The 72,089-nt window shown below is 25.5% G+C and overlaps 4 protein-coding genes across 5 annotated transcripts in view; 3 read left to right on the top strand and 1 right to left on the bottom strand.

Moving 5' to 3' along the window:
- The first annotated feature begins 6,881 nt into the window (after positions 1-6,881).
- LOC145838383 (uncharacterized) lies at positions 6,882-19,952 on the top strand. Of its 2 annotated transcripts, XM_082945963.1 has the most exons (10): positions 6,882-7,035; positions 8,346-8,462; positions 13,678-13,797; positions 14,174-14,301; positions 15,917-16,038; positions 16,356-16,429; positions 16,647-16,772; positions 18,520-18,974; positions 19,319-19,413; positions 19,650-19,952. In XM_082945963.1, the coding sequence occupies exons 1-10, from the start codon at positions 6,889-6,891 to the stop codon at positions 19,730-19,732; spliced, it is 1,467 nt and encodes a 488-aa protein (XP_082802089.1). In that variant the 5' UTR covers positions 6,882-6,888; the 3' UTR covers positions 19,733-19,952. The 2 variants fall into 2 exon arrangements, with proteins under 2 accessions (XP_082802089.1, XP_082802090.1); XM_082945964.1 differs by lacking the exon at positions 6,882-7,035 and having other exon boundaries at positions 8,349-8,466.
- Positions 19,953-37,617: 17,665 nt separating this feature from the next.
- Positions 37,618-46,225, top strand: LOC145838669 (uncharacterized). The gene is made up of 5 exons (XM_082946294.1): positions 37,618-37,682; positions 39,624-39,723; positions 43,796-43,979; positions 45,098-45,219; positions 45,889-46,225. The coding sequence occupies exons 1-5, from the start codon at positions 37,657-37,659 to the stop codon at positions 45,946-45,948; spliced, it is 492 nt and encodes a 163-aa protein (XP_082802420.1). The 5' UTR covers positions 37,618-37,656; the 3' UTR covers positions 45,949-46,225.
- Positions 46,226-54,961: 8,736 nt separating this feature from the next.
- LOC145838938 (hippocalcin-like protein 1) lies at positions 54,962-55,774 on the bottom strand. Its single transcript, XM_082946556.1, has one exon. The coding sequence runs from the start codon at positions 55,772-55,774 to the stop codon at positions 54,962-54,964; it is 813 nt and encodes a 270-aa protein (XP_082802682.1).
- A 15,988-nt stretch (positions 55,775-71,762) lies between these two features.
- The window catches only part of LOC145837842 (coatomer subunit gamma-2-like), a 15,135-nt gene continuing 14,808 nt past the window's right edge, over positions 71,763-72,089 (top strand). The window contains exon 1 of the mRNA XM_082945299.1: positions 71,763-71,838. Coding sequence (XP_082801425.1) covers positions 71,796-71,838 — 43 coding nt within the window. The 5' untranslated portion in view covers positions 71,763-71,795. The remainder of the gene's footprint in view (positions 71,839-72,089) is intronic.

Below are 72,089 nucleotides of genomic sequence, written 5' to 3' on the forward strand. Positions count from 1 at the left end.
TAAGAACATATTGAAACATTAAAAACATAACTATTAAAGACAATAGGTATTTTATACAAAATACTGTACTATATAACTCAAAACTCTTTGTATTACATTTTTAATTCACTTCTGATGAGTCATGTTAGATATAGATTACTTTGTTGGGGTAGAGCAAGTAGAACTAAAATTACTGAAATCAATAAACTTATAAATAGAGCAAGTTGCGATCTGTTTGTGCTAAGATAGAGCAATAAGGTGCATGCATTTTTGAGTTGGAATGAAAGTTTTAGCAGTATGAAAATGTCAAAAAAAAAAAAGATTTTGAAAACATGTTTTGATATGAGTTTGGAGTCTTATGTACAAACTCATAAAAGGTATATTGGGAATTAATTTTTTCAATCCTAATATACAAATATAAACAAAATTCACAATTATTCAACAAGATTTTCAGAGACAAATTACTTTTTTCCTAGAGTAAAAAATCTTTACGGTTCTAAATCCTTATCCTATCTTGGATGTAAGGTATGGGAGGAAATTCCAAATAACTTAAAAGAACAAAACTATCTTATAGCATTTCAATCTGGACTAAAAATGTATTACTCAAAAATTAATCAGACAAAAGTCAATCTTAATTTTCTGTTTTATATAGTATCAAATAAAATGACTTCTTGATTATTAGGTTTTTACTCTCTGTTTCTCTTTTTAAGACTAATCAATGGCAGTTGTATAGGCTTGGTGTGAGCGAAGTTGATTTGGTCTTTGTTTTAGTTTTTGAACATGCAGTTTTGATTTACCAACTTAATTTATTATTTTCTTTTCTTTTTTTATTTGAGTTTTTTAATTGAGTATGATTATTATTTTTATTTATAATTTTTTTTAAATTAATTGTTAAGTTTATTTAAAAGTAACAAAGTTTTTGAACATGTATGATTGAAACTTATTTAGTTTAATTTTAAGTGAGATTTATTAACTTTTTGTTGATTTACTTAATTATTTGTTAAGTTTTTTTCTTAGCTTTTATTTTATTTTTTTATACTTTTAGTTGTACATTTATAAGTGTGATTTATTTGTTTTTATTTTTTTACATGTATCTAGTATTTATTAGCGTGAGGAATAGTTATTGTAGCTGAGTAATTTACATATTAAAAAAGTATAAGAAAATACTGAATGTTTTTGCTTTTTTGTACTTAGCACATAGATCTGTAAATCTTATTAGAATAGGTTATGCTCTACAGTTAATGCTTATACTCATATTTGTTTTTATATATATAAAAGGAAACTATATTAGTTATAGCAATTTCACCAATTTTCCCTTTTTGTTTTGTTGTCTACCTTTTTATTGCATTTTTCAGGGTTGCTCTTGTAGAGAGGGCAACAAGAAAAATGTGAAGGTACATGATCTGAAAAATCAAAATCTTTGGGAGGAAACAGTGTGGTGCCCATGGTAGACTATGGTTTTCATAGTTAATATAGGCAGTAAAGGCTTTAAAAAAGAGTGCATACTATTTTTTTAGAACTAGTTTCTTCATTAAGTATAAGTAAAAAAAAAGTTATTTTTATTAATCTTAAAGTTTAACTTTGATAAAGTTCTAAATAAAATTTATCATAGTTATTTACAAATATACGGTGTGAGGCTTGATGACCAAAAGTTCTTTCTCCACACCAATCCATTGACCATAGTTTTGAGCGTTCACATTTTTCTTTCTTACAATAGTTTGTATGATTACAATATTGTGAAATTAAATCTTTTAGTTAATAATTAATAAATTTAATTCTTACTGTGTATTTCTATGTCTTGTTTAAAACAAAGTATCTTTTTAGATTAAACTTATTAGGCTAAAAACATTGATTTTTAGCTTAGAATTATGGTTAAAAGAGACATCAAATACAACATAATTCCAGCTTGATATTGGTACGACATCATCCTAGGTAATTTCTACCCTTTTTCACTTAAACGATAAAATAAACTATAATTTATTTAAAAAACTGTCTTGACCCCTCATATCCCTTTACTAACTTTTAAAGTTTACTATAATAAAGTTTAAAAAAAACACACTTTTTCTTTTAGATTAAAAAAATAAAAATAAAAGCAAAAAATCAAATCCAAAAGAAAGTATCTGCCAACTCTGTAACAAAAAATAAACCAACAATCAATTTGTGATCACTACTAATTTTGTATTAAAAATTATTCTAACTTGTTCCTGCTGCCAATTTGAACTCGTTTTGAAAGAATAATAAAGTTATTGTATATTTTAAGTTGAAAAGTATTAAAACTTGTATGCATAGGTGCTGCTATTTTAACCAGTTTTGAACAAATGGTAAGTTAATCTTGAGTATCAAATTGAAAAGTTTTAAAACTATGCATTATATATGTTGTTGAAATTACATTATTAGTTTCAGTAAATAAGTATACATCATTAATGACAAACAAAAATATTTTTTTAGTCCCAATATAGAAAAAAAAGCATCGTACAAAATAAGAAAGTTTCCTTTTAAGTTCAAATTTTTTTCGAAGAAATGCTGCCCTTTAAAGTTACAGTAACCAAAAATTTTAATGTATCTGATTTAAATTTAGATCAAAAATCTCTACTGAAGTATTTTTTTTGAAATAATCACTTGGTTTTGATCTAGCATTTTTCAACTCATTTTAAAGCTTTCATTCCGATGTCTACTCCATCAGACCACACATTATAGTTAAAATAGTGTGAATTTGTTTTTAAATTTATATTCCATATCTGGTTTGGTACCATACCTGTCAAAATACTGCCAAACAAAATATGACAATCTTGGGCTCTTTTTTTAAATTTACATGATTAAAAGTATACTTATGCCCGGTGTACCTATCTTTAACTTAACCTCCTTATCAGATTTCGTTTGGCAGTATTTTGACAGGTATGGTACCAAACCAGAAATGAAAAGGAGTATCCTTCACCACGCCAACAATAACATTAGTAGCAGGAGCAAGATCTGCCAAATGTGCAGCCTTGAACAAATGGTAATTGTAGTAGGAGATAGTAAACAGTTATTAAATAAAAGACGTAATATTTCAAACAACTCTTTACACAACTTACTGTTTTTCTTCAATAACACCTTGGCACTTTCTCACTTTTTATTTTTCATTTACCTTTTACATAAACGCATACACTTTTTTAATATATGTTAAAACAATTATATATTCTAAGTAAAAATATAGTTTCAATCATTTTTTTATATCTTTATTTCACACATGTCATTTTCTATTCTCCGACTTTTTATAAACATTTTATTCTTTGACTATAATTCTTCATATTTTAATGTATTAAGTTCCAAGTTTAATTGGAAACCTGTATTCAAATCACGGATGCTTTTATGCCTGCTACGCCCAATAAAGCGGCTAGAGGTCTTTTTACTGAAGTTTTATACTTAGCATATAACCAACCACCTTGTTATTTTATGTTTTACATTTTAACTTTCATATTAAACACAAACTCGTAATTTATAACATAAATTAATTATTAAATATTTAAAACATCTGTATAAGATCTTTAATTTAGATACCAGACTGCTCCTTTCTAAAACAATAATTAGTTATTTTACTTATTATATAACATATATGTAGTTTGAGTCATGGTGGTTTTATGTATGGCGCTGTAACTTAATTATTGGTCAGGTATTTGAAAGCTTAATAACAAGTTTGATTTTTGTTCTTTGTTTTTTTAAACTAGAAAAAATTAAATTAAATTCAATCTGCTTTCTCAATGTATCTAACTTTGATTTTGTTATAATTTAGACAAAAGCATTATAAACATTCAATAAATAAAAATATACATTATACCAAGTTTCTGTGGCTTTTATTGCCTTTACTATTGTTTAATTTATTAATTTAATAATTAATGTTTCTTGCTTTACTTTTTATTCACAATAGACTTTTTTACTTTTTGTTTGTTACTTTTTTATATTAAAGTGATCTAATACTTTTTTCAAACATAAAAAATAAATTATCTAAGTTTGTAGTATAAATTAACTAGCTAGTCCCTATGTTCATATATGGGTGCACGACTATTCAAATTCGGACAATTCAAATTCCGACAATTCAAATTCTCAATAAAAATTTGAAACGGCTAAAAATAAAATAATAATGTATATTTATTTAAAATAAAGAATGCATATGTAAATCATATTAATATAAACAGGCCATTTTTTTCTTTTTGTAAAAAATTAAATATTTTTTGAGATATGGCTTTATTAAAGTAAAAAATATAGTTATTTTTAGTAATTTTAAAATGTCTTGAAATTTTTTTTGGATATTTTAAAAAAGACAAAAGTGGCTTGTAGATATTACTAAGATCTACATATACATTTTTTATTTTTTAAAAATTTATATTACTTTTAGAGATATAGTCTTTTAAATATTTTCTTAAGAATTCGAATTGTCGGAATTTGAGTTGTCCAAATTTGAATTGTCATGTAACCAGTCCCTATGTTCATATATATGGTGACATAGTATTAGATATATTTTCTCAATGATTAGTAACCAGTAAATATTTAGAATTAGTACTTCCTTCATTTTCATGTAAGTAGTTTATATTATGATTTGTTATTTTATTTTGTATTTTTACTTTAATTTATTTAATTTAGACTTAATAATTACAACTATTATATATTTTTATAACAGTCGGATTTAACATTAAGTACTTTATCTATTATTAACCATTAACCTACAAAAATCTATAGCAATTATTTTTATATTTAATGGACACATACATACACCTACCTTAGCTTCTATTCTTTTTCTTTACAGTATTTATTTTTTTACAGAACCCAGTTGAAGTGTGTTAATCCGTTAACACACAGAAACATATGTCGGTACAATAAAAAGAAGGATACTGCGTAATTTGTTATTGATATTTTATGTTTATGGTTTTTACTGTAAATTTTTATTTTGCACCTTTTATATAAATATACTTTTTATTTACAGACTCAATTTAAGTTTTAAAAAAATAAGCAAATCATAAGCACTCAGTAAATAGTAAATCATTAAGTTAAGTTATAAGTAAGTTAAGATAAATATAAAAGTAAATAATTAAAAATGTTGGTAGTAATGTAGGCAGGCACTTGATGTGTGTTAGTTACACTTTTTTTTATAACTTAAGATGGCTTAGGAAAATTTAAATTTTTCATAAAAATCTCAGGAAAGTTTTAACATTTTTTATAAATATCATGACATATTTTTTCTAGATCTATAATGAGATTTACTTGACCAAGTTTCAATATTTTGTTATTTTATGTAAAAAATCTGTTGAAGAACATGATTTTTATTGATTTTGAAATGATTAAAAAATTTTTTTTAGCTTTTTAGATAGCTCTTCACTATTCTTAAACATAACATTGTAGTTTTTATTTTAAATCTAAAATGAATGTTTATCATCATTTGTTTAGTCATGCAAGTGATTACTTTATGTGGTAAGATTAAAGTTAGTCAATTAAAATTTAAGTAAAACATTTTTTTTTTAATATAAAGTTGACTAACATAGGTTCATAAGATAATTCACAAATTTTGTTTTTAATTTTAATTGAATTAAACTTTGAACGTTGAGTCTTCGAAAACAGTATTACTTTTTAATTTAGTGATCATCTAATGCAGAAGCATACACATACAACCTTCCTTTTAATTATTTAAAATAATATTGATATCAACATATAAATTGATACTCAAAATAAGTAAAAAAAAATATTTTTAAAAATAGCTTAATATAGTTGATCTCTAATACCATCTACCAGAAAAAGTTTTTGATAATTTTAAGTACATAATATTTAAGTAGTTTGATACAGAAGCAAAAAAAAATCAAGAGTTTGAAAAAAACTCAAAAGGATTCAGGGCAGTTTTTTTTTTACTCATAGAGTGGCATCTCTGTGTACTAAAATTTATGAACAAGTTTGTCTTCTGTTCAAAATATTGTTACTTACAAATATTTTTTGTAATGATTATTATTTAAGGCCATAGGGGGTAGGCCATGTTTTTTACAAGTTGATCTTATTTTATAGAATTTTTACTAAGCTTCTAGTTGCTTTTTACCATTTTTAAAAATTCGAATTAGTTTTTGAGATATGACCGGCCAAAGTCAGGCCGCATAACAGGTTCCTTATGGGGAAGGAAAAACTAAAACGGCGAAAAAAGACTAATGCATTCAAAATCTATCTCCTCTTTCATTTTTTAAGCAATCTTCTTTAAACTTTCACAGTCTATTCTTTATACAATAACAAAAAAACGTTATTTGTGACTTTAAAAAATTTCAAGTAGAAATACTTTTTTTTTGAAAAAAAAAATTTTTTTTGATAAAAAATCACTTTTTTTTTTGTCATAAAATTTTTATTTTTTTAAATTATTAAAATTCACAAATAACGTTTTTTTCTCATAATGTAAGAAACATTTCCTAAAAATTTGAAGAAGATTGCTTGAAAAATGAAGGAGAAGATAGATTTTAAAGCCCATTTTTAAAAACTCGAGAAAAACGGCTTTAAAGTTACCCTTTATAAAGACAACCCTTTATATAACCGGTCATAAAAAAAAAGTTACTTCATATTTTTAAAATCTAAAAAAAGCATCTGAAAGATTATGAAATTTACTATAATATAAGTTTATATGTTATTTTTGGTCAAAAAATGGCTTCTACCCCCCTATGGCCTTAACCCTATGTGAATGCAGGTATAGCTCAATTTCTTAAAGTAATTTTATTATTTTTTTAATTTCACCAAAATAAATACAGTAGTTTTTTAATTGAAAATTTCAACATTAGATGCTAAAATTTTAAATAACTGGTTTTCATTAACAAGTGTTATAAGCAATACTATCAAATAATATAATAATTTGTGTATATACTATAGAGTCCCTACTTTTTAACTTGCCTTTTTGTAGATTTTAACATAATGAATCAAAACAAACTTCTCGATATTCAGCGCCAAGCAGTTCAGAACACCACAGAATTAAATGATTACATTAAAGGCCTTGACAGCTGGTGTGCTGACATTAAGAAAAAAGATCAATCATTCATGGATATGAAACCTAAAAATAAAGTTAAACATTGTTGTTATAGTAAATATATAACTTTTCTCTTTTAATAAATTTGTTTAACTAGAAGTTTAATTACTTTACAAGTTTAACCATTATAAATTTTACTAAAATAGATTTTAAAATTTAAACATTCCAACATATATTATACTTCTGTTGATATTCTATAAAAATTGATTGATTTAAAAATTAATAAACCAAACATTGTTTATTTTATTTGTTTTAATTAAAAGCTTAATTAAAATGTTGAGTAAAGTAACAAATTAGAAAAATGTTATCAAAGGTAATTTAGCAATAATGTATATTTCATGTTTATTTCATCAGTTGTACGCTAAGCAATAAAAGTAAAGTTTCAAATCTAGCTTATATAGTGAAATGTAATCAATGTAAAAGTAATAATAATAAAACAATACATAAGTACTTCCAATTACAATGCAACTAAAACATAAATAAAACATACGTAACAACTTATAAAACAATTTATGAAAACAACAAAACAGTATAATCAAAGTCTTTATGTTTACACAATTAAGGTTTTCTTAACAAAATACAAAAATCCTCAAGTTTAATTAAATCAAAAATGTGAAAACAATTTTTAATAATTTTAAATCTTTTCAAGTGATAATTACTTGCACAATCAAGATTATTTACTAGGTGTTCTGCAATAGAAGATCTTTTTGTAGCATTTACTACTCTGATAGATTTACTTTCATTATTACTCGTTTTACAAAATTCATCAATACTTTTTGGAATATGCTCCTTTATCCTTTTGCTAAATTGCCTTGAAGTCATTCCAACATAACTATCTTCACAGAAGCAGTTAAACTGGTAAACTACTATACTTTATTTTAAATTCTGATATCAGATCTTTGCTCCAGGTCTAATCATTGCTTTGGATAAGAAAATAACTTATATATTGTTAATTACCCTTTGCTTTATTATTATTACTTTTACGTTGATTACATTTTCACTATATAAGCTAGATTTAAAACTTTAACTTTGTTGTTAGTATACGACTGATGAACTAAACATGTAATATATATTGTTCTGAAGTTTGAGTCTTATTTATATTTTTTGAAATAATTTATTAAAGTGTCAAAAAGTGTTTAATTTTAACAATAATGGTTTAGAGCAATTTAAATTTTTTTGATTGGAATCTTAATTTTGTTGAAAGGTTGGAAAAAGACTTTGGTCCTTTTTACGATTGTAATCCAAGTATAAAATTGTGTTTTCTAATAAATTTTATTTTGTTTTAGAATAATTAAAAAAAAATTTTATGTAACAAACTATTAACATTACTCTTTTAATTTTACAGGGAGCAATGGTACCGCCTGTGAGAAACTCTAAGCCAACAAAACAATCAAAACCCAAAAAAGAACCCGCTAAAAGAATTAGTAGATTTGATTTTAAGGCTTGGGACAAGCTAGATGTTGTAAGTGAGTTTTTGATATTTTTTTTTAATTTTCTTACTGAGTTATAGCGTGCTTTTAATATGAAGTTTTGTTTAAGGGCATAGGGTTTAATATGCTGTTTTAGTTTTTTCCTCCCATAAGGATCCTATTGTTGCCTCCGACTTTGACTGGCTATATCTCAAAAATTATTTTGAATTTTTTAAATCTGTAAAAAGCATTTTGTAACTTAGTAAAAACTATATAAAATAAAGATCAAATTTCAAAAAAAAAAGGTGGAAAAAAAATAATTATAATTGTTTAGATTTTATAACTTTACTACAATGTTTGCCAAAAAACCTGCAATCCTTGTAAAACCTGGAGTTTGACATTTTAGGAAAAAAAACTGGAAAAACTTGGGATTTTAAACAGTATTTACATATAAAATGATAAAGCTTTGATTAGGTACAAAAAATATACTATTTAAAATGTTTTTTTTTGTACCATTTAGAATTTTACTTGTTATAAAACATATTTTGAATAGCATTGCAGTATCTTTTCAACATTTTTATACGATTTAATACAGTTTTATGCCTTTAACTTAATTTTATACTTAAAATCGAATAATAAAATTTTGGAAAAAAATTCAAAAAGTCATTGGCAACAAGTTGATATAAACTATAAAAAAAACTTGAAAGTTAGTTTAATGAAATTGTGGCAGAAGCATTGCGTGGGTATTGGATCAGTGTTCCACCAGTGCTTAAATAATAAAAACACTCGTTATAATATTATAAAAGTGTTAAAGCGTTTATTTTGGAAATATGTTTTTATTTTTTAATGATTTGTTGGGACTTTATAATCTTAATAATTTGGTTTTAAAATCATCAAATTAAGGGTTTTTAAGCACTTATAAATTTTCTTCACTCTCTGAGAAAAATACCATGCATATTGACTGGATTATGGTAAAAAATTAATTTAAAATTTTTCGTTAAAAGAGACAGGGTTGCCACACACTCAGGGAACTCAGGGAATCTCAGGGAATTTTCAAACTGTAGAAAATCTCAGGGAAACTCAGGGAATTTTGGCATTTTTCTTTTAACTCAGGGAAACTCAGGGAAGTTTTGATTTTTTCTCTAAATTTCAGGGAAGATTTTGAAAATCTCAGGGAATTTTTTTTCTAGATCTAGAATGAGGTTTAGTTAATCCAGTTTCAATATTTTGTTCAAAAGTAGTAATTTTTATTATTTAAGTGGTTATTTAGAATTTTACAAGAAATTAGTATACAAGTTAATGAATATTGTTTTTACTACTTCTTTCATGGAAGCCCATTCAAGTGGAAAAAAGCTACTTGAACTAAATAATGAGCATTTTCAAAATAAAAGTTTTCACAAAAAAGATGTAGAGTTAGGATGTGCTGCTTCTACTTTAATTCAAGATTTGCTAAATCAAGGTAAAGTTTCTAACATTTTGTTCAAGTCATTTCACAATGAATGTAAACTTTTTGTATTTGCTATAATAAAAAAAAAAAAAACAAGAATGACTGTTGGTTTGAACTTTTTTAGAAGGGCTGCTGTTTTAAATCCGGCATGTCTAATTGGAATGGGTAAAGACCGTTGTGTCAGAAACTTTACAAGGTTGGTCCAACAACTTGTCAGCATGAAGATACTAAAAGCAAAAGAGGGTGATGACATCATTAATCAATACATTGATTTGTTAAGTTCTTCTAACACTCAAATACTTTTTGAAAATTTTCTTGAAAAAAGTCACAGTTTAGACACCTTTTATTTTGACACACTTTTATTTTTGCTAAAAATGTTCCAAATAAAGCTTTTAAGTTTTTTTTACTGCATTCAGAACAGTTGCTCGGAAAGACATACAAGTCATAATGAAGTTATTATGTATGCATTTAAGTAAGTTCTTCATGTGAAATTATTATTATAGTATAATTAAATTTTGTCAATTAAAATGTCAAACAAATTAAACTTTATTCTTATATGTAGAAAGTTAACTAACAAGTTTACACAAAATTGTGCAAAAATTTAGTTTTTAATTTTTAATTGGTTTAAACCTTTTAAGATTGAGTTTTTGAAAACTGTTTTTTTTTTTCATAAATTTAATGCAGAAGCATACACATACAGATACAACCTTCCTTTTATTATTAAATACGAAAAATGAGAATGAGGTATTAATAATTTGTGTTAGAAGAGAAATTTTTTTTTTTAAGATTTGAAAAATACTCAGGGAAACTCAGGGAAATTTAAGGTTACTCAGGGAAATTTTTGGTCACTCAGGGAAGATTTTTTGGCTCAAAGAGTGGCAACCCTGAAGAGACAACTAACAATAGCTTAGAACTTGATTTGTTGTACACCATTGTTTGTTAGCTCAGGTAAGGCCATAGGGAGATCAAACATTTTTTTTTAAAATAATATTGAACCTTATTTTAAAGATTAAATTGTATACTATCAAATACCTTTTACCAAACAAAAAGTTTTTAAATAACTTTTTAGACACAGTCAGTTTACTAAAAAGTATAAGCTACAAAGGTATGGAGAACTTTTCAAAAAACTTCCTTAGAATTTTGAAAACTTAACTATTTTTCTTTTATTTTTAAGCAACAAAACAAAAGTTTCAGAAAATATTCCTTACATTATTATTGCAATAATTAAAAAAGTGTTTTATGACCAAAAGTAAAAATAACTTACTTCTAGTTTTTGAAATGAATAAAAATAATTAAAGTATGAGTTTTAATTGATTATTTTTTACATTTTTAATTTGACACAAACAAGTAACCTATTGAAATATTCAACTCGAGTATACCTCAAAAACTAATTTGAATTTTAGAAAACGGTCAAAAGCAACTTCTAACTGAGTTAAATATATTTAATATGAGACCAACTCATAACAAAAGTGCCTTACCTTCTTGTGGGATTAATAATCAGTAAGTATAATCACATTTTTTTACATAGCCTACTTGGTACATGTTTTAAATAAAGCTTAGTTAAAGAAATTAGTGTTTGTTTTTTCAATAGGTCGTTTTGCAAACATACTAAAAGATATATGTTTAAATGTAATGGAAAGTGACTTGTTAAAATCTAATTAAAGTTAGCAATTAGTTAAAGCTTGAGCAACAACAAAACTCTACAACGCAAATAACTATAAATTAACAAATTAAAACAAAATCTAAGTTAATAATAGTTTCTAAAATTAGAACTATAAAGCAGGAGACATAATATGTTTTTATTTTTGCTTACTTAATTAACAAGTCACTTTTAATGACTTTTTAATTTTATTTTTTGGTACTTTTCCGTTTATTTTAAGCACTAAAGAGCTACTTGAGCGAAACTTAGTTTGCTCAATGAACTATTAAAACAATCGAATCCGAAACGCATATTTATTTCCCTTTTTAAAAGGAAAGAATTAACTGTTTTTTTACAACCAAATATGTTGTAAAGGATTTACTGGGCATTATTTTGTGAAAAAAAAAATTAGATCAAACTTTTCAATACGTAAAATACATCTCATATGTGTTTCAGTTTATCGTAACCTAACATAAGTTAAGTCAAAGAAGTGCTAGACGAAGTAATTAACTCTAAACTTTGCTTCTATTATACACATTTTATGACTCATAATTTATTAAATCTTTATTTACAGCCTTTTTTTTTCTGAATATTTGGCTACATCACTATTTCTCATTGTGCAAAACTTTGTTATTCACATATAAGTTAAAAAGACGGGTCAGGTGGGTATTAACTTTCTTGGTTACTAGGAAATCAAACCAAGTGTTGTGCATAGTAGGATAAAACTAAATTTCTTGTTACCATAACTGGCAGTATATATATTTTTCCACTTCAACAATCAAAAAAGTTTTGTGAACTTTAATGCAGCCTGTCTTTACTTTTTTAAAGACCAAAATTACTTTAAACTCTTCATAGTTTTTATCAGCAATAGTTTTAAAAAAGCTACGAAAGTTATCTGAAGTACTTATTTATAAATATCAATTTCTCCTTTCTCTTAGTTTTTGTACAGAGTTTATCAAGTGATAAGATAAGTTGTTTGGTAACTAAAAACTTTAGAGCTTTCATTTTATTTAAAAAAAATGTTATTGTATGTAAAAAAAAAAAAGTTATTAGCCTTCAATAAGTTGCTTGCAACTAAAAAAAAGGTTATGTCCCAATCCACTTATGTTTCTGCAAGTTTCAGCTTTCCTACTATACGTGTGCTAAAGTTTAGGAAAATAATTAAGAGGCTTTCAATAAGTTCTATTAGTTATTTGACTCTCAATATACCCTTATGTTGCCGTAAAACTACTGTTGAGTTTTAAGTAAAAAATTTAGATATGTTAACAATAAAAACAGTATCAAACATTTTAAGTAAAAAAAACTTTATTTTTAAGAATATACTAAGTTATACCCAAAAAAAATCAAAAGAAATCCATATATGTTAGTAACTTTGTGTACTTTGTTCGGATTTTAAGTTTGGTGTAAAAATAGGCAATGCTTTTATGTAATTTTTAACTTAAAGAAGCAAAAGTTAGCCGCTCTTAACTAACCTAGCTTTTAAAATACTTTAAAATAGCAGATAAAAAACGCAATTTTGAAAACAAGAAATGTAGTTAAAAATCATGTGTAACAAATGGTTTGATTTTCTATTCACTAAAAAAGTCATGTCCACTTGCCAGCCCACTGGATTGTAAAAGTACTTTTAAAATACCAAGTATTTTTTATTTTTCATAAGCTTTATTTTTCTACTTGTTAACAAGTTTTATATATTTTTAATAAAATTATTTTTTACTTAAAAAAAATTTTTGTTGGTTACCTGGTTAGCACATAATTGTAATATTAGTCATTTACTATGCACAATCATAAATGTGTAGGGAAACTGAACTGGGTGACTTTTTATTTCTATTTAATCTTTTTTTAAGTTTCAGATTAAAAAAAGTTTTACAATTTTTCTTAACATGCACAAGACACAGTGATACTTAGTTCTCTAACGGATATAACAACTAAATAATTTAAATTATTGTGATCTTGTAGTAATCATGAAGAAATTTCAGCAATATCTTTAACTACCATTACTCGTATTAATTTAACTTGAAAGTTTATGTTGGAATTAAACTAAGAATTCAACTTTAAGATTATAGAAACCATGAAAGTACTTAAACATTTATTTTGTCAAATTTATGTAGTATTTTTATTGTCAACATCTTTTTTACCTTTGTACTTTTTTTCTGTGACTATTTTTTAAAGTCAATAAATAAAGGACAAAATGATGCAAGAAATAGACGAAGAGGAAGAAGAGTGCGAAATTGTTGACAAAAATAAAAAAGCCGTCAAACTTGAAAAAGATTTAATTGAACTCAGTGTTGAAGAGAAGGAAAAAGTCTGTTACTTTTTATTAAAGTTTCTGATTATTTTTTACACGTGTTTAACAAAGTATACGGTGTTTTTATCTGAAAAGCAGGTGAACAAGTTGCTTGTTGTGCATTGAACTAGTCTTGCACTGTAAACAGTTTTGTATTTTTTCAAAGTTTTCTTTTTTGAAGTTGTTATTTTTTTGCTGTCTCCAAAATATGTTTATTTTTGAAGCAATTTTCTCTAACAGCATATTGATATTTTTTTAGTTTAGAAACGGAACATAAATATTTAATTTGTTTTTTTTGGTAAATAAAACTTACTTCATAAAAAGAAACTTTTTCTTTCAGTTAGATCGTTAAAAATATTTTTAAATAATTTTCTCTTCAACGTTTTATTTGTAGGGAAACAAGCACTTCAAAGCAGGAAAATACGCAGCAGCGTTAGAAAGTTACACATTGGCAATGCAGTATGATCCTTCCAATGCTGTATTTCCCTCCAACAGGGCCATGACTTATTCTAAAATGAAAAAGTTTGTTTCTTTTAAATATATATGTATATATGTTTTTAAATTTAATGCAATGAGTTTGTTATCTTTTGAGAGATACTTCCTTAATTTATTTAGTTTTTTTATTTGATGGATTTGTAAAGTTATTGTTTTTTTACTTTTTACTATGCTTTGAAAAGTAAGATTTTTGTAAAGTTTATTAAAACAGTAGATCATAATTCTAAAAGATTTAAAAAATTATCTAGTAAATGCTTTAAACTGTTATTGCATTTTGTTCGTAGCTGCTTATTCTAACACTTCTCATTTTCAAAATGCATCTATTAAGACTCAGTACTGTTATTAATTTAAATTCTACTACATTTTGAGTTAGAATTTTATTTATAATATTAGAGTAAGTATTATGTTTTAATTCCATATATGCATAAGTTTTCAATCTGATTAAGGTAAAACTGGAGTATTAATTTGACAAAATTAAATTTTATGGTAATCTGGTTTTATTAAAAATATTAGATCGGCGATCGTTTTGCTTTGTAGTTTAGTAACATCTAAGTTTATATATTTTTATTACAGAGTTAGCAAAAACCTGATATTTGACAATTTAGGCATAGAAACCTAGAAAAACTTTGAATTTGTGAAATTTTGAAATAAACCTAGAATTTTGAATAAAAATCACTAAAAAACCTGGAATTAACTGGAACTTCAACAAATTTTACATAAAAATTATAAAACGTAGATTGGTATAAAAAACCAATCACATACAGTTTTTTTGTGTTGTTAGAATTTTATTTATAAAATCACAGTTAAAGTAATATTAGAGTATCTTTTTAATATATCTATTCTATTTACGACAGTTTTACACTCTATATTTAGTTCTAAAGAAAAAACTTAGAAAAACTTAGAAGAAGTTCAGAAAACCTGGAATTAAATTAAAATTTTTTGGCAGCGCTGTTATTAACAATACATCGTTATACTGACACAAGGTTGCCAAAAAACTTGGAAACCTGGAAAACCCTGGAATTTTAAACAATTTTTAAATGTTAAGTAGAAAATTTTTGATTTGACACTAAAAATCTACCATATAGATAAAAAAATGTCATTATGAAATTTTTATTTGTTAAAAAACACATTTATAGTAGCTTTACAATATATTTTCAATGTTTTTAACTTTAAACTAAAAATAGACCCAAAATGTGTACTTTTTAAAACCTGAAGGAAATTTTGAAAACCTGGAGAAAGTTTGTGAAAAACAAATGGCATCCCTGCTGACATTAAATAAATAAAAACTAGTTTCTTAAGCTGATAGAATGTGACTATATTCTTATTTTTTGTGATCGCCAACAAAAAATTACTTTAATTTTTTTTCTAATAACTTTTTCTCGAGTCATTTGAAGTATAAAATTTAGTTTAAGGAATTTAAGCATATCTAAAAATACCAACCTTCACTACGAATTTCAAGGCCTAATAAAAAATAACAACGTTTGAAATTAATAAGTATTCGCAACATTTCTTGCAATTTGAACTTATAACCTCTCTTATCTTTTACCTATTTTGATATACTCAGCTATCAGTTTCAAGATTCAAGGTAGGTTGAATGCTGTAAAAAATTTTTTTATATCAGTTGTATTAATTATTATTCAAGGTGGGTTGAATGCGAGGCAGACTGCACTCTCTCCTTGTCTTTAGATTCAGGTTACGTCAAATCTTACTTCAGACGAGCAATGGCGCGCGTTCAAATGGGAAAAATTTCAAGCGCCCAAAAAGGTACTGTATTTTATACATTTAACAAACATTTCACTGTTTTCAAACAGTTAACATTAATTTCACTTTTTATTTAATTTTTATTACATTAGCTTTTTAATGAAAAATTTGCATTTTAAAAGTTCAATGCTTATACCTAATAAAAATTATTTCTTTTGTTTTGTTCCAAATGTGCTGTAAAATTGTAACAAGTTAAATTTATAAACTTTTCATACAAAAATCATATAAGTAATACTTGAAAAAGGTTTTATTTAAAGAATATTTTAGATAACCTGTTAGTTATATTTAATCTCTTAATGTTTCTAAACGGTTTGTCTCAGACTTTTTGGATGTTTTGAAACTGGAACCGGAAAACAAGCAAGCCGCGTCAGAATTGAAGAAACTGAATGATTCGGTAAATATTGTTTTAAAGAAAACAACAAGTTCGTATCTATAAATACTGATAGTAAATGGTACATGCTTTTCATAAACCATTTGAATAGTATATTGTTTCCTCGAAGTTTTAGATATTATGAAATTATAATTTAAAAAGTGTTTCATAATATAAAGTCATAGATCTTTCGATTGAAGCTTGTTTTTAAAATGCTAATAGACACTCATTACAATTTTAGAACGCACAGAGTGGGAAGAGTTGTGAAAAAGTCGAACCATCCGCCAAGCTTCCACCCTTCGGTTCGGCTTGGTCGAAAGGACAAAGGATAAACGCGGTCGAACGCTCCTACCAGAGAAGATCGAAAGTTTGTTCTGATAACTTTTATGAAATACTTCAGTTTTTTTTTGTACCCGTTTTTGGTAGAGGGTTTCTTGCGAGTTGTCATTTGATACCTTAAAAATTATTCAAGGATATAGCTTTATTATTAGTGTACTAGTAGGAGTAATTATAGAATAGCTTTGAAATTTAAGTCAATTTTTGTATTATTTTTTTAGTGTAGTAGTAGGAGGCAGATTTTAAAGTAATTTTTTTGTTCAATAATATTTATTAATCTATTTGTATTTCCTAATTAAATTTTAAATAAGAAACTAAAAAACAAAGTTTTTAGATTTATAACAAATAATTACTTATGCTTTTAGTGTTGTATATATTTTTTGACATAAATAGCCTTTAATGAAACATGTTCCTATTTTTATGAATCTACACATTTTTTACAATTCAGTCTTTAAGATTTTAAAAGTATTTTTGAAAGCTGTATAAGATAATTATATACTTTAAAAAATGTTCTTTTTACATGTTTTTAAAAATTTTATAAGATAAATAAAATGTGGTTACAAAACCAGCAAATAAAATTTTCTTTAATTTTAAAACAAAACACTTAGAAAAAGGTCTTTCGTTTGTTAAGGGCGTAGGGGGTAAAAAGACTATTTCACTAAAAGTCTATCTTCTTCTCTGTTTTTCGAGATAACTAATTGAAACTTAAAGGAAATTTTCCTTGGAATATTTAGAAAATTCAGTCGGAAAGAGTTTAAAAAAAACCAAAAAATAAAATTTACATAAAAATATTTTACAAAAAAAAAACATTTTTTTTGTTTTTTTTTTTTTTGTCATAAAGTTTTAGTTTTTTTAATTTTTCGGACATAATTTTCTCAATATTCCAAGTATAGTTTTCTAAAAGTTTGAATAAGTTATCTTTAAAACCGTAGGAGAAGAAAGACTTTTTAGTGATTTCTAACTATTCGCCGTTTTGGTTTGCCTCTCCCATAAAATCCTTTTGTAGTCTCCGACTTCGAACGGCTATGTCTCAAAAGTTATTTTGAGTTTTAAAAATCTGTAAAAAGCAACTTGTAGCTTTGTTTAAATTCATTAAGATTAGTCTAAATTGTGAAAAAGTTGAAAACCCTCCCGTGCCCTTAAAACATTTTCAATTCTGCTAAAAAATATGTACTATAAGACAATTATAACAAGTTTTTGACTCATGTATGTTTAACAGGAAATAAAATTTAAATAAAATATAGTAAAATAACTTTAAATGCAAATAAGTTTAATAACATACTGTAACCTAAGACTTAATAATAATATGAATATATAAAAACATCTAAGCAAGCAAACTATCACCTATTTTTTTTTGTAGTTTACTGTAGCTAAGAGTCTGTCAAATCTTTCCTCATATTTAAATTCACCGATCTTCCTCTAAAATAAGGCAGACTACCTGCACATCTATAAGATAAACATTGAACTATAAAACTTTGCATACTTTGAACACTTTGATAAAGTATGTTTTAAATACAGTACTAATCATTTTTGTTTTTATTATTACATAACTTGGCCTTTTATTTGTAATTAAATAGAAATTATATGATTAAATTTATTTTTTCCTTTACTTTTATTTTAAGACTGAAGGTTGGCAACGCTCGTTTCTTACAAAACTAAACCTGTCTTGTATACTTTCCCTTTAACCACTATAAATATTAAACAAAGATAAATCATGAAATGTACACTTAATAATAGTTAAAGTTTAATATTAAAACCAATGCGGTATTTTTTTCTAGCGACCGCTAAGAAGAATAAAAGTACAGGAGATCGGAGTCAGCTTGGACGAAACCCGAAACATCGATACCGGTTTCTCCAGTTCCGGGGATGCCAAGGTCCGTTCCAAAGCTCCATTGATCAAGGAACTCGACGGAAGCGAAGAACCTGAACGAGCAAAAACAACTGAAAGCAGCGCTAAAACTGAACCAACGAAAACGCAAAGCTCGTTGAAAGAAGAAGCCCGTCAGAAAGTTGTCGATAAACCGAGGCAAACTGAAGTTGCGGTTCCGGAGCTGGCTAGAACTTCAGCCCAGTTCATTGCGGACTTCAACAAGCTTTCAAGGCATTCCGCTGAAAAAGCTTTCGGGTATTTGAGCAAGATAGTACCGAGTAACTTGAAAAAGCACGTGAAGAACAACTTTGACGCCACTTTTTTCGAAAACATATTGGCTGCGGTGTTACCATTCGCTAAAGAGTTAGTGTCGTTTATTTAAATTTTTAAAGATTTTTAACAAAAATATTATTTCAGATAAATATACTTTTTAAACTATTTTTTAACTGAATGTGTTTTAAACTTAAAAAAAAAATTTTTAAGTAGAAAAATGTTTTCGTAGGCTTCTCTGATTATAGATTTAAATGTTTTAACTCGGCGTTTTTTTATACAGATTAGTAAGTAATTTTTTTATGTAAACTATAACTTATTAATTCGATACTAGATCTACCGAACTCTAATCTCTTAAGGTTAAACTAACAACGGTTTAAAAAAAACCCTTTGATTAAAGAAAAAGTACTTATTTTTTATTTTATGCTTATTGACAGGAATAGCAAGTTCGTTTGTGAGTTAATGTTCGAAGCCTCGAAACTCGATCGCTTCAAACTGGTGATTCTTATGCTCGATTCGGCTAGTCAAAAAAGTAATTTTATTATATTTAGTTATTTTTTACTATAATAGCTTTTAATTAGGTGAAAAATTGATAAAGTGTTTTATTTTAAAAGATGTTTATAGAAAAAACCTAAATTTTTTTACTAGTAGATGATTTTTACAACTTATTAGTTCTATGCAATATTATTTGAAAATCAAAATTAACAGTTGCATTAGATAGTATTTTATTTAAAAACGTTTAGTTTATAAGACTACTGTGTTTAACAGACATTAAACAAATATTGGATACTATGAAAGAAAGTATAAGCGAGGAAAGATTAACGGAACTACATAAAATATATGGATTGTAAAAAGATTATGTACTTTCTTTTTCTTTATAAATTTTAAATAACTTTTTGAATATTTTTGATACAGTTCAATGTAATTTAATGAAAATTTTTAGGACAAATATTGAAAATTTTTATCAAAATTGGTTAACTTATAGTTTAATCAACTAACTATTTTTAGTTACTTCATCCTTTTGAATTTTATTTTACTTTTTTAAAGTTTTCAGTAAATACACGTTAAGCTTTTAAATTAAAAAATACTATTTTGTGAACTTTTATAAATATAGCTTATTAATTTATAACTATATTTTAAAGTTTCTGGCCTGTATTGTGAACTTTTTTGATATATTTGACTAGTTTATAAATGTATTTTTTAAGTTATAAAAGTTCTGACTTATTTTGTGTATGCCTTTTCACCGTTTGAACAAGTGTTTTCTTAAATTTTAAAACGATTATTATTTATTCTTTAAAAAATATAGAATAATAGTTATTAAATAAAAACAGTTAAAGTAGGGGTGGGCAACGTACATCTCCGGCCGGATCCAAAACTTTTGTTTAAACTAGAATCCGACCTGATCTCGATCTAAAATTAGTATCTAGTCAAATTCGTATCTATAAAGTCATTATTCGGCTAGATCCGGATCTGGTAAATAACTAGTTCGAGGTGCTCCGGCCCGCAAATGACTAATTATTTCCGGATCTGGCCCGTTGATTGAAAAACGTTGCCTACCCTAATTTAAAGTGTCGTAAATAAAAAAAAAACATTCACATATAGTTTGCGCATTTTCTGAAGCCTTGAGAAGTATTATGTTAACTATATATAGGATATGATTTAATTGGTAAATTTACTAGATTAGTTTCTGTTAGGAGCAATTTAAAAAGAGTCATAGTAGGCTTAAATCGTGCTCAAATGGAAATAGAGAAATTCATTTTTTAAAACTCGCCGATAATTATAAAACTAGAAAAATTACATGTTGTTGTAGTCCAATATTATATCAATTGATTTCCAAATTGAACAAAAATATTCTTTTAGAACAAATTTTATCACGCTTCAAGTAGTATTCGTCGAAAAAAATTATTTGTTTTTCTATTAAAATTTGTTTTATATAAATGGAGACTTACATTAGTAAATTATTATCATTTTTATTAAAAAGGCTCTAGATGTGAAGCATAAAGTTTTTATGTTTTAAAAGAATACGCTGTACTGAAATATAATAAAAAAACTGTATTGTATTTTTAAAGATTACTTGAAAGTTAAAGTTTAAGCTTTAATTATGCTTGTGTTATAATATTAGCAGAACTAAACGTGCTATAATTTAAAAAGGAAAATGTTTATTGAAAAAATATTATTAGTATTGTTTTGTCGGTGTAAAGAAATTCTTAGTTATTAAATGAGTTATATAAAATTAGTCGTACAATATTTAACAGTTACATGTTTTAATTTCAAACTTATAAACCATTCAAACATGAGTAAAGTACAATTGTACAAAGCTTAAATTTTATTTTTCAAAATAGTATGTACAACTTTAATAATTACATCAAAAAATTTACTCAAAATTAGGATGAAACAAAAGTTCTTCTCTAATCTATCATAATCTATAAATTAAAAAATGTGCAGTTCATTAAAGAATTATAAAAAACAACTTTTACAGTACTTGTCTTTATGTTAGAGTTACTTTTTCGATCTTAAAAACTCCGTGTAGTTGTGTTAACTTGTTTAAAGGATAGAAAATTATGTAAGTTCAATAACAGAAATTACTGAACAAGTTGTTCCAGCGAACTTGATTTGCTAGGATCTCTGTTAACAAAACATTAGTTTGTAATTTTAAACACTAAAAATAATATAAAACTTTATGTTACAAATTAAAATGTTGAAAACCATTTCAGTTAACTTGTTTAAAAAACTTGAAAAGTAATTTTAAAGATTTTTACAAATCTTAATATTACTTTAAAAACTTGAAATCACTTGAGAATAACATACTGAAAAACTAATAACAAAGACTTAGTCATACGTACAACTTAAAGCAAGTATAGTCAATCTACGGTCTAAAAAAATATTTTTAGGCCCGCGACGTGCTTTTAAGTTATAAAAACAACTAACGTATTAGAAAAAAATTCAAGCGTTTTTATAAGAAAAAGTTTACTAGCATGCTACTTCTTGGTTTGTAAATAAACACTGCATATCCTTTTTTTTTATTTTCTGTAGAACATAAACGCTTTTACATTTATACTTTTGGTATTTGAATGAAATTTTTTAAATTAAAATAGCTTATGAAGTGCGTTTTCCTTTTAATGTGGCCCGTGAAGGATATTTTTAGCAAATCTTTTCAGTTACTCATTAAAGGTTTTATTTTGTAAGCAGAGTACTTACACTTGTAATAAGAATTTTAAATGTTTTAATTACAAGAAATATATAAAAAACTACTCCTTTTTAACAACTGACTTTGTTACTTTTAAAGTAACTTCTTAACGAAAACTTAAAATAATGTTTATTTTGCGAGTAAAATTGACTTTTATTTCGTTTTTTTTATTTAAAAATTAAATACAATACAGTACTCTTTTTAACAGTATTAGTTTATTGAACGACAAAACAGACGCTCAAAATGTTTGTTCCTAGGAGCTGGTGCGCGAAGAACCTTTCGGTTATCGAGTCGCACACCTCTTAGATACCTTTTTACGTCTTGTACAGGATAAGACTTCTAGTTAACAGCATTAAGCTTTTCTATTAAGGTATTTAACTTAAAATGAGTTTTGTTTCCTGATATTTTGTTCAATCGACTAATACAACAAATTGCCAACATTATAAAATAAAACAGCTTAATTTTTCTTTTACATCAAAATATTTACAATAACCGCTTAAAGGTCGAATAGCATCCTATATTTATAGTTTGTAGTAGTGAAGTCATAGTTATACGTAGAGGTCCAACTTCACTTAAAGTATGAGAAGCTATAAGCAGCAAACACTTTAAACTGGTTGCTATTTTTTACTTTTTTACTATTCTAGTTTTTGAAAATTATTTTAAAACTGTTTAGCCAGTAATAATAGATACTTAAATATTTTTATAAAAACAGTTATATTATAAAAGCTTTTGTTAAATAATATTTAGGTACCATTTAATTGATTAGTGTTTTACTATAATAATCTTCTAACGATTTGTTTGTTATAAACATTTTTTACTTTGTGACTAAATTTATTGCAATTAATACTTGCTTAAGGAGTATTTACTGTACTTTTTAGTATAAAAAACTTGAGCTCCATTTATTATGGTTGATTGCATTTATTTATAAAATGTAAAGAAAAAAACAAATCTCTAAAATTTAGTTTGTTGTTAATATTTTATTTGTAAACGCTTTGTAAATATATATAACTTTATATTTATTCTTTCAAAAATTTATTTTGCAAACTAAGTTTCGGTCAAAGACCTCGTCAGTGCTTAAATAAATCTAAAAAAAGATATGTGACAGTCATGGAAAATAGCATTTAAACATTTAAACAGTTATAATTTGTTTTTATTTGAATTTAATTGTTTAAATGCTATTTTCCATGACTGTCACATATCTTTTTTTAGATTTATTTAAGCACTGACGAGGTCTTTGACCGAAACTTAGTTTGCAAAATAAATTTTTGAAAGAATAAATATATTACTTCTCCTCCAGCAGTTGAGATCTCTCTATTTGTTTTCTTAAAACCAAAACATATAATATATAACTTTATTTAAAATCATGAAAGCTACAAAGCAAATTATATCAATATTAAAGTTAATTATTTGTATTTCTTTTTAAAAAAACAACTACAAAACAAAAATTTCAGAAATTTTTTTCAAAATAGACTATTGATAATATGTTTATCTCCCATTTTAACAGTTGATGAAATCAAATCTCAATGAAGGATACCCACTCCACGATACAACTTGAATGCGGAACACTCTTGCGTGGATTGTTCTATTGAAGTTGTTAATGACAAGAGTGGTCCTGTCCCTATTACCTTGAAAGAGCTATGAAAAAATTTTACACAATAATTTCAAACAAATGTACTGTAAATAGATATAAACAATTCTTCGAATATATATTTATAGTTTACTGCGCTTTGTATTACTTTACGGTTCAGTTTTACTATAATTGTGAACTTTTAGCTCTTTTTGAGCGTTTATTAAAGTTTTTTTCAAAGTAAACACATTTTAATTAAAGTTTTTACAATTAACACTTAGTAAAACTTTGGTGTACTATAAAAGTTGTTTTATAAACTTTATCAAGACTGAGTCAGAATCAAACTTTGAAAACTTACTAGACGCTAAAGCATCTGATACATGAAAACTTCTAGACTCACTTTAGGCTGATTGTTATCATCTTGAACAGTTTTGAAATTGTCTTGACCGTTCTTTTTAAACTTCACCTGGTAGGATGTGACCCACTGATTTTTATTTTCTCTGCCCTGGGTCACCACACCTTCCACGTGGGTGTTGGAGAGAAAGTCCACTTCTATCCCAAGGTCATCGTAAACCTCTCCTGTAATTATTATTTTGAGTTAATAAAAAAAAACAATAAAACATATTTGTAATATTTGTTTTTACTCCGATTCGTATGTTTAGTAAAAAATATATTTAAAACAGTTTAAGTCTTATAATTACTAATAATATTTTTTAGTTTTCTTAGACTATAAAAAGTACAGAAGTTTACGATATATCAAAGCAAAATTTAACTTTTTTCCCCAAAAAAATAAAGTTTTAAGCGATTGAAATTATAAATTAAATAGTTTACCTGATGTCCGTGGGTCTGAATCGTAGCCGCCACACCAAGCATTAGCGCCGCTAGTCGAGAATAATCTCGCGTGAACTGGAGAACAGCCTTCATGATTTTGCCAATGTGAACCGTCGTTGAGTTGGCTGTCAGGTATGATCGCTTTGTTTTGCACTCCTAACCCGCATTCTGAAAGTTGTTTGACATTTTGTTGTAAAAATTTTAAAATGGAAAAGCTGTTTAATCAGTATGTTAAGGATTGCTTTTAAGTTAATCTATTTCTGTTCTGTAGAGCTATACTGAACATTCTTAATGATACTTTAATAGTATAAAATTTCATATCACAACTTTCTTATAAACTAATAAAAAATTTAAATGCAGTTCATTGATTTAATTAATTTTACTTCAAAAAATTTACCTTTAGCAACTTCATTGCTTAATCCTTTATAAAGTATACGCTGCAACTTCTTTATTTTTTTTTGATTGGCCGACACCAGTTCCATGTTGCCAACACCGTCCTTCCCTGGCAAACCAATATCGCCCTTCTCCCCCTTCGGCCCCTGCTTGCCTCGCAACGAGGCGTGAGGAGGGCCGTAGGGTGAGGGGGAGACTTGGGGGTCGCAAACAACCCTGCACTCGTTCAAACAATTCTGCCCACTTGTCAGATACAACAAGGACAAGCAACACAAAACAATTAACAATTTCATTTTGAATAAAATGTTTTTCTTTGAACAACTCGACAGTGAATGTGGTGAATGAGCTGACGCGTGTTTATATATAGTTTTGCAAAAAAAAAGTTCTTTGAATATTTTTTTTAATGAGATGGTTTAGCGTTTTTGTTTTGTTTGATTAAGGAGAAAGCTGGAAAAGTTTTATACAAAAAACAAATAACAACTTTATTGTTAAGTTCGACCTTGTGCTTTACGAGTTTTATTTATTTATACTTATTTTAATGATCTAGAGACTTTTAAGAACAAAGTAAATACAAATTGTAAATAGCGTACAATGAATGAACTTTTGATGAACTGGCAAAACCTACATTTTAGCGTAATAAATTTTATTGCTGTTGCAAAAACGCCATTTAATTATACTTATAAACAGACGTTTAAGTTTTATGAGAGACACTATAAAATAAACAAACGTATTTCATTGAAATTGGTTAAATAACAAAAATAATCATTATAAGTTCAAAAAGCTTAAAGTTAATTTTTTCTATTTGAATAAGCCTTTGATGTATATTTATATGAGCTTTGAAATTTATCTCCTCGATAACAAAAATAAATTATTCATGAAAGAAACTTTTTTTTGGTTTACTTATTTTTTTTAGTTTTCAGCGTGTTCATAAAGCTGCTTTCTTGTTAAATATATATTAACTTTAGTATCAAAAACTTCGTAATATCTATAAAAAAAAACTTTTTTAAAATTTAAAAGAGATTAAATTATAAATTATCTTTCTTACAAGTGTTTGTTTGTTTAAAACAGGGTTCGACAAACTGCGATCTGCGAGGTACTTGTAAGACAAAAGTATACGTTTTTATAGGAATGAAAAATAGTTTTTGAAGTAAAAACTTGAAACTTAGCTATCAATCTTGTAGCTTTTATTCATTAATGTTCTGCTACTTCTTAGTTTATCATAATTTTGTTTAAAAATACTAACATTATACTGAATACAATAACTGCTTTAAAACAACTGATGTCGCCCATGAAGCACGTTTTTTTGTACATTGCGTCTGGTAACAGTTTTTTCTATAAGATGTTTTAGCCCGCTTTTTATAAAAGCCCGCTATTTAAGACTCTGGGCTTAAATTCTTTTGTATCAAGCTTTTTACATAATAAATGTTTTAAGAATGATATATTTTTAATGCCTATAAAAGTGTTATAAAAGTCTAAAGAAATGTATAGTTTCTAATAAAATTATTTCTAATAAATTTAAGTTAAGTTTCTAACTTAATAAAAAAGATTTGGTTCGATAAAAAATATGTGCTTTAAGACTAGCCAAAATGAATTGTTTTTTTTTTTATTTTCTTACTTAGCTCAAGATAAAACTGAGCTTTAAGTTTTTGCGCCAAGTAAAAACTATATTAAAAAAATAGTAATTTATTGGGCAACGAAATGCAGTATAACTTATAAAATAAATTATAAATTATAAAATAAGTCTAAATATTAGAAATTAAACTACTAATTAGTAGATTTAATACAAGCAGTATACCTAATTTTACATAACTTAAGAGTTTTAGCACATTTAAAGACATATTTTTAATCAACTGAAAAATTAATTTTATTTTTTGAATATATTAAAGGAATTATTTTATTAAGAAAAAGTGTAAGTATCTTCAAGATGGTTTATGTTAATTAATTTTTTTTAATTAAACCTACAATTAGCAGAATGAATTTTAAAAAACTTTTGAAACTTGCAACTTCTGGTGACAAGTTTAGTTTTAGTTCCTTAATTTATTTACAACAAGACGGGATAGCCATGGGATCCCCGTTGGGACCAACATTAGCAAATATATTTATGGGTTATATTGAATTAAAAGTTATTCCTGCGTTTAAAAATAATTTATTATATTTAAGGTATGTGGATGATTGTTTTGTTTTAGTTAGAAGCGAGAAAATTATGGATAAATTTGAATGATGCTCATGATTTTATAAAATTCACAATAGAAAAAGAAAACAATGATGAACTTGCATTTTTAGACGTACAAACTAAACGAAAAGAAAATAGATTTTTTAACTTCGGTGTACAGAAAGAAAACTTTTACAGGATGTTATTTAAATTTTCAATCAAACTGCAGTTTAAAGAGAAAAGTAAATTTTATAAGAACTTTGTGTCATCGGGCACACAAAATTTGTTCCCCAGAGTTGCTTTTAAGTGAAATCAAAAAAATCAAAACACTATTAAACAAAAACAGTTACCTACAAGAGTTAGTTAACAAAACAATTCATTTACATGTGAAAAATTTGGATAGAATAAAGACAATAGAACCGGAAAAATGTGTAGTTACTTTAAATATTCCATTTATTAATAAAAGCTCATAGATGTTAGAAAAGAAAATTAGACAATTAGTAAGAAATACTTATCATGCAGCGAACCCTAGAATTGTTTTTACCTCTAAGCCACTAATAACAACAGGTGGTAAGGATCCAGTATCAAAATTAAAAAAAGAATGGTAATCTACCAGTACAGTTGCTGTTGTACAGCAAGTTATATTGGATTATAGTTGTACAGCAAGTTATATTGTAATCTAAAAGTACAGTTGCTGTTGTACAGCAAGTTATATTGGATTAACAACCAGACATCTAAGGAAGAGAATAAAAGAACACATACCAAAATGTGTAGAGAATTTTTGCCTGTCAGATAAGAAAGATGATATACCGGTAAAGGTTTTAAACGCATCTAAACGTTCATCTATTTTAGATAGTTTAGTTAATTTTCCAACTTGTGCAAACAATTATAGTATAGATAGATTTAAAATTATTAAAAATTGTAGTAATGTTTTTGATTTTATTAAATTAGAAGCCATTTGTATTTTGTTAAGGAATTTTTTTTTATGTAAGCAAAAAGATTTTGACTATACTGTTTCCTTATTTTCGTAACATTTTATAAGGATTGTTTTTATTTACGTTTAGTTTTACTGTAGATCGATTATAACGTAAATGGACTTTTTTAATTTTGATTGTTACTTATTGCTTTTGTATTTTATTAATCTGTTGATTATTTTATGATTACTTGATTACTTGGTTACTATATAAGTGTGCAAAGTCTTGTTATTTGTTAGCATTGTACTCTACTGAAGAGAATTGCTCGAAATATATTTAGCATCTTTAAAATTGTGCGTCTTGTGTAACTTGTTGTATAATTTTTATTTATTAAAATTAAAGTTCTATACTAAAAAAAATAGAAAAAGCTAATAAATGACTAGTTAAATATTTTAAATGCAAGTACGGTAAAAGTTTATTAGAATCTATAGCCAACATAAAAATTTTAAAAATTAAAAAAAAAATACTCTATCAAGATTAAGTTAAATTATTGTATCACAACGTTCGATTTAGCCACAGATTTTAAATATGGTAAACAACCTGAACTTAGCTTAAGAAGGTGGTAATTTTTTTTTAGTTAAAGATTTTTACTAGAAGTTTAATTCAAAGATTTTTTTTAAATAATTTAATCATATAAATTAGTTACTCAAAAAAGCATAGCTGAGTACTAGGTATACACTTATGTTAGTATTTGATATAAAATTAAAGAGTTTATGTATATAAAATACAGATTGAAAACTTATATATAATAATTTATATAAACAAGCATGATTTTAATAATATACTGTGATATACAGTAAAATGAAACAATGGATGTTGTACGAGTAGTTACTCAATTTCTGCTGACAAATTTAAACAAAATTATTTAGTTTTAAAATTTTGCTATTTATTTTAAAACGAAGTTAGTTTTAATAAACACTTTATAAAAAAATATTATTAGGTAGAAGGTAAACGTTTTATGAACATTTATATTCTAAGTGATTAAATAATAAGCGTACACAATAATTATTTTTTTTATAAATATAAGTACAATGAACTGTTAGTCTGGATTACAATTAATTAACAAACTTTTCGAATAGTAAGTTTTTGTTTTTGTTGTACTGTGTATCACAGTTTACTATTTTACTCATGCTTATTTGTAAAATTATCAAAAGTAAGTTTGCAATGTATATTTTTTAATATTAAGACTCTTTTATTTATTATAAACTTTAATATCTTTTTACGATAAAAACAATCAAACATTAACATAAGTTGTGTCTATGTCCAATTTTCATTTCAGCATATATTTTTTTCCATTAATCGATTTTTCAGAAAAAATTATTGAATAACAATTAATAATTGTAATAAACTTGTATTACAAACAAACTTCCATATATTTATTAAAAAAATCAAAATTCTAATCCCAACAACCTTCTAAAGTTTCACTTAGGATGTTGTAATTTGTTTTCAATCTGTGACTAAATTGAGATTTTTATCAAAATATTTCAAGTCAATCTTTTAAAAGAGGTTTTTTTACTTTTTTTTATTTTATGTTTGCGATAGCTTTTATAAATATTTACTATTGTATTTAGATTAAAAGTATTTTACTGATTGTTTTTAAACTTTTTCACGTATAGAACTGTATTTAAAATAAATGATGTAAGAATTAATAGTACTTTTTTTCCTTAAAAATCTTAAAACAACAACATCATTGTATATATTGTTTATTGAACGATAAATAAAGCGCTCAAAAAGTTCGGTCTAACGACCTGGTGTACTAAGGAATCTTTCTGTTATCGAGTCGTACACCACATGCTTATAAAGTTTCTTACTAGTTATTACATATAAATACTTTATCATATAAATATTTAAACTTTAGTAATAAAGTTATCAATAAAACTAAATGAAAGAAAAGAAAACTGAACAAAAATTCACTGAATTTTGTGTTTAAAAATGTACTTAAAAACTTGTCTAATAACATAATAACTACAAAAAACTTATAACTTTAAATAAACTTATAAACGGAAATAAGCAATACTAATAGCCAATATGTCAATACTTGAATTATAGATTACAACTTCTTTAAAGAAGGAAAAAATGTTGTATGTTGAAATATTTTTACATTAAATTTTTATCAGTATTTTGTGCTAAAAGTGTATTTTTTTTTGATATAGTATTTTTACTTAAAGTACTTTTTTATTTTAATTTATAAATAAACTATTGTACAATTTTTGAATAATTTTAAAGTGGTGAATTCTATCAGAACTAAACTTAACTTTTCTTCAATTGAAAGTATAAAAATAATTACTGTAACATTTATGTACTTGTTATAAAAAAAACAGTACAAAAAAATAATAACAACAACAACAAATTTCCTTTTATTTTAAAATATACTTTTTTATATTTTGAATAGTTTTTTAAGTCCAAAATTGTAATAATAGAAAGCAAAAAATTTTTGCAAACTTTTAATATATTTAACAAGTAATATAGATTTTATGTTTAAATTTATATATATATAAATATTTAAATGCAATAAAATTCTAAAATTGTATATAACACTTTGTACTGTTTATAAAAAAACTTTATTGATAATTTTGACCATTACTATTTACATATACTTTATTATAGCTCCCGGTAAGTTTATTGTACACGAAAAGTAAATCGAAGCTGAAAAAATATTGTCAAGTGACAGCTAGTTTACTTAAAGGTCAGTCTAAGTTGAAAAAAAGCTGAGTCAAAAAAATCTATTTTCATGTCACTTTTTATTTAAATTATCGAAACTATGTTTTTTGTTTTTTGTGTAACTTTTAATATGTTTAGGTAAGGTAGGTTATTGATGAAGGTATAAATAAATAAAAAACAAATACGCTTAAAAAACATACTGACTCAGCTTTTTTTCTGCTCAGACTGACATTTCGTACGTTTTTGCTATTAGAATATACTTTTGCGTATCGCTACTTGATAATATTGTTCGTTAAAAAATTTAGCTGTTGATAAAAAAGTTTTGTTATATGTTATATTTTAAAAAGATATATTAAATTTTTTAGCATATGCTTAATAGTTCTTTATTTTAACTAACAAAAATTAAATAGCTTATAAATAAAGCGATCTATAAGCGTTAAAGTTGTAATCACATTATTGTCGTAAATTTAAAAGTTTAAACACTTTTGTTCGATTTGTTTAAAATTACATAAATCTAGCTAGATATAAAACATTTCAAAGAAAATGCATTAAATCTATTTAACTAATTAAATACTATAACACAATTAAACAATGTACCTTAAACTATTCAATTAGACAACAGTTTCTAAATAACTAATAAAAGAAGAAGTATAGTATTAATATTCTTTAAATTAAGTATTTAAAACTTAACAATAACTAATTAGTTAAAATTTAAAATAAATATTATAACTGTGGTTTGTAATACAAAGCTCATTAAACTTTTAAGTCATTCCTTATTTATAAGTACATATGGTTTTAAGCTTAGTTTAATTTTGTTTCTACTAGCAATAAGAAATTAAATTTTTAAATTGAATTTTAAAGCTTATTATATTTATTAGTTAAATTTGAGTTTTTTAAATAGAATAATTTCTTAAAGTTTTTTTTAATAGTAAGATTATTCTGTCAAATTAAAAGGAGTAAGAAAGAAAGAAGTTTTAAAGGACCAAAAAAAAATTTAATCTGTAAGATAAGTTTTAGAGAAAATAAAAAAATTCAAAAGTGTTATTTACGTTAAAAAATTGAGAATATAAAAATGTTCAGGTAAATCTTGAGGTACATACATCAATTTTATCAATAACTTTGTTTTATTCAAATATTAAAACTAGAGACTAAAGATACAATACAAAAATAAATAGGTTTTTTTTTTCTTAAGCAACCAATTAGTGTTTACTTGATTTTTTATGATACCATTTTATAAAATTTTTACAGTACCTACCTAACTACCTAGTTCTACATAAATGTTTAATTGTAATGTTTTCATGGATGGTTTTTACCCTTTTAAATAAATATATTGAGCAGTATCTTGCTAATTATTTTATTTCATGAAGTTAACATTTCTACTCCAGTATTTTTTTAATTAAAAACTGTGTTGTGTACTAGACATGTTTAATAAAATTTTAGTTAAACCTGAAACTAATAGTGAAATAAGATAGCTTCTTTTTCAATCAAAAATTACTGGAAACAACAGTTATTACTATTATAAACATATTTTACAGAGTTTATTAACAATGTGTGGCCTGGTGGTGTAGGGAAGGGTCCGAATAACAGCTTAGAAAACTCTCCTTGAATTTTGCAAGATTAAAACCCATTGCCAACACATATACAAAAAATAGTTTTTTTTTTGGTTTGAAAACATCAGTACGTAATCTCCCTCTTCAATGGTAAAGGTTAAGTAAAATTCAAGCAATCAAGTTTTATTATGTGTAATTTCACTTGCCGCTCTAATGATTAACACTAAATTAATCAAAAAAATGAAAGCTAAATGTTTTAACAACATCAAAACCTAGAAGTATGAGAAAATTCCAAAGTTCAAAATTCTAAGAATGTGTTTACAGCAGCTGTAATAAATAGCACACCAACAATCTAGCACCCTAGTTGTTTTTTCACTGGACAAAATCAGTATGGAAAAACATAAGTGTTGTTCAGATAGTCTTGCAATTTCAAAAACATTGATTCAGTTAGATTGGTAAAAAACAATCAGGATCATAATTTTACATTTAACAACATGTGTAAAAATCTTGAACTCTATTTATAAAGAACTGTATGTGTTAGAGTCCTTTGTCTAGTCAGATTTTGTTCAGTTAAAAAACCTTTGTGCAATCCAACTGTGTTATCACTGCCACTTAAGTGAATACACTATAAGCTGTTACAAATTTAAGGTAAAGTAGTAAAGGAATTTTTAATTTACATCACTTTGTAATGAAAGAAAGGCTAAAAGAAAGAAAAATGTAAATGCTCACAACTGTGGTCAATAAATTGGTGTGGAGAAAGACCTTTTGGTCATTGAGCCTCCCACCATAAATTTTATAAAAAATGTTGAGCAGTTTTAATTATAATAATTAAAATAGAAACTTAAGATCAGCAAAAAATCAATATTATTATTAATTAATGTTTTTTTTTAAGTATTTTTATTAAAGTTTACTCAAAACTAAATTATTTTGAAAAATAAAAAGTTGATATGCACTCTTTTTTATACCCATTTCTGCTAATATTGATTATGGAAATCATAGTCTACCATGGGTACCACACCATCTCCCTTAGATTTAAATTTTTACCATCATGTGCATTCACATTTTTCTTGTTGGTCTTTTTACAAGAACAACCACAAAAAATGCAATATAAAGTTTCATAATAACATAAAAAGAGAGAAATGGTAAATTTGCTGTGAAAAATAAAAACATATATCTTGTATTTAAAAATATAAATAATAATAAACAAGAGTATAAAATATAAACTGTAAATCATACTACACTTAAATAAAATTTGTAAATTTTCTTTGTATCTCCTTATATGTATTTAAAAAAAAAAGTTATATAATATAAGTTAGTAATATATGTTATAACATAATTGTGATCGCTAATTCTCATAATGTAAAAACTCAAGGCAATGTAAATATCTAGGTAAAAAGAAATCATACTTTTTCATGTACACATAGATTTTGTAGAAAACTTGATAGATAGATATCTAATAAACTTTACATAAAAACAAGTTAAAAAGTAAAATTTAACTTTTAGAGTAAATATAATAATAGATCAAGGGGACAAAAAAATAATTAGTCAAAAAAAAATACAATAAAAAAAAGCTCACAAACAGTACTGTACATACTTTAAAACTTTTATTACTTGTATAGTGGACTCGTCAGCTGTTTTTTTTTAGTAGTAATATTTATAATCTATTAAGTGAATAAATTTTAAATTATGAAAGATAGTTAAATATAATATTGTACCTTTGTAAAAAAAAAAACTCTATTTATCTAACTCATGAATTGATATAAGAATTAACTTAAGTAAAATAAAAACTAAACGAACCTATCTTTAGCCATATTGTCAATGGAGACAAAACAATAACACTAAATCCCAAATAAAAAGAATTAATAAAATCAAGCCATCTCTGCCCACACCCAGTCAAACAACCATCAATCAGACTAAAATAGATTACAAATATTCCAATATCAAAAATTTATCTTAGTTTTTAAAAAGTATAGAAAAAAATTAAGTTAGACTTCTATCTGATTGATTTTCAAGTAAAACAATTTTTAGTCCAGATTGAAAAGCTCCAAGGTAGCTCTGATTTTTTAGGTTTCTTGAAATTTCCTCCCATACTTTACATCCAAGATATAAAACCATAAAGACTGTTTACTTTATGGATATTATGATTTGTCTCTGAAAATCTTGTTGAATGATTGTGAATTTTATTTACTCTTGTAAAGTAAGTCTTGAAGTTAACTGGCAAAGTATCTCTTTTAAATTTGCTCATAAAAACTGCCTAACTCATACTTAAAAAAATTTTCAACATCTAATATTTTCTTTTCTATTTTAACACTTTCATTCCAACCTTTAAAATGAATGCACCTTAATGCTCTATTTATAAGTTTATCAGTCTCAGTAATTTTAGTTTTACTTGCCCTACCCCAACACAACAAACCATATCTTACATGACTTATTAGAATTGAATTAAACATTTAATACAAGGAGTTATAATTTTAAAAGTACCTTGTTTTGTATATAGTACCTATTTTCTTCAATAACTTAGTTTTTACTGCTTCAATATTGTCAGACCAATTGAGGAAACTATTAATTTTAATACCAAGACACTTATAATTTTCTACTTTTAATATAGATTAAATACCTATTTTTATATCTAAATTTGTGTTTTTTTTTTAATACTTCTTTTTTACCAGAGTGAAAGAGCATGTATCTTGTTTTATTTACATTAAGTTTAAGCATGTTGTCAATTAAGCATTTTAATACATTTTCCAAATGTTAGTTAAAGTATATTTTATCTATTTGATAGGTGTTTTCTTTAGGGTAGTATATAACAGAATGTCAACTGTAAAGTTCTAGACTTTTAGGGCTTTATTGTTTTGTGAATTATTGATTTAAACTAAAAACATTAAGGGACCCAAAACTGAGCCTTGTATCACTCCTATGTCTATACTTTTACAAGTTGATACATACCCAGCAAAATCTACAAACCGTTTTCTTTCAGATAGGTATGATTCCAATAGTTTAAGCATTTGCCCTCCTTTTTAAAATACTCTAACATATTTTTTCTATCTACACAGTCAAATCCTTTACTCAGATGTAACAAAACTGCACAAACAGCAAAAGAGGACAGTGTACTTTCTACAAATTCTGATTAAGCTAGGGTAGTAGAATGGCCATCTCTGAATCCAAACTGGGAAGTGTTAAGGACATTAAACTTAGTAAAAACATTGTATAGATGGCTATGTATAGCTTTTTCAATGATCTTATTTATGTTTGACAAAAGTGAAATTGGTCTGTAATTTCCAGGAACTGTTTTCAAACCTGATTTAAATATTGGTAATACTTTGGCTAATTTTATACAACTAGGGTATCTACCTTCTTTAAATGCCAAATTTAGTAGCTTACTAATTATTGGGGCTATATAGGAGTTAATCAATTTTAAAACTTTAAGAGAGATATTGTTTGCTTTGTTCAAGTCTAAACGTTTAATTGTATCACTTATTTTTTCCTGTACCTTAAGCCAGGCAAAACTATTATATTAGTTTCTGGGACTAACAATACAAGAGTTTTGAGAGGTGTTAGAAATCAAACTATTTTGTTTTCCAATAGTTGAAAAATGTAGGTTGAAATTGTTTATTAAGTATAAACTATATTTCCTGTTTTATATGGAATACAAATATTTTAAATAACTTTTTAGATTTAGTCATTTTTGATTCAAACATAAGGATGAAAATTTGATTTTTTCACTGTCTCTTTACTTTGATATATATAAATGCACTAAAAACCTATATTCTCCTTCATTTGCAAGCTATTAACTACAAATTTTCAGGACACATTTATAAAATTAGAAATAATATTGTAAATATTTGAAAAAAAAAACATTTACTCAAAAATTTTAAAACTCCTGCTTGTTATTAAGTTAAGATTAATGCTCATAAAGTTTGAGACTAGTTGCTTGAAAACTATGGGAAAAGATAGATATTAAATGAAATATTTTTTTGCTTTTTTAACTTACCCCTTTAATAAAAATCCAATTGAACTCTCAAACTTTTTCACCTAATATCTCAAAAAATTATTTTCATTATAAGAAACATTAAAAAGCAATTGGTAGCTAACTAAAAATTCAACATGTAAAAAAATGGCTTCCCCTTAAATTTAAACTAGTAAAACACTTAATTTAGAAAGTTAATCTTTATTTTTTTGAAAACATACAGTTAACTATTTCATTTTACTTATGATAGTAGGTCACTTTTTTTAAAGTTAATCTTATTTTTTACATATACAACCAAGCCTCTTAATTTTTCACCTTTTTCAAAAACTCTAAGTAACTTATGAAATATAAACAATCATAATTAGAGAGTGTACTAAAAAGACAAAAAAAGACCATTTCACTAAAATCTATCTCCTCCTGTATTTTAGAAATTGTTTTTAAACTTAAGCAGTGAGTAATAAGTTTAATAGCTTTTAGTAAACATATAATTTAATAGCTTTTAGTATATATATTTTTAATTAATGTTTTTTAAATTTTGGAAATAAAAATGGATTTTTAAAAATTCTGCTTCCTACAAGTTGATATTGATATTAAAATAAACATTTCCTGAAATTTCTGATAAAATGAAGCATGAGATAAGGTTTTTAGTGAATTTTTCAAAAATTTGAGAAAATTAGCAATAAAAATTTTAGTATTTACTCCAAGCCAAGGGTAGGCAAACTGTGGCCTGTGGGAAATTTTGTTTCAACTGTATTAATATAATTTTGTTTTCAAAGCAAGATTTAAATATGTTAATGTTTTCTCTAAAAGATAATCTATTGCCTATTCTTATATTTGAAAAAGTTGGTAAAAAATGTTTCTTAAAGCTTAATAAAAATTATTTTTCAACCTCCAACCACTGCTTTAAGCTTTTAAATAGTAGCAAATGTTAGTATTTGTAAAAAAAAATGAATGACCCTTTTCCCTAAAGTATTTAAATTTATTATGCTTTAAGGTCTAAGTTGTGCAAACATCAGTACATTTATAAATCTGTAAGTTGTTTTAAATGTTTGTCAAGTTTGTCTCTTATTATTTTTTTTACTTTTTTTTTTGTTTTATTTCTACTTTTGAACGTATGCTTATCTTAGTTCAAAATCCTACTAACTTTTTTTTGTATTATGATGTAATTATAAGTTGTTAATCTATCTCTCATTTATTTTGCTTAATATTGCTTATTTTATTAAATGTGTATTTCTAATGTAAATTATAATTGTTTGTTTGCTCAAATTTTTTTTTTAATTATTTACTAAGAGTAGTAATTGAAGAAGGTTAGCCAAAATATATATTACATGTATTTGCTCAATTAAACTTTTTTGAATAAGATGTGTATCAAGATTTTTTATAAAATTTATAATAGTAATAAGTTATATTTTTACTTGATAACTTTTTTAATTATCTCAAATTTTCACAGCTATTTACTTAAAAAAAAGAAATACAACTTGCAAATACTAAAAATGGACAAGTCTCATTCAAGTAACAAGTAAAGATTGTTTATATTTGCTGTTGTAGTCTAGTTTAATATTAGTAATAAGTTTTATTAGTATTTAATTAAACAATTAAAACCGTCCAAATTTATTTTTTTAAACAGCTTAGCATTATTAAACAAAATACTTTATACAGATCTATTTTAATTTGTAAAGGTTTTGTTTAAAAATAAAATTTGAGTTATTAAAAAAAAAAAAAACCTTTCGATTTTTACAATAGATTGAACATAAGAAGTATAAGTTAATAGAATTTTTTCATTGTTTTAAATTTGTAGTTACATACGCTTTGTTTCCGAGAACAGTTAAAATACACAAATGAATAAGAATTCGTTTTTTACAAAAAAAGTTATGAAAATTCATATACATAATACAAGAGACTTTGCTAAAACTACTATAATTTTTATATTGATCTATTTAGTATCTATACTCGTAACAAAATTTGTTTTTTATTTATTTTTGGTTTGATACACGGTTGCACACTTGAGGGACCTACAGAAACTCAGATTTTTTGAAATTCTTGAAAATCTCAGGATAGCTCAGGGCAGTTTTAATTTTTTATAAAAATCTCTGGATAGTTTTAAGATTTTTAAGGATATCAGGTCAGGTTTTTTCTAGATCTAGATCTATACTTCTAGAGATTTTGCTATCCTTGATAACAACCTTGTTGATAAACAAACTATTGTTGTGTTATCTTACTGAATCAATCAGTTATAAATTATAAAAGTCCTTAATGGTATGTATACGAAATTTTAAAAATATATTTGGTGTGGTAACTTAGCATTAAATAAGGTCCTTAACTTAATATCAAATCTTATTTTTTTAGAAGTGCACTCTAAACATCCAAAAAAATAAACCGTGTATAATTTATTTAGTCAACAATCATACATAAATTTTAAATAGTTAATTTTAGTATAAGTTTAAGTTAAGGTATTTATTAGAACAGATGGTCTTGTTTATTATTTAACTAGATGTTAACATTTAAATGTTGCTTATCTTGCCAGCATTTAATTTTTGCATAACTTATTTATAAAATTTGGTTAATAAGCTTAATGTATGTTAAATTAATATTTGTTATTTAAAAATTAAATATTATGTAAATAAACGTATTTAATAAACAGGTAGGAGTTTAAAGTGCATGAAGGTACACTTTTTCATGAAGGGTCAAATATGCACAAAGTCACTTTTAAAAAAAGGGTCACTTTGGCATGAAGGGACATTTTTTACAAAGACACTTTTGAATGGCGTCAATTTTGCATGAGGGGTAACTTTTGCACAAAGAGTCAATTTTTCACAAAGACACTTTTGCATGGGTTGAAATTTTTTTTAATTTTTTATTAATTTTTTTTACTATCACTATTACCTACCCTTACACTTAGTAGGTAACTTTTTCTGTTTTTAATCAATATTTAATTTATTTCCATGTTTTTTTTTGTTTTTTTTAGTTTTGTGCAAAATTGACCCTCCGTGCAAAAGTGACCCTTTGTGCAAAAATGTCTTTGTGCATATTTGACCCGTTCCTTAGTAAACAGCTTAAGTTTTTTGTGTACTAGAACAATTTTTTTCTTTTTGTCAAAAAAAAATGATTGCTTATACACTCCACCCCACTCATCACTCCTGATGCATACTAAATAACTGTTCATGTTATATACTCGAACTTAGTTGTTTAAATTGATAGTTAAAGTATAAATATTTTACACCTTTAGTAAAACTATTGTTAAGAGTTATTTCTGAGAAAATTGTTAAGCTGTACTTGAAATTTTCAGCAATTGTGTCTTAATAAAACACTATAATAATTTAAGATTAGTTTAGATTTTAGATATTACAAATAATTTATTAAGTTTCTTTTTACTACTTATTTATAAATATGACAATTTTAAATTTAGAGTTTATTATTTAGCACTGTGTTTTATGTGTTATTACTTATTTATCAATTACAGTTCATCAGGGGATCAGAAAAGTGATGACAGCATTTTAACCAGAGAATCTTTGTTAGAGGAATATGGATGGATGGTAGATATGGAAGAAAATGATAAGAAAGTTTGTGATTTATCCTAATTAAGCTATGTAATCATGTCTGAAAATATACAAGCAAATAAATTAAGGGGATCCACCTTAATTTTTACAAATTTATCTTATTTTGTAGAGTTTTATCTTAGCTATCAGATAGTTTAAACCGCTTTAAAAAAAATCAAAGTAACTTTTGAGATATATGTGATCAAAGCCGGTGTGCTCAATAGGTTCCTAAAAGAAGGCTCAAACCAAAAACATGAAAAAAGAGTTTCATTAAAAATCTATTTTCTCCTTCATTTTTTAATCAGTCTTCTTTAAATTTTCACAGAAAGTCCACTACAATGCAAGATTTTTATTCTAATTTTAGTAATAAAAATTTTATTGAAAAAAACCACCTATTTTTCTATCTGAAATTTTTATTTTTTATATGTTTGAAATCACAACATTACAAGTCTTCTAAATTATATATAGAACATTTTCTGAAAGTTTGTCTCTTTTTGAGTCACTAGCTTAAAAAATGAAGGAAACGATAGATTTTTAATGATGTTTTAAATATCGTAAAAAATTGACTCTGAAAATCTGCGATCCATAGTTTGTATCAGAAACTTTCTACAAAAATTACAATATCTCAAAAGTTAAACAAATGTTTAAAATTTTATAAAAGCTGGCTTGTTATTTGTACAAAAAGCTTTTATATAAGAGCCAATGTAAAATTTTGTAAAAAAAATTTGGACTTTTCACTATGCCCTTAAATATAAGCTTATTTTTCTGTAAACTTTTTATTAGTTGAAGTATGTAAAATATGTTTAGAAACAGAATTTAGAAGTACTTAAAAGGAATAGTTTCAAGTATTTTATATATCTTACGTTATTGTAATAAATTTACTAGTTTTATTTTTAAATATAGGTTAATAATTTAATCTAAAGCAGTTACTTACAAAATTAACTATTATTAAATGTTTATAAATAAATTACTTTAGAACTAAGAAAAAATCATTACAGTAACACATATACCAAACTAATTATGAAATACAAGGGTTTTGTAAATAGTATTAGATTTTACCCTGTTCAGTATAGATTAATGTCTACTAATAGATTTAGGTGTTTTGAAATGTTTAAAAAAATGTTAAACTTTTATAATTAATAAAAAAATCTAGATAACGTTATTCGTATGATCTAGCAATGTTATATTATTTAATGATAAAGTAAGTTATTTTTTACTGTGCTGTTAGCTATTGGTTTATAAGTTTTAGTTATGTGAACCAAGGATGGGTAGTTTTTTTTTGGTGGGTGATTTGCCAGGAAAGTCTTTTACTGTTCATGTAATTTTGAAAATTGCGCTTTAGTAGTTTAAAAAACCCTTTAAACGTAAAACTGCAGTGAAATTATCGTTTTAGTATACACGACTGTGGTACTAAAAACCAAATGAAGAGCATACTTAAAATATTGTCATTGAAAGCTAAATTTAATTTTTATTTGTACAACATGTTTTCAAGTTTAAAAACACATTGCAGACCAGAAATTTCTTATGGTAAGCCCGGTCCTGTTCATTTGTACTGACATTGTAAATAGTAATTTTTTCTTTTATCTTTAATTTACTTTTATTCTAGTTATGTAAAGATTAGGCTGCCTTATATCAGTAGTCTAATAAGTTAAAAAATAAAGCATAATTATTTCTCTAGTACTTTCATTGTAAAAAGCAGTTTGACGTTACAGTTAAAATTAACTGGGTTTCAAGGATTCCAAAGTCACCAATCTCCAATTATACATTCCAAAACAACAAATCTTTAAAACATTAATTTCTTGTCAAAATTCTTCAAAACCTAGTTCGAAATTATAGGAACCATCTTGAAGACCACTCTTCATCAAACAAGAACTTTAAAAACGGCATTTATTTTCAACTTTAGACAGAAATCTTCATCTTGTAGAATATTGATCTCAACAACTATTCGCCATTCATCATTTTTTCAAAGTTTCACCACGGCAGATTCAGTAAAAAATTTATTGAAATATGTGGCAGCAACAATTCACAAATCTATCTTACGAATCAACTGAGCATCCAACAATTTTAGAATCTTAAGCCCCTAGCACATTAACAATAGACCGGCCAAAAAATCAAAAATAAAAAGTACTTAAAATCTATAAGGGGAAGGTGTTGCTTACAAATCAAACTACTAATAAACTACATACCACACACCAAATCAATGGTTAATGAGATGAACAAAACTAATTACTTATAAATTTTACTGGTAAATATTTTATTTAAGTCAAATTTTTTTAAGTTTAATCGAAAATGTTCAAGATTTTTGCACGATACTAGTTCATTTGGAAGTTCGTTCCAAATTTTTACCGAACAATAGAAAAAAGATTTTTGCCAACCAACATTGTTGAAATGATATTTGCATGTATATTATCTATTATTACCTCTGAGTGAGTAATTATTTTTATAAGGTTTAAATAAAGTTTGGGAATCAATAGTAGTTTCATTGTTAATCAGTTTAAAAAAAGTAATAAGATCAAGTTCAAGTCTTCTGTATTCTAAAGTTTTTATATTAAGCTTTGTTAGTCTGTCTATGTAAGACGTATATGAAATGTTGCACCGGTTAAAGATTGATCTTGTAAATTTTCTTAAAATATATTCTAGTTGGTTGATGTCTTTTATAGAACATGGAGACCATAAAGGTGTGTTGTATTCCATCTTAGGACGGATGTAAACTAGGTACAAGTTCTTAAGAATTTCCAAATCCGTAGATATAAAGCTTTTTAGAATTTGAAAAGATAAAATTGATGCAGTACGGTAAATACAGTTAATGTGATGGTTCCATTTTAGATTATCTGAAATAAAAATTCCAAGGTTATTAAAATAAATCTTGGTCAATTTTAATTATTTTCAAAGAATATTAGTCAACTTTGTTTGTCAGAGTAAAAATTGTACAATTTAAAATTAATTACACTTAGTTTATAACAAAAATCCTCTAAAAAGACACAAGGCTTTAAGCAAACCATCAAGCACGAAAATCCACAGTATTAAACATTTTGAAGGCTAATAATTAACATATATTGTAAAGGTTTTCAATCATGTATAAATATGTTATTTTTGTTCTAGAAGTTATAAAAGTATTTAATGAACATTCTACATGTAACTTTTTAGTTTGTACTTTATTGGTGTATGTTTTCCTTTACTGAATCAATATAACATATTTAGTGATTAATAAAAAATAATTCTAATTCTATACTTTTATGACACACTAAAATTTAAGTGTTTTTTTTTCTGCATTGTTTTAAAATTCTATTGGTTATTTTGTTTTAGTCAAACCCTGTGTTTTTTATAAAATTTTCTATAACAAAATTGTTTAAATTGAAAATCATGAAATCCCAAATTTGTTATTCAATGGAAACTAATTAATAACATGAACAGAATAATAAGTAATATATAATGGTCGACAATATTTTGTAATTTTCATAAAAATTCAGATCCTAGTTTGTGTTGGAACTACTTTAATCTTTACTTGTGTTGTACTTACGTAAAGAGTCTTAAAACTCGTGATAATTTTCCTTTATACCAATCTTTTTCGTATCTTGGTGTTTTATTACTTTATTTTTACGAAAATATAAATTTCTTAAAAAGAGCATTACTTAAATTGAAATATTTAGCAACAAAGTATATTGTTCTACTTTTGTTCTGTTTAACATATAATTCAAAACATATAAATTATTCAAAGAAATTCTGCACTTATATACTTAACTTCGATAAACCTTAAGCTGCATATATGATGCTACAAATTTACTTAACATTAAGGTTTAAATAAGTTTAGCAGAAAAAATTTTATGAAACGCAGTACCGAAATTACTTTTACATATCTGTTGTTTTCGGAGCTCTACCAGGTTAAGCCAATGTTACGCATTAGTTTTATCGACAAGAATCCTAAAATTAATTTGACCAATAGTAAAAACCAAAATCTCAAACTTTGAAATCAGAAGTTGCTTGTAACACTGCAGTCAACAAGTGTATTATTTCTGTATTTTAATATACACTTTTTTGTTTCAAAGCTAAATAGGTTTTATTAACACTCAACTCTTAAAACTTTTCCATCAATCAGATTATGGAGCAAATCGAAGAGGAAGAGGAATTTTACAGGATGGTTGAAGAGGATCGGAAAAAAGAAAAAATGCGGAAGATGAACCAGCAGCAGTTTTCCCGCCAAAACAATGCAGCATCGCCAGCAAGCAACAACAATGCGGTCGATTGCAGCATGCAGAGTCAGTGTAGCAGCTACGGTGATGGTCAGTTTTGTTTGATTATAATGTTTGTATGTTTGGAATTTTTTAACTTTTTGCTTTGACTAACTACTTAACTAACTAAATATTAAAAGTAAAAAAAAGTTAAATTTATGTCTTGTCTGATGACTTAAAAAAGTACAATAATTATATTTAAGTTTTACAATTGTGTTTTTTTTATTGATTTATTTTAAAAACGTATACTTTATTATTTTGATACAGTTTGTGTTTTGTTAAAATCTTATGTCAAAATTGTTTACTTTATCAGTAAGAAATATTCATAGATAAGCTAAATTTTACAGTCAAATTTTGATAAACAATTAAATTGCTTACGAATGATTTTTACATAAAATCAATACAAACAAATCTTAGCTAAGTATAAGTTTTAAATATAAATTTTCGCAGTTAATCAAATTTAGTAAATGTTATATTTAAAACAAATTCTAATTTTTATAAAAATGAGTTTTTTTGTTTAAATTTTTTATAAAGAAATTTTTGAAATGTTGTTTTGCATCTTTATAAAGTCATAATAGATCAACTTAAACTGTTCTAATAAGCATACTCCAGATTGAATTTAAGTTACTTTAGAAAGGAATTTATATTTAGCATACTTACTCAACTATCTCTTTTTGATATTTTGTGTTTCCTTATGTCCAATAACAGATAAATTATTTTTACAACTTTTATAAACTTAAAATATTTTTTTTTTAAGATTACTCTTAAGAAAATCTAATAGTAGATATTCTGTGGTTTTATAACGTTGTGACTAAATCAAAACTAGTTTTGATATAACATTATTAACTCTAATTTTTATAACAAATGTGTTATACTGCATGCTTAAAACAGCATCTAACACTATAAGTTCATCAAATATTTTTGTAAAATTTATGTTAAACACAATATAAAAGTTTTACATTTTTTTAATTTTATATATATTTTTTTAATATTTTATTTGGATATATAGTGGTTAAATAACAACTAATTTTTCTATCTAATGCAGTCGTCATTAACCTAGAGTGCAAAGTCCACGATATGTTAAACAACATGTTTATTAAAGCCTTATTAGTTTAAAAGCATATTTTGTTTTTAAAAAAACATCAAAACACCATTTGTTTTTATTTCAGGCAGCAAACAAAGCTGCACTATGGCCGGTTTGAACAGAGGTGTCGGCAAGCTGAACTTGAACTGCTCACCTCAACAAAAAGCTACCGACAGCCAACCGTCTACTGTTAGAATGCACGGAATGGTTGGTTTGTTTTAACTCTATTTTTGTAAATCACTTTTACTTTGTGTTCAGCGACATTAGTAATATTACAAGTACTTTTTGAGTGTTTTAGTTTTACTTACTGCTAATTTCATTCAATGTAAGGTTAAAGTTAATAAAAGAAAATTTCAGTGTATGGTATGTTTTTTGTTTCATATAAATGGGTGCACGACTATTTAAATTATACGATTTAAGTTATAATACTTCTGAGTTTTTTATTAATCTTTCTTTATAAACATGTTTTTCATCAAAACCTTTTAATGAACATTTCTTTCATCAAAACTTTTAATAAACATATTTTTTTATCATTGTAATCTTATTAGTTAGACCATTTTGAAATTTAAAATATTTCTTGAGATATAGCTAAAAAAGTTTTAAAGATTACTACAATATAGCTATTTTTTCTAGTAATCATAAATTTAATTTTTTAATGTTTCTTTTTACTATCATAAACTTAATTTTTAGACCTACATAAGCTATTATTTTCTAAAAAAAAATAAGTCGTTTTTAAGATATTGCCTACTAAATTTCTTTATAAGAATTTGGATTGTCAGAATTAAAATAATCATATGACCTAAAATTTAAACAAATAAAATAATTGGCCATTCCACATTTTAATAAATCTCATTAATTTATAACCTTTTTTTTCAGAGCGGCAGTTTGAATATAAACGCAAAAGAGTTTGTACCTAGGTGGAAAAGTAACAAGTAGGTGAAGAAAAAATAATTCTAAAATGAACTACAAATTCTGAAATTTTAGAACATTATAGTTGAAATATTCCTATTTTGCTTAGAATGTTTTTTTTGAATGAGAGAAGTTAGTTCTTTAAAAGTTTTGGTTATAAGTTGAATTCTTTGAAGTTAATACATAAACAATAAACATATAGTGTAAAAAAAAGTTATTTATGGTTGAACATTTATGTATATTTATTTTTTGATATTTTTCAATTTATTTTCATGAGTTCTATATTTAAATGGTTTAAATCTTATGTTTAGTACTCTTTCACTTTTTGATGAAATATTATTTAAAAAGTTTTTATATAGAAAAAGTTATATTAGAAACTCAAAGTTTCAAAATTTTATTTTTAAATGAATGTTAAACACTAGCTATGAATTTGTGTTAAATTGAAAATTTTGTAAAGTATTAGGACTACCTACTAAGTTCCTTTTTTATTCTTCCTTGTATAATAGTTGCTAATTTTATGAAAATAAATGTTCTGCTTTACTAAATGCTCTTTTATATCTTTATATTAGATTAAGCTAAAAAGATATTTTTTTAATTTTCCGTCATAAAAAACAAAGTGATTTAAACTTCAACAATAATTTAACTAAAACTTAGTTGTATTTTATAAGACCATTTAAGTACTAAACTGAAAGACCCGTAAACAAATAAAATTTAAATATTTTTTGCAGGTTAAAAAAATATGTTAATTTTTTCCATAAACATTAACTAGCTATGTAAATTATAAAGCTACGATATGAATAAATCAGTTGTGATATTAATTATAGATTAGAATTAAAAAACTGATAATAAAGCATTTCCAAAATTGTTTATTCACTTTAATTTTTTTTCAAATACCAGAATAGTAAAAGTTTTCTAAAAATGAAAAATCTACGCTTAGATGAGCAAAAATATGATAAGTTCTGTATTAGTTAAAGTTAAATAGAACATATTAGTTTACATCTTTTTCAAATTATCTGATATGTATTTTGTAAAAACCCTTTAAACAGTTACAAATTTTCTCACGTCAGTTCTAATAAAGAAAAAAATATTATTTACATAAAATTTTAAGAATTTAGCGTCTAAATTGCTCATTGAACGACGAAAAAAGCGCTCAAAACATTAGGTCCAAAGACCTGGTGTACGAAGAAACCTTTCAATTATCTAGTCGCACATCTTTTGGATACAGTTTAACGTCATTGTCCAGGACTAAATCGCCCACCTTATAGGCTAAAAAGATAAAAATTTTACTTAACCAAATTTACTTTTAAGAAACTAATTTTAATGTTGTACAATTTGAAGAGTTTTTCTGTTATAGATTGTAGCAATGATGTTTTACCGAAAAATATAATCTTAATAAAAAATGAAAATTAAAACAGCAAAGCTACTTAAAAAACGACTTGATTGAATTTAACCAGGACTAAAGCATATAACAACTGTTTAAACTAACAAATTAATTTAATCAAAATCACTAAACTTTAATTTATTTAAATCAGTGATTCACGGTAAATGATATATGTGAACACTGGAATGGTAAAAAAAAAACTGTGCACCTCAAGCCCTAAACTCCCCAAAAATATAACAAAGAACTTTTTTTGCTCTGCATCACAAACTCCGGAATATCTAGTACAAGTTTTTTTTTTAATTTCAAATTATTTAGTGAATTTCTTAAACATTCTGTCAATATGTTAAAGGACTTTTTTTTCATTTTGCTCTTCGTTTTAAACTGCAGAATGTCTATTTAATGTAAGCTTCAAAGTGAATTTCGTACAACCCTACATAAGTTTCGTGAACTTCGTAAAGCGCGCTGTTTCAGTGGTAAACTAATTACATTTACTTTAAATAAATCTGCTGAAGACATTTTGAATATCTGTTTATAGCATTTAAAACTTTAACTTAGTTAACAACTTTACTACTATTTCAGAAATCACGATATCTAGTTATACTAGTACATTAATAGTTTTTAACAAAATGTGTAAGAACTTTCTATTTACTACCTTGGTGCTAATTATTTGCTAAAGTTAAAAGTTTTAGGCAATCAAACTTTAACTTAGGGATGTATTTGAATTTTTGATATAATTTTCTAACGAAACTATAAATCTTTTTTAAATGATGTTTAATAAAACATTTTTTAACAAAACAAACAAGCTATTATAAAAATAATTAAATATACCAACCTAAAACTAATAAAATTTATTTTTCTATAAAATAAACTTAAAATACATATGTTTAACTTAACCTGTATATTAGTAGGTATTTTAAGTTTATTTTATTTAATGTCTTTTATGTATATATATATCTGATTTAGATCATAGATTCAGTTTGAAAATAAATGTTTTTTTACTTTGTAGACAAAACTAATATTAAATAATAGTTTTTTTTTCACAAATAAAAAATAAAGTTTTAAATAATTCTCAGTTTAGTTTTAGAGAGGGCTATTTCACCATACTAGCTTTGTCAGAATTTGTTGAAGGGTTCTGTCCAACTTTAATAAAAGAAAGGCAGTTTTTCGGCAAGAATTTTGGACTTGAGTAAAGCATTTTATAGTGTAGATAAAAGTATCTTACAACTAAGTTAGGGTACCACAGGACTCAGTGTTAGGGCCGTTATTATTCCTAATACACATAATTGATTTACAGAATAACATTTTGCAGATGATACAATGCTATACAAAACAATCACAAAAAAGCATACTTAAATGATAGTAAAAGTTTAAATACAGAACTAAAAAGGTATCAGATTGGCTTTTTGTAAAGAAACTAAACCTTAATAAAACCAGAAGCATGATTCTACATCAATCAAAAAATAGTTTTTGGAAAAAAACAGATCTTAGTGTAAAAATAGGTAAATTAGTTATTACAAAGACAAATAGATATAAACATTTGAGAATAGTTATATACAGAAATTTAAAATGGTCAGAACACATAGAAACTATAAAAACAAAATTAAAAAAAGTGTTGGGTGTATTATATAAAACGAGACACTTCTTAAACGAAAATTCATAATATATGATATTTAATTCTTTGCTTATGAGTAGTATTAGATATGGCTTGTTGTGCTGGGGAAGAGCAAATTAAAAGTATATAAATGATATCAATATTCTCATAAACAGAGCACTTAGAGGCATACATTATAAGAAATAAAATGATAGTGTAATAGAATTAAAAACTCAATAAAAGTGTTTTATTTTGAAAGTCTGTATCTAAATGAATTAGGTCTGTTTGTGTTTGAGTTTAACAATAATTTGTTACCAGCTAATTTTAATAATTACTATAGAAGTGTAAAAAAACGTCTACAATTATCATATGAGGTCTTCAGAAACAATTTTTTTCCCACCTAGATTCAACAGCAAAACAGATCATAAGTTGCTATCCTACCAAAGAAGTAAGTTATGGACTAAGCTACCGTTATGTTTAAAAAATATTAGTCATTCTGGAAAGTTCCAGGATGAACTTAAAAGTTATCTTTTAAATAGTGATTATCAAGGTCATTAGTTATCATTGCTACTCGTCTATTTACTTTTGTGCAAGGAGTTCATAGTATTTGTCATTTAATTCCCAAAAGCTTTTTTTTTTGTTCAAAATTTGATTTGCTTGGTTACAATAACATTGGTTTAGTCTAGATTGCAGAATTTTCTAACTGGTTTTTATTTAGGTTATTTTTTAAGATTACTGTTTTGAATTAAGTTCAGAGTAATTACAAACTTTTTCATTTTTTTTTAGCATGTCAATGTAAAAAGTTAGTAATAGATATGTACTCTTTAATAGAAAATCAAGTAAAATAGTAAGCTAAGATAACTGTTTCGAGCAAACTTATGTTACAAAATCTCTTTTTCTAAGGAAATCAATAAAAAAACTTAATTTAAAGTTATAAATATTTCTTTTAGTAATATGTTATTAAACAAGTTTTTAAGTACATTTTTAAACACAAAATTCAGTGAATTTTCGTTTAGTTTTCATTTATTTTAATTAATTGTTTTATTATTAAAAATTTAAATAGTTATATGACAAAATAATTATATATGATAGCTCGTAAGAAACTGTAAAAGCATGTGGTGTACGACTCAATAGCCGAAAGGTTTCCTTTGTACACCAAGTCCTTAGACCAAACTTTTTGAGCGCTTTTTTTTATCGTTCAATAAACAATAAAAAATCAAAATTAATCAACTAACTTTAATCAAGCATACTATTACAACCAATACAAACAATTTGTAAAAGCTTATTAAAGTTAACAATTAGTTTTCAGAGAATTAAAAGTCTTATAAAAATTTACTTAAACTTATTTTTTCAAAACTAAATATAGAAATATATCCAAACGTTTTAGCACTTCTTCTTAAAAAACTACTTCTTTAGATTTGATTATTTTAAATTTTGCTTTATCTAATTTTAAACTTACATTGAAGATTTTCTAACTTTCAAAAAAACATTTGATACGGCTATGGTTTATTTGTAAGTTTAGATAAAAATCTAAATAATGCAAGTATCACTAAAAGAGATACATATTTGTTTTATCCAAACTTGGTAAGTAAGGATTATTTAGATAGGTGATTTATGTCTTATTTATGACTTTTTTTTTTTTAATCTCTCCTACTCAATGAGATCGAGTAAATGCAACTTTTGTTTAGTTAAATTAGTGTTTTAAAAAGTTTATAATCTCATTGTCTTTAAAAGTATAGCAACTAATTTTAAAAAATTTTATCCATATGTCAAGGCTTTACAACCAAACTTACTGAATTATCACTTGGCAGGTTATATAAAATATGTAGATTTACATACTTCAATATCTATATACTGTAGCACACAAACAAAACTAAGTTTTTATAGGACTATAGAATATGCAATAAAAATAATTTTTTGAACACTATTTAAGATACTTTTTAAACTTTTCTGCAACTTATTCATTAAGTGTTTCAAAATTATTATTGCTTTAAAACATATAAGTAAATTGTACTGTCACTTATATATGAGCGAATTACGTTTTTTTAATGAAATTGTTTCAAACGTATTTTGTATGTTTTATAACCAGAAGTACAAGTCGAAATAGATAGAATAGTATAACTAGCTTGTTTGGTTTAAAGCTAGAATTGTAATACTTAAATGAGTAGTAATATGGACTTAACTTTTTACTATCGATTTTAAGCTTTAAAATACATTAAACATTTTGTTCGTGTAATTACTCACTATTTAAAGCTACTATGTAATTTTGACTAACAGCAATATGAAGCCAGTTAGATTTTATACTAAAATCATTGAGTTAAATTCATATTTTCTATTAAAAAAAATATGGCGTATCACTGATTGAAACATTCTGTACAAAATACATTATTAGTAAACAATTTTAATTATTTTTTGTTTTACAGAAATCTAAAACAATATTCATTCAAAAACATCTTTATTAAAGCAAACAACAAATAAAATTGATTTCGGCTAACGCTTTTCAACTACTTTTGTTAGCAACTAATTTTAAGATTTAAATTTTGAGTAAATAAATAGTTAGAGGTTACATCAGAAAAAATTAATTAACACTAATTAGCATAATTGAGCAAAAATTAATAAATTAGACATTCACAATTCATAAATACATATATAAAACAGTTGATCAGTAATTTAACTAAGATAAGCAACAATAAAAAAAAATGATAAGCGACAAAATTCAAATAAAATTAAACAACGAAAAAAAATAATTTACTTTAACTTTTTATTTTTTCTTTTAATTTAATCTATAACAATTTATGAAGATTAGATTTATAAACGTATAGTTGCTTACACAAATTAGGTTTGCATGTTTTTATAGATAAAAATTCTAAAACACTTAGGTGATAATTGTTACGAGCTTTACTTATAATTGAAAAGTTATTATCACTATAGTTCTTTGCACTATCTGAATTGTTTAATAAGTGTTCGGCAATCGCTGATGATCTATTAGATGGTTTTTTTAAACCAGTGTCCATCCATCTTCCGAGGGAGTTAAAAACGTGTTGGTCCCTTTCTCTGTGACGTTCTGCCAGGGTTCACACTGTCACAGTGGCATTTGTACATATAAATATTTATAAGTAAAACCGTACTGCCGATCATGAAAAAAGCAAAATAGTTTAAATGTACAAATGTCATTGTGACAGTGTGTACATTGGCCGAACGTTACAGAGAAAGGGACCAACACGTTTTTAACTCCCTCAGAAGATGGATGGACACTGGTTTAAAAAAACCATCTAATAGATCATCAGCGATTGCCGAACACTTATTAAACAATTCAGATAGTGCAAAGAACTATAGTGATAGTAACTTTTCAATTATAAGTAAAGCTCGTAACAATTATCACCTAAGTGTTTTAGAATCTTTATTTACAAAAACATGCAAACCTAATTTGTGTAAGCAACTATGCGTTTATAAATCTAATCTTTATAAATTGTTATAGATTAAATTAAAAGAAAAATTAAAAAATTAAAGTAAATTATTTTTTTTTTGTTGTTTAATTTTATTTGAATTTTGTCGCTTATTATTTTTTTTTATTGTTGCTTATCTTAGTTAAATTACTGATCAACTGTTTTATATATGTATTTATGAATTGTGAATGTCTAATTTATTAATTTTTGCTCAATTATGCTAATTAGTGTTAATTAATTTTTTCTGATGTAACCTCTAACTATTTATTTACTCAAAATTTAATCTTAAAATTAGTTGCTAACAAAAGTAGTTGAAAATCGTTAGCCGAAATCGATTTTATTTGTTGTTTGCTTTAATAAAGATGTTTTTGAATGAATATTGTCTTAGATTTCTGTACAATATATGTAGTACTAAAAAGTTAAATACTAAATTTTTTTTTATTTACTACCTTACTATTGATATAAAAAATGCATATTTTAAATAAGCTAAAATTATGATAGTTTTTTATTATAAGCGAAAATTTATAATACAATTACTTTTGTTTTCGCAGTTTAAAGTTTTTAAGCTTTAAAAATCCTAGAAACTTCGTTATCATCGAAAAAAAAAAAAAACTTTGATGTGTTGAAAATAGTTGTATGGTTGGCTGGAAAAAAAACTATTAGATTTAATAACAATCAACTCATAGAAACTTTTAAATGTTTTTAAAAGTACTATTTTTATTGAATTTAAAGTAAATGTTAATAAAGGTAAGCTGATATTAATTTGTTAATAAACGTAATTTATTTTTGATGAAACTTTCGTTTACATCAAAAAACTCAAAATAAACAGATTAAAGGATTTAGATGTTATACAAATAACAGTTTACATATGTCTTTATAATTCTTTATTAAAAAAATCAGATGTTAAGGTTCAATGTTATCATTGACCTCAAAATGAAAAGGACTGCTCTAGACAGATCAACAAAGATATTTTAAGGTTGACTCTGTTGATTTTTACTAAATAGAAGTTTTACTGCTTAACGTTTATAAGAATGTGTTTGCGATAATTAACATTTACGCAGTAAAACAGTTTCTATGTGGAATACTTTGCACAGGTGCGTATTTTTGGAAATACTGCACCATTTAAGACCCAATTCTTGAACATGCAGTTTTTAAGAGTATTGTTTAGAAAATGATAAAACTAAAAAAACATCGCAAGATTATCTAGTAAGAACTTAAAAATAGCATTTCAGTATTTTGAGTACAGTTAAAATAAACATAATAAAAAAACAAAAAATAATACCTAATAAAAAGATTAAATAGTTGAAGCAACTACTCGTTGTTACGCAAAATAACGACCTTTTAGGCTCATAGTACATTGAGTAATACTTTTCAGTAGTTGTAGTTTTAAAATTTACAGTGACAAAAATTTTACAATTATTGTTTGAAAAATAGTTATTCTGTTTGTTTTAACGACAATAGTATTTGTACATTATTTTAAGACGGCACTTTTACTTGAGGTTTAGATGAAAGCGATTAAAAGCTTGCAATTTTTATAGGCAACATTAAAATGATGTATTTCAAATAAAACTTTTTGAATTTTAGGATTAAAGCTAATTTTTTGCTTTAATAATGTATTTAATATTCTTCCTTTTGTAAGTTTGTTAAAAATATATTAGAAATAATTTTTGAGCAGAAATTAGCAGCAAAAGTTTGATAATGTAAATTTCTTTGTTTTAGAGCAGTGGCCAGCAAGCTACAGTCACTGATGTACATTTTAGCTTTAAAACAACTTTTGAATATTAACTGTAACCTAGATTTGATGAAAAAAAATATTAATGTGGTGTTAAGTAAGCAGCAGAGCTTGTTAAGTAATAGTTTTCTTAGTATTTTGCATCTAATTGCCGTTTTAAAAATTTTTAGAACTTTTTGTAAGATTATATTTAAATGTAATTATATTTGTGTTTATTATACAAATACTTGATTATTAAAAAAGTTTGTTAAGTTTTTTTTATAAAAATATAGCATATATTAATTTACTGATACTTACTAACAAATATTTTACAAATACTTTATAAATGTATGGTATGACAATTTCCTATAAAGTATTACTAAACGTTTTTATAAAAAATTATAGTTTTTAAGGAAAACTCATATGAATTTAGCCAAATGTAACAAAAACAGTTTTTTTATAGGAATATAATTTTTGCTAGTTTTGTTAAGTTGTAACTAAATTTTCTACTTTTATAATCATTATTTAAAACAACTTTCTCTACAATATATTTGTAATACTGGATGAAACTAAATTAGTAGATTTAGTCCTAGTTAACACTTTACCCATTTGACAGTTAAAAAGTATATTAGTTTATGCAAAATTTTCTTATTAGGAGTTAATATTAAAGCTAATATTTTGATGCCAGCTTGAGAGTTTTTCAACAAAAAGTAGAGCAAAATTTAACGTTGTTATAAATTTGCTGGGCTTCTGTAAGTTTTTATTTTATTTAACTAAAAACTCATGACTTGTTTTATTTCTACAAAAAATATTTCTAATTGAACTTTAATCGGTATGGTAAATTATTTGCGTATTTTTGTAAAAATACTTTAAAAAGTTCGTTGCACAAATGTTCATTGTTTTACAGAAACCTAAATCAGCTTATCTGGGTTCATCAGAGCTTCCATGAGCCTGGGATACTTTCCAAGAATCTTTTTGAACTCCTCGAGAGTTATCTGCCCATCCGAGTTGTAGTCCACGTATTTGAAAAAAACTTCTGTCCATTTGTCCAATTTACCTTTCTTGCTAGGGCACGCGAAGCTCATCGCCCTTATTATCTCCCTCATGTCTTCTTTAGAAATGGCGCCGGTCTCGTCGGCATCGTACAGCCCGAACGCCCACTCGACCTTCTCATCAGCCGTCCCGTTCACCTCCACGTCCATGGCCAGGATGAACTCCTTGAAGTCCACGGTTTTATCTCCGTCCTTGTCGCACATCTGGAACGTCTGGACGGCGAACGGCGAGGCCTCACTGCTGAGCGCGGTGAACTGCTCGACGAAGTTGGCCACGGTGGCGCCTTGTTGGTCGGGGGAGCAGCATGTCATTTGGGCGAACATGTCGTGGTAATGCTGGAACTGCTCGTCGGTGAACTTGGTCTGCTCCTTAAGTTTCTGCAGGTCTTCAGAGGTTGAGTTTGGCTTCTGCTCATTTTCCTGCGTTTCCTGCTCCATTTGGTTTGGTTTCTGTTTTTCCTGTGTATTCTGTTCCATTTGGTTTGATTTCTGCTCTTCCTGCTTATTCTGCTCCATTTGGTTTGATTTCTGCTCTTCCTGCATATTCTGTTCCATTTGGTTTGGTTTCTGTTTTTCCTGTGTATTCTGCTCCATTTGGTTTGATTTCTGCTCTTCCTGCTTGTTCTGTTCCATTTGGTTTGGTTTCTGTTTTTCCTGCGTATTCTGTTCCATTTTTTATTTTGGCTGTTGACTTATAGTAACTGTTTGTTTGTGTTGGTTAATTTTATTGATGAAAACAAATAAAAGTTTTTAGTAGTTTTGATTAAGTTAACTTTCAATTAAAAACTTGTTAGTTTTTTATTTATTTATTTTAAAACTCTTTTTTTAATGTTTACGAAACACAGAAATATTTCTTTTAAAAAACTAAAACTACTATACGAGTTTAGCATAAAGTATTTGGCTTTAAAGTTTAATAAGATAATTTTAAATTTAGCCATGTAAAAAATTAGCATAAAGTATTTTAAGAACTACTCTTGTATAAGTTTAAACAAAAAAAAAAGTTTTATAGTTTTCAATTTTAATTCTAATAGATACATAACAACTACTCTCTACGTTAAATAAAGTAGTTTAAAAAAACAAGGTGGAAAACTAATAAATATATAAGAAATATATAATACACAAAAAGCTTGCATTTTAAACAAAAATAAACTGTTAACAGGCAATGCAAGCTACTTGTGTGATAGTGTAAACAGTCTGCTTAACAATAAAAACAAGTAGTACAGCGAATAAGTTTTTTTATTAGTCATCAATACTCATCAGTTAGTAAGATTACGTTCAATGTGTAATTTTTTTTTGTTTGTTTATTTTAAAAAAGACAAGCTATATTATATACAGTTCTATGGAAGTTTTTTCATTGAAAAATGAAATTTCTTAGTTTAATTATAATTATTGTATTACAATGTAAAGTTTGCTTTCTTTTAATAACTTACAAACATAGTTACTATTAAAAACTTTTATAACGCTATAGCTATTTTAAGCTTTTTGACAAATTCATTCTATAAAATCTTAAACACGTATTTTTTCAAACAAAAAATACCAGTTACCATACGAAGTATTGGTAAACTATTAGCAAACATTGATCAGCATACGTTAATAAATTAAATTATGTAGTTTTTATACAAAAATTGTATATAACCTTTTAAGTGCTCTTCACTTTGACTACGCACTTTTTATTTAAAAACGTTGTGTTTAGATTATTGTATGTATTTAATATTCTTTTTTTTTTTAAGAATTTTAGTAATATACAGAAATTAGCAAACAACTTTTTCTTTAAATTTTCTAAAATCATACAATATTTAACAATAATAAAAATAAAACTTTCTTAAAACTTATTATAGATTCATTACAAAGTAAAAATTAATAATTTCTAGTCCAGTTTACATTTAAGAAACTTATATTGATTTCTTTTTTTAAAGGTAACCATTAAAAAATTTACCTTGTATACACTTTTAATAAAAAAAATTCTCTAATAATTTAGTCTCAAAATTTTACTTTATTTTTCTTGTTCTGAAGAAACTAAACTCTACTGTTTATAATTAATGATAATATTGATAAATTTCTAAATTAATTACTTGAAAATGAATTTAAAAAATTTAAATTTAGGAAATGAAAAATATTATACAAAAGTAAATAATATTTAAACACTAAAATAATAAAAATTATTTTAATTTTTAAAATAAAAATAATGCTTTTGTAATATTTCAATAAAACTAGGAGATTTTAGATGAGTTTATCACATTTTTGACTTTAAGCATGTTTAGATTTACAAATATCGTAAACAAAATTCGCTAAAAAATTCGTACTCAAGAGTAATACTGTTGTGTTGGTGTCAATTCTGCACGGCGACTCTTTTGCACGAGCGTCACTTTAGCACGAGGAGACATTTTTGCACGGCGTCACTTTTGCACGCAGGGTCATTTATGCACGGCGTCATTTTTGCACGAGGAGACACTTTTGCACAACATCACATTTTTACGATGAAATTTTTGCACAGCGACATTTTGGCACGATGACTTTTTCGCACAGAACATCAATTTTGCATTTTGGTAAAAAGTTTTTAGATAGTACCAAATCTGTAACATAAAAAAAAACTGAAAACTTAAATCTTATAAAATACTTATATTAAAGGCAAAAAATGAAATATTTAAAATCTTAAACAGTAAAAGTTAATGTTAGAAACAAACTAACAAAAAAATAAAAAAAAATTATTTGTAAAAGATTCATAACAGGGACAAAAATTTAATTTATGTAGAAACTAGGATAAAAAATACTTTAAGTGTAAGTAAATTGTTCTAGTTTATTTTGAACTTGAATATATTAATTAACAACTATGCCTTTTTATATATTTTACTATACGGTTACAAGTTTACTGTCCATATGATGGACCTAGGCATCAAAATCTAGACCACTTAAACTGAAAGACACATGAAGAAAAACTAAAATTAACACAAGTAGTTTATTTATTAAAACAAAGATAAAAACATAATTTGATATAAAATTTATAGGATATTATAAAAAGAAAAATTTTAACCACAAACCTGTACTTATTTACGCTTTGATGTAGAACAATCAACATCAAATATTTGATTGCGTTGACTACTACAAAAATAAAAACCTAACGCTCCAAAGACATTAACAATAGACTGGCAAGATAAATAATCATTGAATACATTGAAAAATAACTAATTATTAATAGAGTAAAGGTGCTGCTAATATAATTAAACTATTAACTAAGCTAAATCTTAAAATTAAATCAACGGTTGATAAAAATTACTTATTAATATTACTAACACAAATATAACACAAATAAAAAGAAAAAACTTTTTTAACTTTAATCGAAATTCTTTAAAAATTTTGCAAGAAAATAATTCATTTGGAAGTTTGCTCCATATTTCAACTGACCAATAAAAAAAAGAATTCTGCCAAGCCTCATTATTGAAATATTGTAGCGGTTGCAGACTAATATGGTATATTTTCTTTGAACATAAGTTCAAACTTCCAAATGTTACTCTCACATTGGCTTATCATGATCATGCAGCATTATAGTAATAAATCATCAAGTAAAATCTGAAATACCTTTACACTTCATAAATTAACTAAATCTTTTTTTTTTAATTTAACATTTGTTTAAAATCAAAATAAACTTAAAATATTAGTTTAACAACTATTAAATGCTAATTTTAACATCAAGAGAATAAAAGTAAAAAATAATTCTCAACATTCGTGTTTTAAAGCCTTAATAAATTAAGTTTATCTTTCTGTTTAAAAATTAACAAGGTTCAGATTATTTTTATTAAAAAATATTCAAAATTGTTTTTATTTAAAATTAGAAAATGTGTAATCATCTAGCTTATTTAAATAAAGATATTAAATATGAACTAATGAATTGTGGTACGTTATTATATTGTTCTACGTTAAAATTCAAATATAAACTTTTATTTAAGAACTTTATTTAAGCACTGACGAGGTCTTTGACCGAAACTTAGTTTGTAAAATAAAACCTTGAAAGAATAAACTCAAAAAAAGTTTACATTAAAATTTCAGGAAAAAACTACCACATTTTATTTATTCAAAACAACTTGCTTTTGAAAGTGAATATTATTTGACTTGACAAAAAAAAAAATTATTTAAACTTTTATTTGAGAAAATAAAAATTAGAAGCGTGCAAAAGTTATGTTCCGTTCAAAATTGACAGATTTTTTTAAATTTTCACAGTTCATAAGTATATTCGTGAAATTATAACGCCGTGCTAAAGTGACGCTTTGCAAAAATGTCCCCATGCAAATGTAACGTCGTGCAAAAGTTAGAAGTGCAAAAATGACCCTGCGTGTAAAAGTGTCTCCTCGTGCAAAAGTGACGCCGTGCAAAAGTGTTCCCTCGTGCAAAAGTGACCTGTTCTCAATACTGTTATATGTGTTATGATAAAGAACAACAGTTTGATATAGGTTCTAATTTGAATATTCACTGTGACTTTAGAACTTTTATTAGAAATTCTTTAAAACCAAAATACTATGAAATTTTTGGAAAGCTTTTTTCTAAATGTCTGAAATTGTATAAAGTTTTACCCTGCAACCACATAAAATTAGATTGTGTTATTTTATGCAAATACAAAAAGTAAATATTCAATTTCAATTAAAAATACACTAACTTATATTTTACTTACATTATGGAGTACAAACTATAAATCATTATGAAGTCATAAAAAGAGGTAATCAACAAAGATTATATCTGGGATGAGTAAGTGGGTTGGTTGTCATTTTTCTAATTAAATAAGTTTAGAAACATAAAATTTTGAGTATTGTATATGCTTTTAATTTAATTGACAAAAATGACGGTAATTGACCCAAGACTAAAAAAGATACAAAGCTTAAAATTTTTACAAAAACAATAAGGCGTGAAATAATCGTAACGAAGGTATGTATTTATATTTATACTTTACTGAAGAAGTATGTTTACTAAAAATAGACATTTACTTTTAATTCATTAAAAAAAATTTTTTTTTTAAATTTAAAAAGTATTGTAAGTTAACTGTAATTCAATCAATTAGTTTTTACTTTTTGTCAGCCAAGCATGCAATTATTTATAACACATCGACTGTTTTTAGAAAGCTAAACATATTTGTTGTTCCAACATCTACAACAGTATATAGTTCTGAACTTAGCCAACAAAAAATATTTTATCGTGATGTTTTTGCGCGGGAAAAGATTCAAACAACTAAAAAAATGACCCAGACTACCAATTTTAGAATGAAAAAGTATCAAAATTCGAAATTCTTAGAAATCCAAGCAATTACAATATCGAGTAGCCAGACATTGTTGATGAAAAAGAACTTAGCAGTGTTAGCTATGTTAGATCGTCTTGCTATTTAACTTTAACAACCGAGTGTTGTGAAGTAAGCAATAAAAACGACCAAAGCAGTAAGGGTGTAGGCGAGAAAGACTATGAATGAAAGAGAAATTGAGGAGGCTGACAAGAGGTTAGAGAAAGTAAGCAAGTTGCTTGATGACTGAAAAAAATTCATTCGCAATATTCTTGCAGATGTTAGACCCAACTGGGGTTTCCCAAAGACTCAAATTTTAGTTTTGAGTTTGAGGAAGAAAATATGGAAACCAACACAATCAAATTGATTATGAAAGAATTTTATGGACCTGAATTGAGCCTCAAATAATTTAAAATAATATAAAAAGTTGAAAAACTGCTGAATGATCTTTTTTGTACAGAATGTACGCTATAACAAGACTTTTTTTTGTTACAAAACACATATTAAATGTAAGAACTTACTGTAAAATCTTAAAGAATTCATGCTTTAATCTATTAAAAATACATAGTGACTTTGAAAATCGAACAACTACAAGACCATAAAATAAAATTGATTTTCATAAAATTTAAAAAATCGTCTAAACAAACCACAACTCGTTTAAATGTTCAAATTTTAACTTTATACAAACAAGTTAGTTGTTATGTGCTATTTCGACTTACATTTCTTGTTTATTATACTTGTGTTTGTAGATTGATATCTGTAAATTTCGTTGAAGTATTTTATTTTTAGACAAACAGTTTATATCAAAAGAAAGTATAAAAAGAACTATCTTCTACACCGTAAGAAAAAGTACCATATTTAAAAATAGTTTATAATATGTTTGTAAGTAAAACCTTAACACAAAATTACTGTCAAAAAACGTATGTATTCATTTTAAATTATTTCTAGTCATATTAGTTTAGTTTAAATATAAACGCAATATTGCAATGAAACTGTAAATTTTGGAAAATTTTATAAAAGAAAATCTGATACATAAAAAGTTCATTGAGAAAGTTTATACTAAAATAAAATAAAAAATAAATAAATTATGAATTCGAAAAACGCGAAAAAACTTACAACAAAAAATTTTGAAGATGAAAATTTCTTAAATGATTTGCTTTTCTTAAAATTCAGCGCACTATCTCTTTAATGTTTAAACTTTGAAGTTTGCTTATTAAAATATGTTCGGTAATTTTTAAACAAATAATATTTTAGTAAGCAAAGTCTAAAGACAAGTTGTAAAGGAAATTTCATAAAAATGCTAGGTCTCTGTAAACTACATCTATTAATATAAACTTGTATGTTATATAAAACGATTTGTACAATTTAAATTTTAGTGTAGTTAGAATCTGCAATAACTAATTTTGATAAAAAAATGTTTACTATTGATTACATATTTTAAAATTGACACATTACAAAAATAATGTAAAACATTGAGATAACACTTTTTAATTAATTGCAGTAATAATAAAACTAAAAATAGATATTGATTCTTTAAATGTTTCCTAACTGCTGCTTTTTTTTTTAATTATTTTAATCGATTAAATGACTTTTTAGTGTTAGTTAATAACAATATCAATCATAAACTTTAAAACTAATATTTATACTTGAATTCAAAATTTATGAGTTTGAGTATAAGACAATTTATTTATCTTTTTAAGCTACGCTACAGAAGTTTTTTAGAAAAACAATGTTTTGAATTTATTATGTTTAGCATAAAGAAAAAAAAAATATTTATATTTTTTTTTCGGTTACAAATTGTTTCTAAAGGTAACTTTAATTCTTTTTAAGCATAGTTTACTTTAAACTCTTAAAAGAAAATTAATAAAAAATGTGTTTGTTATTTATATCATTTAAAATTTACAATAAAAGTTTACAAAAATTCAAGTGTTTATTGTATATAAAATTAATATTATCACTGAAATTTTGATATAAAATATCGTTTATTTTTTTCTAAAAGCAATAAAAATAACTTAGATTTTATAACTTTGCTTATGTAATCTTATTAAAAATCTTTACACAATCTACGGTTACTAATCATTAACTTTTTTTAGCATTTTATAAAATTAGTAAAATTAGTACAAATTTTAGTAGTAATTTGCAGTTTAACTGGTTTTACTTTAGGCCTAATGAAATAAGAGGGGGTAAAATGATTTACTTCAAGTTTTTATTATGCTATTTTTGAAGTAAATTAACTGATTTTTGTATACTTACGTTAACACACACTTTAGAAATAAGTTATCCCTTACACCTGTTTTCGTTTTTGAAATTATTTGAAAGTTTTTTGAGTTTTTAACTTTATGACTATGTTTTAATAGTTTTTTTAAGTTTAAATTTAATCCATTATTTCTGTAACGATTTTATATATTTTTTTTTTGATTAACTGATACAAGTAATTAAAGTATTGCGTTTCTCAGTTTATTAAAACCAAAAAGTTTGCTTAGATCATAAATATTAAAATCTTAACTCTTAATAATCGCTAATCTTATTTCATTTTCCTTATTATAACAGTTATATAGTTGTTTAAAAAATCTGTAATAGATTATTTAAAAGAAAAACGTTTTGTACAAGTTAAACTTTAAATTTTTATGATGAAAACAACTTACTTAATTACCTTAAAGCAAAAATAATTTTTAAATTCATACATAATTTTGTATACAAACAAAAAACTTTTCCTAACCCCTTAAATAAATCTATTACTATAATTCTTACTTTAACTATTGTTATTATAGATAACAAGTTTGATTTATTAAAGCTTCATACTTACTCTTTGTATGTTGTTTATGTTTGTTTTCCAGTAAGTTCTAAAAATTTTTTTGCAAAAATATGGATGTAGAACAAAATGATAGCAAAGAGGTAGAAAAAGTTCTGGGTGAGAAACCCAAGTATGGAACAGGTAATTCCTACTTCGTAAAATGAATAGGATTAGATAGGTTAGTCGTTTGTTAATATCAATTCATACAATTTTGGGACCGTTTTTTATTCGTTTGTTTTAAGAAGTACTAAATGATTTTATTTTGTTTTTAGGTTACACAACGACTGGGTCAATGAAAACGGTGTGAAAATAGAAGAGGATTTGATTAGAGAGTTCAAAAATAGGAAAAGCAAAAAAATACACATTTTATAAAAAACCTCGAGCAAAAACGTGGTCGAAAGCAATAAAAAGAAGCTTAAAAAAAGGTGAGAAAATATCAAAACAACCAGAACCGAGTAAACAGATTGCTGTTAACGAGAATGAAAACGATCAACTTGAGACAGAACAAAAAATTCTGCAAACACAGTCAAAACTGTTTTTTGAGAATTTGTCCTTTAAGCTGGGAAAATAGATCACTCAAGGCCAGGAACTTTTGATGATCTCTTGAACAAATATTCACTATAACAAACGACTTTGAAAACTAATCAGAGTGATTTTAATCGCATGTACACTTCATCATCTACTTACTCCTACTTTGACTTTATAGGAAATAACTTTTTTGACTGTTAGCAAGTTTTACTAAAACAAACTTCACGTGAAACTTTTCAAAACAAAGAAGGAAAATGAATTCCGTGATTTAATAAGATTTTACAATAAATTGTTCAGAACAATGGGCGAGAAAGCAGTCAAACTGACCAGTTGTTTCATTGAGGGGAGGTTGTGCGCGATCTTAACTGAACATGAGGACGATTTTGTTGATCTTGGGGAGCTTGTGAAGAACCGCGAAGCGTTCACTCAAGAAAGATGCAGAAACACAAACCGGGAGCTGAAGGATATTTTGAGTACGCTCGCTGTACGGTATTGCCTGGATGAACAGTTTAAATATAAAATGTATTTATTTAAGTGTGATTGAGCGGATAAGAATCGCATGTAAATAAAAATATTCAATATTATTAGCTAACAGCTCGTTGATACAGGTCTTAACGTAACAAGTTTAATGAAATATGTAACAGCAACAACAATTTGAACAGTGCTTTTCTTTATTCAACTACCATACGTTTATATAAGTACACGGAGTGTCGCGGACCGATAGCACTTTGCAGTTCCGAACTAATTTCACAGCGGGATGACGAAGCCCAAAGCCAGAGACGTTGATATTTGGCACAAGGTGAATGTCGTTTATTGCTGTTTCTACGGTGAACACGCGTTCAAGACGACTGGAGATGTCAAAATTAAAGGTGTGCGACTGAACCAGCCATTTGTTAGAAATGTTTGACAAGAATATCAAAAAGAGCACCGTAAAAAAATGTGCTCCGTCGCAAGAACTAGACGAGGAAAAAATAGTTTTCTTTAGATTTTGTTATACTTAGAGTGCTACGTTTTTTTTCAATAAAAATATAAGTTTAGCTTTTCGTGTTTTAGAAAAATAAGGTTTCTCGGGATACCGCTACAGACAAAAACTATAAAACTTTACTAAATTGTTTTTTTACTCAACAATATTCTAATTAGTTTTACTTAAACTTAAGAAATTTAAAACTAAGCAACTACATAATTTGTATAACGGTCAAAACAACAAATAAATATTTTAGATTTTTTTATGTGCTCCAGTAGTTATCAAGTGCAAAAATTTAGTATGAAAATTTCTTATTTTAGAATGAACATCGTTTTTATTATAAGTTAAGACTGTAAAAAAAACTGAATTTAATTATTTTTCTGCTAGTTAAAGAAGTATTGCACTAGTTTATTTATTAAAAATTAGATTTTTTAATGACTTTAATTTAGTTGTTATTTAAATATTAACTAATTCAAAAAGTGAGATTTGGTAAGGTTGGTTTAACGTAAATGTAAAAAATATTATTGATTTGGTTTAGGACAGGAGGGAGGAGTTAAAATGTTTGAACTACACTACTCTGATTTTACTTTTTTCATTGAAATGACGGTAATGAAAAACCTGAAACAGTACTAGTACAGCCGATATTTTTGTGTGACTAAAATGTCCTTTTCCAATATCAACCTGACGTGGAGATATTTGCATTGCTATGTTTCAAAATGCATACTTAAAGTAAAAACTTATTGTATTTGATTTAAAGTTGTGTTTACAGAAAAAGTAATAATCAAGTTGTTTTCTATTATTTTATGAATAGGATATATAAAAAATAAATAGTTTTTTCTTATTACTGTCTATAGCTATATTTTTTAACCAATAAGCTAAAGTGGTAGATGTAGTTCAAGAATATTTGGTGCTACTAGATAAGATTTGTGAAATTAAATGTTTAATTAATAAAAATTAATTGTGTTATCAAAAATCAGTTCAAGATTTTAGAAAGTTTGATGTTGGAGTTTTTTTAGTGATCTCAGAAGGAACTTGGGTCAATTGAAAATGAGTATTACAAAAGATGAGGATATAAATGAGTGTTGGAATGAGTTTGAGAGTGTGTTTGGTAGCACAGTGTTTTATCATGCACCAATTAAAATTTTAAATAAAAAAGATCAAAAACTAAATGCTAGTACCAGGGTTTGTGCGCGTCAGGCTAAGTCAGGCTAAATCAGTTTTTTTGAAAAAAGTTGAAAAACGCCAGGCTAAATCAGTTTTTGTGTTTAAAAATTTGAGAATCTCAGTTTTTGTCAGTTCAAATGCATGAAACTTTTTTAATTAAGATCAAATTGAGATGTGAATTTATTTCTAAATAAAGATTTAGTTATTAAAGACAAAATCAGTCAGTATTTGTAAAAATAAGTGCTTAAAACTTTGTTGAATCTCTAAAATAATTTTAAGAATCTTCATTATTTTGTTTTCAGTAGATTATATACGTCATAATTATAAAAATTCATAAAAAAGTACAGTTTAAACATTACAGTTTAGTTCAACAACTTGACTGTTTGTTTGAATTTGATTACATGAGCTTTGTTTTTCAGAGCTTAGTTGGTTAAACTCTTTTAATTTCTAATATAAAGGCTTTATACCAAATACTTTATAGATTAATACTCTTAGCAGTTTGTTCATATATTTTATTTTCTGTTTATTCAAAGTTATTAGAGATATTCACAAGACTAAAAAATTACTTATGTAATACCATGGTTATTTTAATTAGTTATTTTAAAAATTAAGATGCTTTAATGATAACATAAAGTTTTTGAGAGATGTGTTTAATTACATTTTGTTTTTCTTTTACAGACTTATTCATATTTCTGTTTTAATAAAAGCTTCTGGTCCAGTCATGTAACTTATAATTGACGAATTCAAGTACTAATTGACACGAACCTTGTATATGGGTGATAAGTGGTGGATGTAACTAAGCCCCAAAATTGTTTAAAGGTATGAATTCATTGAAGCAGAAATTATAATGACCAGTTAAAAATATTCAAGTTGCTGGGTAAGGGATTGATAGATGTTGAAAAATATTTCATTTATATTTTTATTTTCTTTAAAAGTAGTTTTGTGAATACTTTTATTACGTTAATTTGCTAATTAAGACCCCCAGATACCCAAAATGCCTTCTGAAGGTGATTTTTTCTACTTTGAAAAAATGTCAGCCTAAATAGGTCTCTGTCAGGCTAAATGAAAAGGAATTTCGCGCACGAACCCTGTAGTACTTGGATTTCAAAGGGGACTATTGTTCAATTGAAAAGAAAAATCTAATGTTTTAGTTTGCCATCAAAGATAAAACAAAAAAAATTCAATTACATTCAAAAAATATAGAAATATTCTGAATTGGGTTATTGAACAATCTAAAATACTTTATTTTAAACAGGTTGTAAACAAAAACAAAACAAACAGTAAAAAGTTGTGGAAAATATTTAACAATATTGTTGCTACTAAGCCTATCTCTCATTCAAAAATCAATGGTGTGCTTGATGTGCATGGTAATGTTGTTGTTGAACCAAAAAAAATGGTAATGTTATGAATAAAATTTTTGTGTCAATTGCTGATGATTTAATAAAAAAAAGAACACATGTTGCTTGTGATTATGATGAGTTTTCAATAGGTTCCGTAAAAAATAGTTTTGTTTTAAGAATATATCAGTGAGCAAAATTAAAAATTATATTAAAACAATGAACTCTAACAAGAGTGTGCGTTCTGATGTCCCTAGTATTCGTTTTGTGAAGCTTAGTGCAAAAATAATTTCTCCCTACCTTTCTATGTTGTATAATAGTTGTGTTGAGTATGGTGTGTTTCCTAATTCTCTTAAACACGCTGAGGTAGTGCGGATTTATAAAAATGGTAAAAAAAATGATGTAAATAAATATAGACCTATTTCTCTTTTGTCTCCTTTTTCTAAATTTTTTGAGTCATTAGTGTGTGAGAGACTGAGTGGTTATTTTCTGTCAAATGATTTACTGCACTGCAAACAATATGGGTTTAGAAAAAATAGTACGACTGAGTTAGCAGTAAATCAGATTGTTGAGGAACTAATTGAGGCTGGTGAAAAAAAAAAAAAGGTAAATTGTTCTGTTTTCTTGGATCTTGCTAAAGCTTTTAATACTGTTAATCATAAAATTTAATTCAAAACTTAAATGTTATAATATGAAATGCTCAATGTTAAATTTTATTGAAATTTATTTAAAAGATAGAAGTCAGTCTACTGTTGTAAATAATGTTGTTTCTGAGTGTGAAATTTTGAATGTTGGGATACCTCAGGGTTCTTGTTTTGGTCCATTGTTGTTGTATACATAAATGAAACATTTTCAGCTACAAATATTAAATTGAGATTGTTTGCAGACAATGCTTGTCTGAGTTATCAACATCGTGATATTGACCATGTTAATGCTGTTATAAATATGGAGTTGAAGAAAATTGATGAATGGCTGTGTAAAAATAGATTGTTTATTAATTATTCAAAGACTAAGTTTTTGCTGTTTAATAGTACTGCAAAAAAGAATGAATTCAGTGTTAAGGTAAATGGTTTTGTGATTGAGCAGAGTGAAAATATTAAATACTTTGGTGTGGTATTAGACAATAATTTAAATTGTAAGGCACATTTAAAGTACCTTAAGTCTAAGCTTTCAGGAAGTTGTTTTATGATGTCAAAATTGAGATATTATTTGGATACAAATACTTTGAAAATGGTGTATTACAGTTTGTTTTGTCCTCATATCCTGTATTGTATATCTATTTGGGGTGGTGCTGCTAGTTGTCATTTGAAACCAATTGTTTGTATGCAAAAAAGAATTGTAAGATATGTTTGTCACGTACCTGCACTGACTCTAACAAATTCATTGTTTTTGAAAACTAGTATTCTGAAATTTAATGAGGTGTATAATTTGCAAGTTTGTAAGTTGATGCTGAATACTTTGAGAGGATTTGAGGTTGACCACAGTTGTATTACTCCAGTAAGTATGATACACACTATAAAAGACATTCAAAAAATTATAATTTTGTTATTGAAAGACCTAGAACACAACTCAGCCTAAACTCCTTTAAGTATTTAGGCCCTAAGTTGTGGTCTAGTGTTCCAGAAATTTTTAAAAACCTTAAAAAAGATCAGTTTAAATATAGTTACAAAAAATTCTTGTTGAGCCAGTATACTGAGTAGGTTTAGAGTGCTGTGGTTGAGTATTTTGTCATGCATGCAGATTTTGCTTAATTGCTTTTGGTTGTTATTTTTTCTGTTTCTCTTAATATATGTATGGTCAATTTTGTTTGTGTCTACTCTAATCATGATTGGCTGGTTTTGGTCTGTTTATGGGGAAATATATTGTATGGTTGTGCATGATTGTTTATTTGCTGCTATCCAGTTTTTATTATATTTTTGTTATATTTATTTGTTAGCTGTATATATTAGTTACTATTGCATAAATATAAGTTTTTTTTTAACTTTTATTAGACTAAAATTAATTTTACCAACACAAGTTTCAGAAACTACATTTTTCTTAGTAGTTTCTATTTTTATTTTTTTCTAATTTGGCGCTTAATTTTTAGATTTTTCTGAATACCATTTCAGTAAATTAGTTAGTTATCAAGCTTTAAGATAGTTATTTAATGCTAATGTATTAATTATAATACTAGTTTTATGCATTTGCACAACAACTGAGTGTGAGTTCACTATGGTGGTGGTGATCACATGATTGGATTGTTGGTGTGATTTTTTTGTTGTAGCGCCAGTGAACACATACTTGTGAGTGTTCTCCAAATGGCGTGTCACCAAGGGTTTTTTATTTGTTTAAAAGATAGTTTTTTGTTTATTTTATTTTTGGAAACTTAAGTTAAATATTAATGGGGCAGGTAAAATTACATATGATGTAACACACTCACTTTTCCCCAGAAAACAATTAATGTTGCAAGGGGTAGAGTTTGAGACTGATGTTTTTTTACCATAAAAAAAAAGTATAGACTTCTTAACAGTTCTTATTAATAATCATTAAAACTTTAAGATTATTTTCCCAATAAACCAAAGATATATTAAGTTTAGTGTACCTAAAAAAATAATTAATTAGTTTTGTGATTCTAACTTTAAAATAAAAGTTGCAAAGATGATACTAGTATAATTTATGTTTTTACTCATGTTTGAGTTTTAGTATATATGTTTACTAAAACAATATCACCCTTTTAAGGCATAGGGGTCAAGCATTTTTTTAGTATTAACATTAGCTCTTATTTTGGTAATTTTCTAGGATGATGTCGCACCAATATCAAAGTGAAAATAATACACTCTGATAAGACAAGTATAGAGTTGAAAAACTCTAAACCTTAATCATAGAGACCGTAAGGTAAATAGAATATATTTTTGATTAATAAAAAAAAAGCTACCGATTGAGGGTAAGAGTTAGGGGTAACAGTGATAATATAAATAAAAAAATAACTAATAAAACTTTTTATAAAAAAGAAATCAAAAAGATTAATTGTTAAAATACAAAGAAAAGCTTCAGATCAAGGGTTAAGGGTAACAGTGATAATAAAAATAAAAAATTATTAAAAAAAGAAAAGTTTTTTGTCTGAATTTAACTAACCGTGTACCCTATATTTCAACTCCATACTGTCCTATCAAAGTGTAAAATTTAAAGTGTAAAATATTTTCACTTTGATATCGGTGCGACATCATCCTAGGAAATTACCCTCATTTCAAAGCTTAGAATATAAACTATAAGATAATTTTTGTAGAATAAAAAAATACCAATTAACTTATGAGATATAACAAATTTTGCTAAAAAGTTGCTGAACAACCATATTCAATCAAAAATTTCAAGGCAGATTTTCTTAAAATTTTGAAAAATTCACTCAAAATATATCTTCTCCTTCAGTTCTAAAGCAATTTAGATCAATTTTTTATGAAATATACTATTCAATATTGAAAAAAAATTTTAGGAAGCATTTCAAAAAAGCCAGTAAAAAAAATTTTAAGAAAATTTAAAACAAATGCTTTTTTTTATATATTAAAAAATTATTTTGCAAATTGTAAAATCTGTTTTCTACAGTTTGTTTAAGATTTATTAAAGATTACTCTATGAAATTTTAAAAACATTCGCTCAAAAACTAAAGGAGGAGATAGATTTTTAGTGAAATAATCTAGTTTTCCCCTTTTAGTTTGTGCCTCCCATAAAGAACCTATTGAATGCTCTAACTTAAATCACTTATATTTCAAAAGTTAATTTGAATTTTAACAAACAGTAACAAGTAGCTAATCCAATTATGTAAAAAATAAGACTAAATTTAAAAAAGTTGTTTTACCCCATCCCCTACGCTCATAACTAATTTGACAAGTTATTAAATAAATACAAGCTCTCACTACGGTTATGTGTAGTTGATAAAAAGTTAAAGTTTAAGTTGATATCATTATTTTTTTTGTCCACATTTATAATAAATTAGTTTGTTAAGCAGTGTGAAAGTTTATAAATGTAATATTGAAGTTGATATAATAAACTGTTGTGTGTGTTTGTACTTGATATAACCACAAATTCATGAAACAAGCTGGCTAGCTCAGAACAGTTAAACATTTAAAAACAAATTTGAGGCTAGTTTGAAAACTCAGGTTGAATCCTGCTTGTTTTTTTAAAAGACTAAATGTTTTTTTAATACTAGTGTAACCTATGGATGTAGGTACCTTAAGTATAAACTTAACTTTAACTAAATAATGATACTTAAAAATACTTTGGGCTACTCTATATAAAACTAGGCATGACAATGAATGATAGGAAACGGTGTTGTATTAAAGAACAATTGCGAACACTAATAAAAATATAAATAACATCATACTTTAGAAACTACTTTAAATGTAGTCAAAACTTTACACACAAATCAATCTAACATGAATATACTTTCAGAATAATAATAATGAAATATAAGCTAAAACTGCAACTTTAACAGTTCTTTAAAGCTGTTTGTACTTTTCAAGATAAATGTTCCAAAACATAAAAATGTTCTTTTATAGAAAAATATTTTACCTAACAAGTTTTAATTGGGTCATGTATGTTTTAAATTATAAACAAAAAATTTAAGGTATGTTTTCTACAGCCTAAAGTGTATATTTAGTTAATAAAATTAGATGTTAAGTATGCCAGTATCAAGAAAAGATAAGGATGAAGAAGGTAAGTATAACATTTTTTTTGTTTTTTTATTTAATTTGTAGTTTTTGTTTAATTAGTTTTTTATGGAAAATAAATCATCTTAAAGTTATAAATTGTTATATATTTATTTTACTTACTATTTGTAGACTTTTTTTTCATATGCAGTTTTATATTTTGTCATTGTTTAAACATTTAAGTAACATATTGTAACATTTATGTAAATACTTGAGTTTTAGTGAACTCAATTTGATGTTTAAATATAAATAAAAAGT

This window comes from Thalia democratica, chromosome 6, assembly GCF_965202585.1.
Source record: "Thalia democratica chromosome 6, ktThaDemo2.hap1.1, whole genome shotgun sequence".
Taxonomy (NCBI): Eukaryota; Metazoa; Chordata; class Thaliacea; order Salpida; family Salpidae; genus Thalia; species Thalia democratica.

Excerpts from the sequence above, each read along its gene's own strand:
- LOC145838383 (XM_082945963.1), top strand. The coding sequence starts at position 6,889 with ATGAATCAAAACAAACTTCTCGATATTCAGCGCCAAGCAGTTCAGAAC. Across the intron at positions 7,036-8,345 it reads ATATGAAACCTAAAAATAAA|GGAGCAATGGTACCGCCTGT; the intron begins GTTAAACATTGT and ends TTAATTTTACAG. Across the intron at positions 8,463-13,677 it reads CTTGGGACAAGCTAGATGTT|GACAAAATGATGCAAGAAAT; the intron begins GTAAGTGAGTTT and ends CAATAAATAAAG.
- LOC145838669 (XM_082946294.1), top strand. The coding sequence starts at position 37,657 with ATGGACAAGTCTCATTCAAGTAACAA. Across the intron at positions 43,980-45,097 it reads GTGTAGCAGCTACGGTGATG|GCAGCAAACAAAGCTGCACT; the intron begins GTCAGTTTTGTT and ends TTTTTATTTCAG. Across the intron at positions 45,220-45,888 it reads CTGTTAGAATGCACGGAATG|AGCGGCAGTTTGAATATAAA; the intron begins GTTGGTTTGTTT and ends CTTTTTTTTCAG.
- LOC145838938 (XM_082946556.1), bottom strand. The coding sequence starts at position 55,774 with ATGGAACAGAATACGCAGGAAAAACAGAAACCAAACCAAATGGAACAG.